At 46.7% G+C, this 71,494-nt stretch overlaps 1 protein-coding gene across 3 annotated transcripts; it reads left to right on the forward strand.

The window, feature by feature from the left end:
* Positions 1 to 5,012: 5,012 nt before the first annotated feature.
* Wt1 (WT1 transcription factor) lies at positions 5,013 to 47,087 on the forward strand. 3 transcript variants are annotated; one of them, XM_051144285.1, is made up of 10 exons: positions 5,013 to 5,710; positions 7,558 to 7,680; positions 8,075 to 8,177; positions 17,907 to 17,984; positions 18,990 to 19,040; positions 39,074 to 39,170; positions 41,776 to 41,926; positions 43,926 to 44,015; positions 44,796 to 44,879; positions 46,966 to 47,087. In XM_051144285.1, exons 1-10 carry the CDS (start codon positions 5,701 to 5,703, stop codon positions 47,085 to 47,087), a joined length of 909 nt encoding a protein of 302 aa, XP_051000242.1. In that variant the 5' UTR covers positions 5,013 to 5,700. The 3 variants fall into 3 exon arrangements, with proteins under 3 accessions (XP_051000242.1, XP_051000240.1, XP_051000241.1); XM_051144283.1 differs by lacking the exon at positions 18,990 to 19,040 and having other exon boundaries at positions 5,020 to 5,710; positions 44,796 to 44,888; XM_051144284.1 differs by lacking the exons at positions 5,013 to 5,710; positions 18,990 to 19,040 and adding an exon at positions 6,515 to 6,685 and having other exon boundaries at positions 44,796 to 44,888.
* The last annotated feature ends 24,407 nt before the right edge of the window (positions 47,088 to 71,494 follow it).

Here is a 71,494-nt window from a genome sequence, read left to right on the forward strand (position 1 = left end):
CAGAGTCTGGCCCGCGCGCAGAAGCCCACCTCACTTGGCACTCCACAGGCTTCTCCTTGCCCACAGGTTGTTTCCCACATAGATCCATTGCTTTAGGAGACCTGAAATAACCCAAACCAAGCCCCAAACACCTGTTCTAGTCGCAAACAGCTACAAGGTGCAGGGAGTAATTGTTTTTTTAGAAGCCACTCTCTGGGAACTCTCCTAGTGGTCAACGGAGCCTCTCCCCGGCTCATTTCTAGGTTAGCCTAACCGGTTCGCTTCTCCCGATCAATCGCCACAGGTCCACAACCGTTCCTTCATCAATAGAGGAAGCTTTACTTGGCGAAGCAGCATTCTGGGGCCACACTCTTCCTGCTGGTTTCGCGGCCAAAGCCTCTCTATTCCCACTTCTTTTCAACGTGGCGTCAAAGCGTTCCCACCAGACTCAGAGTAGGTTCTGGGCATTTCTGCTAAGCGCCTGCCTTCTCCTCCAGCAACGCCCCTCCGCCCGCGCCTACTAGCTGCAATTTCCCCATTTAATATAAGGTTTAGACATTCCTTGCTGGAAAGGGTCAGTAAGTGTCATCTGCACTGATTGTCGGTAGGCAGCAACTGCCCTCTGGGTTCCAACTTCACCAAAGAACCAGATACCAGACGACTGAAAACATCCCGCTGTCACCACTGACGTCACACTTCACAATTACCCATCTCGAACAATTTGCCCTTGAATCTCAACCTATGAATCCAAAGAGACCGACCAATCGCCTAAAGGGACCCTGCGCTTAGGCTCTAGGGTTCTGGACTTGGGAGGGGATAAGACTCAAAGTTACGCTTTCCGCCTCTGAACCCAGGAGAGTTCTCTGGGCTCTCTAGTTCCCGCCCTCTTGGAGCCCACCTCCCCCTCCCTTCACCCCACCCTCTCTGATTAATAACCCAGACTCTACTCCCACCTAGGTCCGACGCCTAAGAGACACACTACTTACCTAGAGGGCCTTGCCTCAGGTCGCCTACAATCGGGGAGGCCAGCTAGGGAATCAGGGAGAAGCTTTCCAAACCCTCCAGCTGAGAGCACGTGGCGGGCCAGAGAGGAGGTTGTCTTTGAGACCTACGCTCCCTCGAGCCCGCCCCACACCCCCGCTGCGAGTGACTGGGGCGGTCGGCGCGCACTGCTGGGCCTGGCTGGGGCTGCGGTGTGAATGGGGCGGCCGAGCATCCTAGCTCCTCCTCCTTCCCCGCTGCGGGCCCCTCTTATTTGAGCATTGGGTAGCTGGGGGCAGCCAGGCAGCCGGGGTAAGGAGTTCAAGACAGCGCCCACACCCGGGGGGCTCTCCGCAACCGGACTGCCTGCCGGCTCCCCCTCTTCCTTTCCCGCCCTCCCTCCCACCCACTCATTCACCCACCCACCCAGAGCGAGGACGGCAGCCCAGGAACCGGGGCCCGCCGCCTCCTCGCCGCGATCCTGGACTTCTTCCTGTCGCAGGAGCCGGCTTCCACGTGTGTCCCGGAGCCAACGTCTCAGCACACGCACCGCCGTGAGCTCGGGTGTGTTCAGCAGCCGGAGCAGTCTGGGAATCGAGGCTCCCGCAGCACCTGGGCCAAGTCCAGCGCTGAGAGTCCGCAGGATCGCTGGAGCGGAGGGCCGTCCGGGTCCGAACCGCCACTGATGGGTTCCGACGTGCGGGACCTGAACGCGCTGCTGCCCGCGGTGTCCTCGCTGGGCGGCGGTGGCGGCTGCGGACTCCCTGTGAGCGGCGCGGCACAGTGGGCGCCGGTGCTGGACTTCGCGCCTCCGGGCGCCTCGGCTTACGGGTCGCTGGGCGGTCCCGCGCCTCCTCCCGCTCCGCCGCCGCCTCCGCCGCCACCTCACTCCTTCATTAAACAAGAACCCAGCTGGGGCGGTGCCGAGCCGCACGAAGAGCAGTGCTTGAGCGCCTTCACCTTGCACTTCTCCGGCCAGTTCACCGGTACAGCGGGAGCCTGTCGCTACGGACCCTTCGGTCCTCCCCCACCCAGCCAGGCGTCCTCCGGCCAGGCCAGGATGTTCCCCAATGCCCCTTACCTGCCCAGCTGCCTGGAGAGCCAGCCCACCATCCGCAACCAAGGTAAGGGGTCGGGACAGCGCTCCCTCAGCGCGTGGCAGTGTCTACGGGTCCGGATCCCACGCGGCTTCTCTTCCCAGTTTCTTCCTGATCCCAGCTCATACCCAGCTGACTTCCCGAGGAGTCTGGAAAGTAGCGGGTGGCGGGCGAAGGAAGAGTGGACTCTGTCAAGTGCTAGCGACAGCTCCCGACCCCTCTCAAAACACACACACGCTGCAGGCAAAGCAAGATCCCAGAGTCTTCGCAGGACGCGGGAGGACATCTGGGGCCCCGGGACTCCATAGGAGCAGGGAAGGAGGGGGATTGGTTGAAGAGTGTGGCTCTGAACTGAGGAAAGGTCAGATGCTTAAGGCCTCACCAAGCGTCGACCCTTTTAGAGGGCTAGGATAGGCCGACTACGTAGAGGACTCCGAGAGTGGGATCAGCGTTTAGGAATCCCCTGTGATGCCTCTGACAAGCCCTAAGGACCACTGAAGAAGAACTAGCTCTCCATAGGCGCTGGCTCATTGCTAGTTAGGAGGCTTTGGAATGGGGAATTAACACTTTGGGGGACACAGTCAATGTTCCACAAGCAATTAGCTTATGGAAAAGGTAGCACTGTAGGGACGCAAGGCCACGGGAATGGAAGACACCCTGGCTCGCCTGTCTTCAACGGATAGGAACCAAGTCCCCGGAGCGAGGCTGGGAAAGGGTGGCCTTTTTCCTTTCGGGTGCTCCTTGGCTGTTTCCTAGTCACATACACACTGAGGTTAGGATAGGGAAAGGTTTCATAAGGCTTGGGATGTTGGAACAAGAGCAAGTGTATTGGCGGTCTTCAATGTACAATCTTGTATATATACACACATATACATATATGTATATACACATACACATATATATGTGTATATATACATATATATGTCTATATGCTCTCACAGGCACCCCCACCTCTCTTTCCTTAGTATCCTGGCCAGAGCCACTGTAGTTTTCTTCTCATTTGATTTCTGAGTTGATGTTTTAGGAAAAATCTTTCCCGACACAGAGGCGGATGCTTTTCTTGGACCAAAGATTTTGCTGTCCTTAGACTGGGCATTTCTGCGTGGGAAGGGAAAAGCAGAGCAGGCACTGTTTGTGGGAGGTGCAGAAGGGCTCTCAGGGTCTTCTGAACCCAGCCTTGGAACACCTCAACTACCCGAAGCCCTAGCGAAACCGAAACTGCTGAGGAATGTGTCTTGGCAAGCAACCTGAAGAAGACTCAGGGGGTCCCTCCGTTCTAAGTCTTTCATAAATTCAGTAAGTGTTTTATACAAGAAAGAGACGCTGGAAAAGCCTGGTGCCTTTGCAGAAGCTTTGGGATCACACCATCGCTTTCTAGTAGGCAGGTGTTACCTTTGGCAAGCCTCCAGGTCAGTTTGCTTGTCTCTATGAGGAGAGCTGAGGTGGGTAACTGGGGTCTACCTTAGGACAAAAGTGATAGGCCAAGTGGGAGGAGTCTGACCAGGCTCTAAATCCAGAAGACATAGCCCACCTAAACCTCCCTGTGTCAGAAACCATGCCACTGTCAGGCATGTGTATGACTTGAGTGAGCATGCCAGTTACTTGGAGAGGCTCACTGACCTATAACCTTCTGGAGAACAAATACTAGTGGGCCACCATCTTTTTGAGTCGGGAGGGGGCAGGGGCTTTGCTGCTTTGTGTGAGGCCCACGATTAGCATTCTGAACTGCAGGTCTAATAGAAGCCCTTAGTAGAAGGTGGGTGGGGCTGAGAATTTAAAGCACAAAGGTATTGCCATTACACTGGGGGTTGGGGGTGGGGCAGAGTCTTCTGGACTAGGCTGGTTGGGCTGCTACAGAAGAGCTTGGGAGCTGAGGATGGGCCTAGCAGGTGAAGCCCCCCCCCCCCATGCCTTGCTCTTATCGCGCTGGGCCAGAAAAGGCCAGTGGGAGATGTTTCCAGCGTAGGGTCATACCCTGGAAGCGGGTTCCTGTCAGGGAACTTACCTTTTTCTCTCCCAGTTAAAACAAGTATGTTGTACAGGTCCAGTCTGTGGGCTTTCTTGGCTTCAGGGATCGGAAATGAGTCCTGTGAAGCATCTACACCCCTTTCCCAGTCCCCATGGCAACTAGGTCAGACCCTTGAGGTCTGAGATTCTTAGAACAGCCACGCCTTTTACTTCTAGGGTTCCTATGGATCCTTTCAACAATGCAGAATTTGGTCTGGGGTTTTTGATTAGGAGAAGGTGTCAGCTGTCCCTGGAAAACGTGAGAATGGTCATCAGCTTTCCTTGCTCAGCTGCCACTGGAGAGAAATTCAAGCTAGTTACCTGTACACAAGCCTGGGAGCTTAACTCCTGGCACTCACCCATCCCTTCCTCAGTTTCTTAAGGATACTCGCCCGCCTCCATTTCTTATATAGCTGGCATTCTAGTCTTCTAAACATTAATTTAGCAAACACCAAAAACTGACTTGGTGGGTGTAGACTGGCTCTTAAAACAGTTGATGGCTATAGGAACAAGAAACACTAGGTGGAAGGAGCCAGTCACTAGGAGCTGAGACTTCAAGAGGCCTCCTACATAGTGACAGAGCTAAGACTCCGAACCCACATTTTTCTCCTGTTTTCTCCCAGAGTTGGCTCCACGGTTGAAGTGGTTGCTCTCTGCCCAGCTGAACGGGCCCTGAACAACTTGTGAGTGTTAGATGGTTGCAAAGTCTGTCAGGACCCAGAAGCGCGCGCGCGCGCGCGCGCGCGCGCGCGCGTGTGTGTGTGTGTGTGTGTGTGTGTGTTTTCTTAGTCCAGACCCAATGAAGGGCTTGTGAGGCAGCTTCTGACCCCCACGCCTTCATCCCCCCCCCAGTCCTATAGTGAGCCTAGGCCCTGGGGAATCACTGCCCTGCCCTTAGCTTGGTAACTTAACCAACTGTGGTGGGGCCAAAAGCACCCTCTCCGGTTTTCTCAAGGACAGTCGGGTGGGAGGACTCCCCCTATCCCGTAGCAGCTGGCTTTTCCGGAACACCTTCCAGGCTTAGCTTGCTGAAGGAATCCCCTCCCCGCCCCCCAGCAACTCCCCAGGGCCAGGCTGGGGCAGACTGTTCTGGGCTCCTCCGCAGTAGAGGCAGGGGAGGAGAGCTCAGAGCTCCTTCCCCCAAAGTCAAGGTTGCTTTCCCCACCCTGGTCCAGACCAACCGTGGGAAAGTGGCTACCTTGCCTCCCAGGGCCTCTCCCTCCAAGGCCTGGGCAAGAAGCCTTTGAATACTCTGATACTTCGCGGAGTCAGCAGTCTCTCCCCCGGCTCCCACTCCCGCCCATTTCAAGCTGGGCTCAGCTCAGTGCGGGGTACAGCGGGTTCCTAATCAGCCCCAGGTTTGATAAGCTTCTGATTAAAAGAGCTGTCCCTCCGGTCCCGCTGCTTTCACTGCTGCCCCTCCCAGGAGCCCCAAGGGAGGGGCCCCGAAGTTGCCGCTGCCCGTGGGTCTCTTCTATAAGCAGGCGGCTTGGGAGCCTTGCCGACACCTGCATCCTTGAGATGGAGTTCGGGAACGCAGAGTTTAGGTCACCGGCGTGAGCTGCATCCCGGCGCCAGCAGCTCTCGCTACCAGTGATTGTGCGTGGCCTAAGGTCATTGGCTGCTCTGCTCAGGAATGGAGAAGGGTTCGTTTAGAGAAAATTTATTTATTGCTTCTACCTCCCCCTCTCTTTTTTTTTGTTTTTTGGTTTTTGTTTGTTTGTTTGTTTAAGTGCTCTTTCACAAACTTCACGTTTCTGCTAGGAAAACGGGGGTGGGTGTCGGGAGTCATATTTTGTTTGTAAGCTGGAAGCCTCGAGTAGGATCAGGCCTTCTCTCTCAAAAGGAAGTCTCTGGAAGGCCATACGTATTGATCTGCGCCCAGGAGCTATTAAAGTTGGGGACTATCTTTCCCCACTTCACAATCGGAGAAACAGAGGCACTCTGGGATCACCTGGGTTGAAAAGCTGGCTGATTCCTCAGTCACTAACCATACAGTTCTAGGGTACTTAGTCTTCCCAGGACACAACTTGGTATTTCCCATCATGCCCTGTTTCTCCCATTCACCTGAATTTGCTCTGGGAATGACCTCACAGAAGCTCGGAGCTTTGGTTGGGTCTTGGGTGTCCCCTCTGTATTTTGAAGTTGGAGATGGCCGGCCCTACTGTCTCTGGACTGAATAAAAGTGACCTCTTATTGAAGAGCGTTGGTCAGCTGCTGCAAGGGTGGGCACTTTGCTCTTCCTTGGCCCCTACGATTTATTTGGATTTAGGGACTGCGCAGTAGGAAGTTCTTGGGGCTGATCAGATGGCCCGGAAGGGAAGGCAGCTCTGATGGACTGGCCAGCTCTCATTTGCGTTCTATCATGCAAGTCTAGGCTTTTTTTTTTTACCCCCAAGGGACCGGGAGGCCCCACCCCATCAAGTCTACCGCATCAACTTGAGCTTTGGCAAAACAGGTGGGGTATGTGCTTATAGAAATTTAGTAATATCATGCAAGTTTAAGATTTTCAAGACTCCACATTGCTTTTCACCCATTTGAGATCAAGGGAAGAGCATCAGCCTCTGTTTCTCAACAGGGAAACTGAGGCAAGGAGCTGAGGCACTACTGCCCAGGCACAGGTAGCGACAGTTCCCCCCACACTTTAAAATGTTTTCTTTGTTTGGGGGGTATTGGAAGAGTGAAGGGCAGATATGAGGGGACAGAGATATGAGTGGGACTGAGGTGCATGGTGTGAAACTCACAAAGAATCAATAAAGGGTTAAAACATTTTTCTGGCCTGTAGGGATGATCACCACTGCAGTGGTCAGAATTAGGCTCTCTTAGGCTCCAGGTAGGCGTGAGGAGTGGGGCGGGGAGAAGGACTCAACCCAACTGTAAGGGTCCTTTCTTTCTGCCCCTACAAGCTTTCCTAAAGGCGTTGGGTGTCTTGGTGTCAGGCTGTGCATCCCAGAGAGGTAATAAGCCCTGGTAATTACTCTCTACATTTAAAGCGCAGACCGTTGAACTGGCTCCGAGTAATTAATGAAAGTTGGTGCGGGCAGGGGGGGGGGGGCGGCCGGCTGATTTACATCCCTGAGTCAAAACAGGGTCAGCGGAGGAAACTCAGTCCTCTGGGCCAAGCGGCCCGTGCGCGAGAGCCGGCGGTGTTGTTTGTTTTTGAGAAAGGCAACTTCTCGGTTTGGAGGAGGGTGAGGGTTTTTACACCTAACTTGCTGGAGGCTCTGTTCAGCATTGGAGGGCTGAGGCATAGAAGAATTGGGGAGAGCTCGGGATTTTAATTGGGAAAACGATAGGGTGGGTTTCCACCACAGAGCTGGAAGTCCTAGGGGTGGGAGTGGGGTGGGCGGGGAGCACTCTACCGCTGACTTGAATTCGGGAATCAGGTACCCTCCGCGCGCCCCTCCCCCACCCCCATCCCGTTCTAGTAGCCCCAATGCCCTTGCCTTTTCAGGACTCGAATTGACTCTGCTTCTTTTTGCTGCTTCTTTAGGGTACAGCACGGTCACTTTCGATGGGGCACCCAGCTACGGCCACACGCCCCCGCACCACGCGGCTCAATTTCCCAACCATTCCTTCAAACACGAGGACCCCATGGGTCAGCAGGGCTCGCTGGGTAAGTGGATGGGAAAGATGCGGGTCTTTGGCCAATGCCTCCATCTATATCCGCTTCCTACCCGAATTTCCTAGCCCCAGCAAATTGGGGAAGTAAGTAGAGCGTATCCAAAAGGACCTTAGAAATAATAGCTTGTTTACTCTATTTGAAAGATGGAATCTTCTTTCATTTAAAGTATGTTATGGAAAAATGCCATCCAGGCAAGGCTACCAAAGCCAGAGAATGACTGCAATTTAACCTAAGTGAGGAAGTTCTCTGAGCTCAGAGCCGGCCTCACACAGCTGGCGCCAGGCTCCAGTCCGAGGGTCAACGCGCGCTCTCCCCCGCACCAGAACCCCTTCCTGTGCCTCACACTCCTGAGTCCCGCTCACTGCTGCCCTTGGCTCTCTGGCAGGCGAGCAGCAATACTCGGTGCCGCCCCCGGTGTATGGCTGCCACACCCCTACTGACAGCTGTACAGGCAGCCAGGCCCTGTTGCTGAGGACGCCCTACAGCAGGTAAGAAGGTGCGGAGCACCAGTACTGGGTCCTGGCGATCCGGAGGTGTAGTTGAGCGGGCAGCGAGGGAACACCAGAGCCTGGGCTTCGCTGATAACAGGAGGCAAAGGAAACCAGACACTCAAAGCAGGTGCCCAGGGTTCTTGCTTTGATATACATGAAGGCCATTATGTTTGGAAATTTAAAAAAAAAAAAAAAAAAAAGGAGCTGCAGCCTTCACGGGTTGTTCCTTTTCTTTGATTTTTAGACTCAGAAGTTTTCTGACCTAGTACTTGCTCTATAGACCAGTTTGGCCTCGAACTGAGGGATCCGCCTGTCTCTGTCTTCCCAGGGATGAGATTAAAGGCATCCCAGGGATGAGATTAAAGGCATGCGCCACCATGCCCAGTCATATTATTTCTTAACGATTTTTGTTGGGAGCCCTTCAACCTCCCCAGTATCAAAAATTAAGGAGCAAGGGTTAAGGTCTCACTCTCACTCCGTTCTTCTAGCTAAAGCCTTCGGCGCCAACTGGCCTCATAGGCCAAACTACTTAAAACTGCATACAGTGGGCCACATCCTTCCTCTCACCCTTGCTCTCTAGAGTTTTGGCCCTTGGCAGGCTTTTGTGGACGTGGTTTGTGGCTGCCGTGTGTGCTCTCTGGAGCTAGACCCTAGGCGGGTGTTCAGGGAAGCGTGTGCAAGGGCGCACACAGCAAGCAAGCCCTTCCTTCTTGTTCCCGGGGGAAGGAAGACCGGCTGCTCCCTCCCCCTTCTCTGGTCTCTAGTTCCACTCTGCACCTTTTCTTCCCCAAATTTATTGTTCAACTTTGGGTGAACTTGGCCGGCATCCCGCGTCTCAGATAGCGTTGCTTAGTAACTGCGATGCATACACACCGTCCCCGACAGGCTGGAAGGTGCTGCGGGCCGGCCTTGGCTGCAGAGGATTGGGTGCGCATTACCTCACCGCTCCCTCCTCCCCGGGTACTGAGAGGATCCTGACACCGACTGCCCCAAACCCATCCCCATCCTCCAGCCCCTCGGCTCCGGGAGGTTGACGTCAAGGGAAGGAGGTAGTGAGGTAATGAAGGAAGGAAAACCGTCTGTCTTGGGAGATTGGGTGGGAGACTGGCCGTGCCTGGGGACCTCCAGTCCCCCAGGTGGAGGAGGGGCACGTCCATGCTCTAGACTCTGAAGCTTGCAGTGCAGGGGTGAATTTTAGGATCTCAGGTGCATTTATGAAATTGACTTTAGGGCTGGTCTGATTCTCCCATCGAGTAGAGAGGCACAGACTAAGAAACCTTTTCTATTTGGATCTTGGATAGCGCATCACTTTTTTTCAGGCAGGAGGGAGAGAAATGTATGCACAAGGAACAGAGATGGACACTTGCCTTTTCTCCCTTCCCTAGCTAGAAAGCCGTCCTGGGCTGGCACTGCCGAGGCAGCATGCTACGCGGAGGCCACAGTCCCAGTAGTGTCAAAGCACCAGCATGAGTACAAAATTGGTGTGCACTGCTGCTGGAAGCCTCTTCCCTTATGGGGTGGTGGCAGCGGGCCACAGACATCCTTCCTGTCTATTGCTAGAGTGTCATTGTTGTTATTCTAGTAGCTATAAGGGAGGCCGCTGGAATAGTTCCCTGTGTGAAGACCTTGGTCCCCTCAGTCAGGAAGAAGAGCATGGTGTGGGAGTGCACCAGCACCTTCTTGGGTGATGGGGATGGGCAAGGTGTAACTCTCTCTCTCTCTCTCTCTCTCTCTCTCTCTCTCTCTCTCTCTCTCTCTCTCTCTCTCTCTCTCTCTCTCTCTCTCTCTCTCTCTCTCTCTGTGTGTGTGTGTGTGTCCTCGCTTCTGCCCAGTATTGAGGGACTCTGAGAAGGGTGCCTGTCAGAAGGGCTGAGCAGCCACAAGAGGGTGTTTTGGATAAAGTGATCACAATTTATGACTTAGAATCATTTTTTTTTCAAATGAAGTTGCCATTATGGATTTTTGACTTAGGGAGAATATGTGATGGATTTTGACTTGGGGATGAATCTACGGTTTTTAATCAAGACTGTACTGATTGTTACAGTTTTTGTCTCTGGGACCTTTTGCGTGCCAAGCATTCACACTACCACTGGACTATGTTGCCCTACACCAAGACCATAGTTTATGTACAAAACACATTTTCTAGCCTAGCTTTGGACTAGTCATAGTTGACTGACCTTAAATAAATACGTGTGTATCCATTTATTCTTTCTAGGACATTCTAAAACTTGTTTTGATCTTTTTTTAAAAAACACTGATCTCATAAAAACACAATTTTCTCCTACTACAGAAATTTCCTAAGTAGAAGCATAGCAAGAGCAATTGTGACCCTTGAAAGAAAAGAGATTACTCCCTTAAAGCATTCTCTTGAGTCTTTGATGCTCCTCTCACCTCAGATTCACGGTATTAGCAATCCCTCTTCCAAATGCACATAAAATTTCCACAGGAAGGATGAGTGGGCACATACACACCTGAGGTTGCACACTTCTTTTCTAGTTCTAAAAAAAAAAAAATTGGATGGTGTTTAAACATTTACATGAGTGCAATGTTTAAGCAGTGCAGAAAATGGGAGCAAACTTTAATTGCTACATGGTTTAACTTCTGAATTCCAGTGGTGTGGTCCTTGGCTCGCTATCTTTTTCGTTGTGAAGTTGAGAACACCTGGGAAAGGCTTGCTGCTGCACTTGGTACCCCGAGGCAGACTGCTCTTCCTTTGCTCCCCACACCACAGCCCTCTCCGTCTTCCCAGGCTCGGGATCTAGTTTCTGTCTCTGGTTTGAGATATAGGAAATGGCACACCTCTGGTGTGCGGCTGCTTTGAAGACAGTCTCAGCGGTTCAGCTCTTTTGTCCCCTGCATCATTCTCTTTTCTCTGCAGTAGCATGCTCAGCTCATCCACTGATCTTACTATCTGTGAGGTAGATACTATAATGTCCAGCTTACTGATGAGGGGGTAAGTTTAGAAACTTAAGATAACTTGATAAAGAGAGTCCAAAGCCCATCTGTACTACGAACTTGAGTGAATCTGGACCACTTCCTTGGATTGTGCCCCTTTCTATGCCATGATCGTTTACTCAAAAAGAGTAAGTGCAAACGCTTTTGTAGACCAATTATGTCAGGTGCCTGTGTAAAGTACCTTAGGGGTATTGACTTCTTTAATCCACATCACTATCTGAATTAGGCGATGGGTTTTCACCTCCATTTTGCAAAGGAAGAAAGTGAGATGTGGTTTTTTCCACCAGTGGGACATGGTAAGAAACATAATTTTGACCTCAAATTCAGATAGTGAGGATCCAATCCATTCTTTTACTCTCTGCACTCTGCTCCCCCCACTATCAAATGGCTGAGGGCCATTCCCGGAAGGTGGCATGTGTCCTCATTCCTATTATCACCCATAGTGCAAGTCCACTTCACTCACAGCTCCTGTAGAGAGTGTTATGGGCACTCTTTTCCCTGGGGGGTATTGTCAAAATCAGTATCTCCAGACTCTTTCGGCTTCATTTTTTTGTTGTTGCACTTTTACTCCTTTTTCCATTAATTAATTTATTTAATCACTTTACACCCTGATCGCAGTGCCCTCCTTCCTCTCCTCCCAGTCTCACCCTTACACCCTTTCCCCATTTTTCCTCCCCTTCTCCTCAGAGAAAGGGAGGCCCCTCATGGGTACCAACCCACCCTGGCACATCAAGTCACAGTAGGACTAAGTGCATCCTCTCCCACTAAGGCAAGACAAGTCAGGCAACAGAGCCAGAGGCAGCCACTGTGTAATTGTTAGGGGACCCACATAAAGAACAAGCTGCACATCTGATCAGCTTCATCTTTACCATTGGGCAAATAGCACTGGGATCACGCTCAGTACAGTAGAAGCCTCCTAAAGACACCTAGAGTACAGATCTTTCTTCTCCTCTTGTCTGGGCTGCTCTGGGAGCACTTCTTTTGGGCTTAACTGGTTTGTGCTTGCCCAGAAGCAAGGTCTCAGGGAAGAGTGGACCCCATGATCTCCCAGAGTGGGGATTAATGAAGTCCAACCTCATGCATCAGAACCCATTGCAGTTTCTACCCAGAAAGGCAGCTAGCTGGGCATTGTTTCCAGGTCTGTTTGGCTCTTCAGCTTGCTAGCCTACTCCTGCTGTGGGAGCTGCCACTCCCTATGGCATGGGGTGAGCCAGCCTCACAGCCACTTTGAAAAGGTCTGGGCACTGTGTTTGAAACATATTCCTATTTGTAGTGATTTTTCCCTCTCACTCTAGTTTTTTTTACCCACCCTTTTGCCTTTTCTATTAGCTTTTGTATGTCTTTCTTTTAAAAAATTGTATTTATTTGTTTTATGTGCATAGTGTTTTGTTTGTCTGTATGTCTGTGTACTACATACATAAAGTGACTAAAAGGGAGTGTTAGATCGCCTAGGGCAAGAATTATAGATGGCTGTTAGCCTCCATGGGAATTGAACTCCAATTTTCTGGAAGAGCAGCCAGTGCTCTTAAGGGCTGAGCCATCTCTCTAGCCTGGTGGTTCTCAGCCTTCCTAATTCTTCGACCTGTTAATACAGGTCATGTTGTGGTGGTCCCAACCATAAAATTATTTAATTGCTACCTCACAACTGTAATTTGGCTACTGTTATGAATTGTAACGTAAATATGTGATATGGAACCCTTGTGGGGGTTGCAACCTACAGGGTGAGGACCACTGCTCTAGCCCATAGCTTTATTTGGCTTTCTTTAGCTGTGGTACAGGGTTAAGTGAGAAGAATTTTTTTTTGCCCCATGTTTGCTCTTTAGCAGGTAGCATCTCTTCAATTCTAAAAACTTATGCTTCAAATGCTCTAATGGAATGCTGATGATGCTCTAATACTGATGTGGTCAGGAGAGTCCCTGACCTACAGGGGATCAACCACCTTAGAAGCCATAGAGTTTCTGTGGAATTTTGGAGGCTGGAGGTCAAAGGGATATCCATGACTTACCACGTGGACTGGACTTCAATTAAGTCATAAATCAGACGACAGCTGTACTCAGAATAAAATCACCATTAATTTTGCCTGTCCTCACTTGTGGAACCATGCACATTAAACAGTATATTTTTATATACCACAACACGACTGTTTGTTTCCCACAGAAGCAGGCAGAAGGTGGAAGGTCTGAAGTGGTATCCAGGGTGGTGGGCCATGTTATCAAAGCCACAGGCTTGAATTGAATCCGTCTCCAGGGAGGGAGAAAAATCTAGTTCCAAATATTCCTGTAACGTGTGTGCTAACCAAGTGTTTATTATTAGAAATTGAATCCCTAGTGGGGTTTCCTTTGGTTGGCCAGTGAGCTTGAGAGAAAATACAATACCAAGAGAATGACTATGAAATAATTATTCACTGTAACCTGCTGGGCAGAAAGTTCAGGGCAGCCAGCCTCCATGGCGCCATGGAGGGGGAAATCAGTGCAGGAAAAGAGCTGTGGAAGTCTCTCCTCGTCCACCTTGCTTAAGGGGTAGAGGCAAGGCCACGGAGACCTCTCCCTTGGTACAGGGCTAGGCCGACATAGCAGAAGCCCTTTACCTCAAAGGCCTAACACCACTGCCTGGTATCTCTACTTATAAAACAAAAAACAGAAGTGTTTGACTGTCTTTTAATCTGATGGGGAAGCTTTGCCTCTGCTGAGATTCTCTTTGTCCAGCCACAGAAGGAGTGGCAGAAGGAACTGTGATCCCAAACAGGTTAGTTAGCGGATTCCGAGAGGATCCTTTCTGCCTTGTTCAGCTGAATATAGTAAACACACTTAAAGATGAAAACGTGCTTACGTCCACTGCATTTGAAGAGTGAGGGAGTTTCTGGTCTAGATACTAGTGGAGTTTTTTTCTCCCCTTCCTTTCTTTTGTGTAGAGGTCAAGAACACAGTAATTCTGCAATCCAGGCCAAAACAAACTATATGATCTACTACTGATTTCCTTTTAAGTCCCCCTTTTTGCTAGGGCTGACTTCCTTTTATTTTACTCCAACTCGCATTAATCCCAGCTATAGAAGTTTCTTTCCTCTCTCCCTTGCCTCTGACTTCAAACATTTCTTACATAGGAAACAAGTGACTTAAAAAAATCTCCTTAAAATATAAAGGATATCATGACTTTGGGAATATATTTTAGCAGCCTGTAGCATCAGAATCCACTTCCGATCAGGCAGAGCTTAATGGTTGGAGCTGAACTGTCTACGTGACCACTGGGCCTGCCTTGAGCCAAACCACCTGCTTATCTAATCCCTTCTGGGGATGAAGTGCCAGAGACTGACCACAGCCATTCAGTGAGTAAATGCTTCACTTGCCAGAGGTCAGTATTCCCTGGATGCTGCTGCCTCTTTCCACAGGCTTCCATGATGAGAGGTGGGTGTTGCCTGATTGCTCAGGGAGATCAGAATCTGCCTAAGGGGTGACTCAGTGTCTTTAGCTCGCGTTGGCATTCTGTGCTATGTGCTGCAGCAGTAATTGTCGCCGTTACTTCCATTGGCTTTCGAGGAAAAGCTGTGCCATGCAGCCCCTGAGCTACTGTGGAGCTCCAGCCAGCAGAAGGCAGGATATGGTTAAGGAAGTCCGCTAGTAGCTTGGAGATTTTCCTCTATCCATTCTCGCCCAATCCATCTCCCTACATTCCCTCTTTTGAAGCCCTGTAGCTGAGATATCAGAACAACTGAAGGGTTGGTTGGGAGGTCAGTCACCTGGCAGGGAGAATGCACCATCCATAGTGAGTAGGAAGGGATACAGGAGGCATCTTGCTTCCTTGCAGCTTCCAGGAGTCACTGGTCCTGATGTTCCTTTGTGTGTGTCATCTTTCACCTCCAGCCTTTCTCTGTCCTGCTATTGTATAAATGATAGTACAGGCTCAGATGTTGAGTCAAGCCCAGGACCCTCTAAAGGAGCAGGAAGGGTGTCATCAGGCGTTCTAGCACCAGGTACCCCCTTGACTCCCAGACCTTGTCTAACAAATGGTGGGGATGACTTCATGAAGTTGTTGGGAGCGATACCCAGAACGTGCAAATGTGCCAGATAAGATTCGACAGGTTAGGAGATGGTATACTCTCTACACTGCCCTCGGAGAGCCATTATGAGAATCAGCCTCTTTGAGCCTTATGGTACCCTACAGAATGAGACGAAGATTAATTTTCACACCTGATAGATGGGAAATCTGAGGCACAGAGAGCCGAACAGCAATTTGCTCTGATTTTTCACATAGACTCACAACATAATCCCATTGACCCCTAAGGGCTTCTGTAGAGAAAGATCACAGTGAGAAAATATCTTTTTAGAATTAGTAGTAGTATTTAAAAATTGTATTATGAGATTATTGCAAGAGTTTGATTATTATATAGATGGCAGTGAGAACTAGGCACAGATGCCAAACGCTTCCAAAGGAACAGGGCATACCAAATGCCACTCGTAAGTACCACCGTCCAGTAGAAACATGATATGAGCCATTCGTGTATTTGAAATGTGCTAGTAACCACATTAAAATAAGAAGAAAAAGAAGCTTGTTATAAAACATTGTACTTGACCCCATATAGCCCAAACTTTATCTTAATGAGGCTCTATTTTCAGTGTTCAAAGACCCCACAGGCTAGTGATTTCCATATTGGACAGTGCAATGCAGAGTTTTTATTAGCTATCTTGTAGGAAAACACATGTGCATAAGTTATACGTTCTGTATTTGAGAAAATTCTTTCTAGGGATCAAGGAAATACATTTAATGATATTTGTTTGTGACAGCTTTTTGTATGACGCAATTAGCAATCAATGGGACTGTGCATTGAGTCTTAGGAAAATCTCTAGATATTTGGGAGTCACTCATTCTTACGTACCAGCTTCTGCCACTCACCTTATTTCTCAGCTTTTCTTGAAAACGATCATGTTCTGGGTCTCATGTAAGGATTAAATCAGTCCAGAGAGACCCCGCGTCCCAACGGGGCCCAGGAAAATTGTCAGCTGCAGCTGAGTGATTTTAGTTGGTGAACAGTTTTTTAAAAATCAGTGACAAAAATCTAGAGCTACCTGGGGAATACAATGCTCGCTGGCTGAGATTAATGGCAAGACTAATAAACGCGTCGCTTGATGAAAAGGCACAGGAGAACAAAAACCAGCAGAGAGGGTGTGGAGGAGGCCACTTATTAATGAACTGTCAGCCCACAGAAAGTTCAAGAAACTGTGCTGTGGTAGAGGCTGCAAGGCTGGCTCGTCTAATAAAAAGTTGGGGTCTTTCAGGAATTAATTACATCAGCCTTACAGAAAGAATTCGTGGAATTGTGAGACGCAGTGGCACAGACCAGCACGGGCTGCTGCAGCAAATGGAGACGCTCCAGGAGAGACTAACCTTTTTTTTTTTTTTTTCCGTTGATATGTAGGACATTGTGGCCCTATAATAACTAGTCAGACCCAGGGATGAATGATGGGCCCAGATATACACTGATTAATGAAGCGACACATACTTGGAGTTTGAAGTCATTTTACTTTTCATATGCAAAAAATCTCCTCCTGGAAGCTGATTTCCCTCCTCAGCCTATGTTCTGGCCTTAATGAGTTCTAAATAATTTGCAGAGAGATTAGAAGAGAGTCAGATGGACTCTGCTGTTGTTTATCAGGCAAGGTTGGGAGCCAGCGAGCACACGCAGGATTCACTGATTCAGAGCAGTGTGACTTCTGTCAGCTCTCCACAAGTTCTCAGTTCAGTTGGCCCAGAAAACTCTTTTCTGAATTAAAAAAAACAAAAAAACAAAAAAAAAAAACCAAAAAAAAAACCTCGTATGGCTTGTGCCAGATGAAGCAACAGAAAGGAATGCTGGGACAAGACAGGAGATTGTCCGGGATTTGTGATCTGGTTTCATGCATTAGGTATTGGATGCGTCTTATCTCGGTTTCACTTCTGCTGTGAAGGTAGGGTGAAAATTTTCTGGAACCATTAATCTATTGGGCCTCAGGTTTCATGATTAACCCTTTCAGGGCTTGGTCATTGTAGATTTCTGGTCACTGGTTTATGTGTTAGTAGTGAGAAACACAATGGAAAAAGAACAGTTCTTGGCTGGTTTACATGGAGATATATTTTCACCTTTGAGGTATTAATGTAAATCATGGGCTGTTTAAGTTTTTTTTTTTTTTAACTTCACTCGCCTTGCACTAGGATTATAAAATACATGCAGAATAATTCGGTGCCTGTGTGCTGGGAGTATTGCCCTGTATTTTTGCTCGTCACATCCTTGGGTATTAGCCCACTCATCACCTATCACTCTGACCTTTTGGACCCTCATAATCCACATGATACTTATCCTTTTGATTAAACAAACGTAATGGCCTTTTCATGAATAATTAATCTGCTGTCATTTTGCTCTCAGCTTCAGGCCTTTAATTTTAATGTTGAGCTATCCAGCCTGTGTTACCATTCAAAGCCTTACTCCCCTGCCCATTCCCCTCCAAGGTTTAATATCTTTTTAGAAACTCCAAAGTTCACTATACTGAGGCTTTTTTCTTTAATAACTAAATTACTCTCACCTTTTCTGCTGTGTGTGTGTGTGTGTGTGTGTGTGTGTGTGTGTGTGTGTGTGTGCGCATGCGCACGTGCGCAGAGATCAGTGGTATAAAATGAAAAGCATTTCAGATTCACATGTTCATCATCATTTTAGAAAATGCGGAGGTACATACTCTAAAGTAAAAACTCAATTTTCTGTCCTTGTGTATGTGGCTGTGTTTCTAACTGTGATGTTTTCCACAGTGACAATTTATACCAAATGACCTCCCAGCTTGAATGCATGACCTGGAATCAGATGAACCTAGGAGCCACCTTAAAGGGGTAAGGAACTTATTCCTGTTGAAATCATTTTCACAGTATTTATAGCTTCTGAAGGGACAATAGGCCTAGGCCCAGAAGGGGGCATAGCTCACAGTGGCACTCAGAGACTTTTCTCCCTCTCCCATTAGGAGGGGTCTGTTTAACATTAAATTTTCAAAAATGTAAATGGGATGGTTTTTGTCTGGAGCAAGGGACAAGGACTATTGGGACGCCTCAGTGTGGCCTTTCTTTGTTGAATGTTTTACAATTCTTCAAAGGCGCCGTGCCCATGAAACTTCACTGAGTATTTAGGTTTCCGCTGGCGCTATCACTGATGCAACCATTATATTATCTTATCAAGAAATGCTCTGCATGTACAAAGTCTACAATCTGGACTGTATCGGTGTGATGTTGATTTGAACAGTCTGAAGTTAAATGTGTCCACTCCAGGTTGTACTGACAGGCTTTGCTCACATAGATGTACAACAACCACGGGGGGGTTGGGGGCCCCCTGCTGCTGAACAACCATGGGTGGGCCCCCCCCGCTGCTGCCAAATATGTATAGAGCTTCTCTTTGCGCCTAAAAAAAAAAAAGAAAGCAAGGACAGCAGGCGGGGCTGGTTTTCAACAGTCTAAGAGCTCACTTGCAGTTTCTAACAAGTCGGAGAAGATGACCTCAGGTGCTCTCCTAGGCCACTGCATCTTGGCTTCTGGACTCCAGGCACTGTCACCCGTGTTACAGATGAGTTAACACCATCCTACAGAGTCACATCGCTTTCCAAGTCCTCATCCGGTTAGCGGGAGAGCTTGGATTCCCAAGCCGAGATCTGATTTCCAAAGCTCAGACTCTGTGTAGCTTTTCTGGGGGTGCCTTGGACCCCAACCAGTGGGACTGGGCATGTATTTCAGCACTCTTGACAAGACTGTTAGTTTCAAAGCTTCTCCCTGGATTCCGGGAGCCAGGGGGCTTGCCGGAACCATGCCTCCTCCCTATATTCCCCATCTCCTACCTTTCTTCTCTTCTAGAATGGCTGCTGGGAGCTCCAGCTCAGTGAAATGGACAGAAGGGCAGAGCAAGTGAGTGGACAATGGCTTTGTTGACCGGCATCTGGGGCAAAGTAGGAGTTAGGCCTTACGTGGGGAATCAGGGTAGAAGTTGGGGGCGGAGGAGAGCTATCTATCTTTACATCAGCCTTCTTGTTTATTGTAGACCTATTGCAGACCACGTGGAGCTGGCGATATTTTTCTCATCAGTATTCACGCAAAGCAATTTTAAAAATCCATGCCGCTGGAACCCTGCTCATGTCCTTGTCTCACAGAGCAATCTATCTGTGGCGTCGAATGTGTTCCTTGTAGGTCAAGCAGGTCTTTCGGCCTTGCTTAACTTAACCTCGCTTTCCCCCATTGATTTACATTTTCCAGGGAGAGCTGACTTTTTACTGACTCTGTGGGTAGATTTTGCAAAGGCATCCATCCCCACGTGTGCACTCGCTTCGCCAGCCCTGTAGGCTGTGCTCTGGGACATTTTTGGGGCTGTCTTTTGATTTTATTTTCTCTGCTTAAACATCAGGACTGGCCTTCATCTTCCTTCCTTTGTTGGTTCTTATAGGATCGCCTTCAGCCATCAGAGGAGTCACATTTTTGTCTTCTGAGACCTCTCCCTCTGTCCTTCTGTTGTTCTGCTATTTTATCCAGGTGTCTATTCAGATCTCCGTGGATCTGAAAGCAAAGCAAAGACCTCTATAGTTCTGAAGCATTCCCCTCTCCATTTCCATTAAGTTTCCTTGCTTTTTGGGTTCTACCCTTCACCATTCAGAATCCAGTAATTCTCCCCAGGTGAAATGCCAGAGTGTGATTCTGAAGTATGCAGTGTGTTTTAATTTTCAAATACTATTCATGCCAGAATACAGGCTTCATGGTTTGAGTCCAAGAACTACGGGCAAGGAACCCTGGCATGTATTTGATCCTGAGTCCTGCCACAATTGAGACAATTTTGATATCTTTTTATTTAACCCATTATTTTTTTTTTTTTGAGACAGGGTCTCACTGTGGAACCTTGGTTAGCCTGGAACTCACTGTGTAGATCAGCGTGGCTAGGAACTTATAGAGATCCTCCTGCTTGGGCTCCCAAGTAGGACACCATGCCTGCCTCAACTGTGTAAAATATAGCCCTTGGCAGTGGCTGGAAATTGCCGCTAAGTGCAAAAAAAGGAGAAACATTTTTTTGCTGATTCATTACTTTCATCTTGGAAAAAGAGTTCTGACATAAAAGTGGATTTCTTGAATATTGAATTAACTTGGAGTGCTGTGTGAAAGGAATTAATTTTTCCTCAGTGATGAGAAACACTGACAGTTGGACTCATAATTTCAAGAAAAAAGTCATTTACATATCACTCATAAAAATGTTAGTTCTTAAAATTAAAATACCATGTACCTCAGACTGAACCTGTGCTTTCTACTCTGGAAGAGATGACTTTTTTTCTATCTATCTATCTATCTATCTATCTATCTATCTATCTATCTATCACCTTTCTATCTATCTACCTATCTTTCTAAAGATTTATTTTGTTGGCCTGGCATTTCAGCTCTCAGGAGGCAAAGGCAGGTGATCACTGAACTTGAGACCAGCCAGTGAGTTCAGGCCAGCCATGGCTAACTCAAGAGACCTTGTCTCACTCCCACCCCTAAGATTTTATTTTATTTTATTTTTTAATGGATGTTTTGCCTGTAGTGCCCACACAGGCCAAAAGAGGGCATTGGATCTCCTGGAACTTGTGTTACAGATGGTTGTGAGCTGGCACAAGGGTGGTGGGAATTGAATCCTTGCCCTCTGGAAGAGCAGTTAGTGCTCTTAACTGCGGAGCCATCGCTGTAGTTCTGCTTTGCCTAGTTTTTAATTTCCTCGCGTCCCTGGGGATCACATTGTTTTTATCACCTTGAATGGGAGAATCCTGTATCTCAGTTTCAGTTAGAAGGAAGGCATTTTGTGGAGTCTTTCTTTCCTCTCCCATAGATAAATGAATGTGTGTGTGTGTGTGTGTGTGTGTGTGTGTGTGTGTGTGTGTTGTCTGCAGATGAGTGTAGAGAAAGAAAAAAAAGGCCATTGGGCACTTTTTTCTATCATTTCCACATTATTGGCTTGTGGTAGGGTCTCTCCCTTTTGATTAGGTTGGATGGCCAGCAAGTAGCAAACTCTCAGGATCCGTGTGTCTCTGGCCCCCAATATTGAGGTTATAGGCACATGGTGTTATGTGTGGGTTTTTGTGTTGAATGCTGGGGATTTGAACTCCGGTCCTCATGCTTGCAGAGCAAGCACTTTTACCTACTGTGTCATCTCCTTTTAAAATGTGGGATCTTAGGACAAGATATTTCTGGGGAGTCCCCCTGAACATAAATTCTCCATTTTGAACACTTCTATTTCTGATGTCTTGTTCTGTCTACTTTGTTTGAAAACATTTTTCTTTGTGTGTTCTTAATGGCTGCTGACTTCCTAAGGCTGCTGACAAACCTCAGCTACCCTGCTGGCCTCTGTTTTGTCTCTTCTGAAGAAAATAGCCTGCAAAATGGAGAAACACATCAACCTTGACTGTGGTCCAAGTTATTAGAGCAAGGAGGAAGTTACTCTCTGGGGATGTGGTAGGGGGAGTGGGAAATCCAACACAATAGAAACTCAAAAGGAGTGCTGAGCAAAACCAATGTCCCTTTGCTGCTCCAAGAAGTTCCCAGACTGTTGGGAACACACAGTATTTGACCTGTGGATGCTGGAAAGGAAAAACCCAGGAGACTCCCAAGGAGTGATGTATGGGGGAAACAAAGCTGTGTATTTTGGTGGGGCCAAGGCTGTCAAAGCTGGAGAAAATCCCCACTAGACATGGTCTCATCCCTGAGAACCTCTGCCAAAAGAGATAGCTGAGGCTCCGGCTGGGAGCTCCTGCACAGCCAGCACCTCCCCTCGGCGCCTGCGCACACAATACCTGTCCCAGAGATTTACTTCTTAAAAACAGACAACCCGCTCTTAAGTAGCTCCGGGTGCTTCAGATGCCAAAGTAAAGGTGGGGAGCCCTGATTCCAGGAACATGAGCAGCTCTGTGAATAGACCGTCCCTGAGCTCACTCTTTGACTCTCTGTCCCAAGCCTTTGAAATGGCCCCACGTATGCTGTGGAAGCAATCCTCTTCCTTTTGGATTGCTGGGATAGAACTCCTATCTCTTGCATGCTAAGTGTGCTCTTTGCCACTGAGTTGCACCGCCCAAACCACACTTGTGTGTTTTTGCCTCGCCTTGGACCTGGCTGAGGTCTGATAGATGTACTTTCTGAAGAGTGGACTGCTTGGTTCGTTGGAGACTCAAGATTCAGGCCAGTGTCCTCCTCCCTCTGACTAGAGGAATACTTGCTCTGCTTTCTTGTTCTTACTCTCCCGTCTCTTTCTCTTTGAGCATTTACTAGTTAGCACATTTACTTTTAAAATTCTTTAAGTAGTTGTGAAAACCAGAACATTCAAGAAAAATGCAGTGATAATAGGGAAGGCGACAACCATCCCCCCAATCCAGTAGCCCAAAGGAGTATCGTTACCACTTGATGCACATTCCTTTAGACTTTCTGTGTGTGTGTGTGTATATATGTGTGTGTTTGTGTGTGTATATTTATATATATGTGTGTATATATATATGTGTGTGTATATATATGTGTGTGTGTATATATATATGTGTGTGTATATATATGTGTGTGTATATATATGTGTGTGTATGTATGTGTATATATATGTGTGTATATATATGTATATATACATATATATATATATATATATTCCTGTGCCATTTTCCTTCTTAAGAAATGATTGACTCTACCTGTTGAATCCAGTAAATACATATTGATAAACCATCATAAAATTGGAGTTTCAAACCTATAAGAGTGTTGATTATTGGGAAATATTCCCTTAAAATTATCGTAAAATTATTTCTAATTAAAAAAAAATTTGAGCACAGTAGGCTTATTGTCCAAAAGTATGTTTCTAGCTGTTATGTGCTAAGGTGAGAATTTTGTTCCTCTCATGAACACGAGAGGGAAATGACAGGTTTGTTTAGATCAAAACAAGAAAGGAAAGTGGTACCAGGGGGGCAACTTGGAAATGAGTATCATGGCGGTTTCTGCACTTGGAGACGAGGTGAAGTCCATGAGTGTTTTGATGGGTGTGGTGGGGCGAATGAACTGCTATAGGAAGAGAGAACACACGGGATGAGGGAAGGATGTGTTATGACTCAAGGAGTATTTCAGATCTGGCTCCTCCCAGCCTTTCTGAGACACCCTCCACCACCACTTATCCTTCTCTCTGTCCTCTGCCCAAGACGAGATAATAATCTCCAGCTACGGAGATAAAATACTGACTTAGAATGTACACTTCTAAAAAGTCTTGCAAATGTTTCTCAGAAATGAGGGACTACTGCATATTTTAGTAGGTGTTTCTCTACTGAAAACAAACACGCTTATTTGTCTTAGCTTTCTTCCCAATTCTTCACTTTTGAAACAAGCCACAGATGGATTGCTTCATAAAGCAAAGACGCTCACTTTATCTAAGATGAAATCGGTTTTCCCCTTGATTAGAAAATAACATAAATCTCTCATTAAAAAATAATTCAGCCAGTGCTAAAACATTACAAAGAGATTGTCCTTTATCTCACCACCTAGATAATTTTTTTAAAAAAGCAACTTTTATTGTGTGTGTATCTGCAGGAAGAAAACACTGGCAGTATGTCTATATTAACAGGCCGGAGTGTAGTTTAGGGGCGGTGTGCTTGCCTAGCATGACCAAGGGCTGATGGGAGGAAGTGCACTGAAGACACACCATAAAGACATCTTCTTCAGGCAGCTCTACGCAAATGAGAGCAGACACCCAAAGGCAAGAGTTCTGGCTGATTTGGGGAAGCAGGTCAAGAGAGGGTGGCTTTCTTTTAAAAAAAAAAGTTTTAGTTACTAGGCAACAGGAAGCATAGCATATTTGTTTGCCGGTGAGAATGATCACAACTGGATGTTAGACGGGACGATGGAGCAATGCAGGGGCCAGGGGAAGCCCCTTCGGCTCTGCCGAGAGGCTGGGTAGAAGCTGGAGTAGTTGCACAAGTGCTTGCGTGTACAAGGCCTTTTCCTTGTCACATGTACTGTAGAGAGTGTCTCTTTTGTATTTTAATTCTTGACGATGGCTTTTTTTTTTCCCCTTCTGGTAAAAGATTTTTATTAGCTGGGAAGTGGTGGTGCATGCCTTTGATTCCAGCAGTCAAGAGGCAGAGGCAGGAAGATCTCTGAGCTCACAAAACCGAAACTGGGGGTGGTGGTGCATGCCTGTAATCCCTGCACTCAGGGAGTTGGAGGCAGGTAGATCTCTGTGAGTTCAAGGTCAACCTCGGCTACAAAGTGAGTCCAGGACAGCTACGGCTACACAGAGAATCCTTGTTTCAAAAAGCCGCCATCACCAACACCAATAAAAAGGATTTTAGTGTTATAGCACAACCAGAATCTCTTTGAGAGTGGGATTCACTTGAATTATTACATAGGGTTCCTTTGCTTCTTTGAGGTTTTTGTTTGTTTGTTTGTTTTCTGTCCTGGAGATGGAACCCATCTCCCCACTCAGTCCTTCCTGCATGTCAGGTGAGCATGCTGCCTCTGGGACAACCTCATCAGCCCGTTTGTTTTGCTAATCAAGGTAATTTTGAAGGGTGGGTCAGACGGGATTTTTTGTTTGTTTGTTTGTTTTGAAGTTTTTAACCCCCACGTGTCTCCATCGCAACTGGAAATGCAAGCGTTTAGTGCCCAGAACCCTGTGCTGGTCCAAGACTGAGGACTGAGGGCCATTGGTTCATTTCTGGAAGTTCTTGCATAGTTGGAATAGCTTTTCTCAGATGCAAGAGTGAGCGAGCGAGCTGGATGTGTCCCTCTGAGAACCGAGGTGTGAAGGTCCCCAGTCATCTTTTCCATCACAGGGATGAGCGGCTCACCTGTCATTTAGGTTTAGGGTCCTGCTGCTCCTCAGGTGAAGCCGGTAGAAGCATCTGGCCGTAGAGCCACGCTATCGAGACCACGGAAGAACCCCATACGTTAGATGGAATAGCGAGTCTGATAGATTAGCACGCCATGGCCAGGGACATATGAGGACAGTCCCGACAGACACTTCTTGTGTGGTCTGATGATGTAGTCTGTGAGACTAGGGGTTCCCGTGTCTGTGTGTTCATGTAGGAAGGGAAGTTCCACCTGAAAACGTTGTGCTGAGCATCCAGCGCCAGCAGACACCGGGTACAGAGTGTCTTGTGGCTCTGTTCTGAGTGTGAAATATGACGAGATCAGCTAGGAGAAGTGTGAGTGCCATTGCACGTGGTGACGATTCTGCTGCAAGTAAGGGCTGATTTATTATAAAGTGGGAGAAGTGGCTATGAACCACCTAGTCTGTGTTTCTTATTAAACCGTGATTGAGGACTAGGCTGCATGGCGAATGGAGACAAATGAGCCATATCTATAAAGAAACCTTCAAAAAAGGAGTTATAGTCAAGGTTTAGCAATAACAGTGTGGATGTAATAAACGGGCATCTTTTATTTTATTTATTTATTATTTTTATTTTTTTAATATATTTTATTAATTTATTCATATTATGTCTTAATTGTTATCCCATCCCTTGTAGCCTCCCATTCCTCCCTCCCTCCCATTTTCCCCTTACTCCTCTCTCCTATGACTGTTCCTGAGGGGGACCTCCTCTCCCTGTATATGCTCATAGGGTATCAAGTCTCTTCTTGGTAGCCTGCTATCCTTCCTCTGAGTGTCACCAGGCCTCTCCATCCAGGGGATGTGGTCAAATATGGGGCACCAGAGTTCGTGTGAAAGTCAAACGGGCATCTTTTAAACGATAAAAAGGTGAAGAGTCCATATGCCAATTGCCCTTACGTGACTATTAGATAATCGTGCCCTTTTGCATAGGCAGAATCCCAGGTGTGACTGATGAAGTCAAAGGGGAATTCAGTATATTATTTTTATTGTATTTTTTAAAAGTTTATTTTTATTATTTTTAAATTATGTGTATATGTGCATATAGGAGCAGGTGCCTGCAGAGTCCAGAAGAGGGCATTGAGTTCCCTACAGCTGATGTTACAGACAGCCATTAACTGACTAACATGGGTGCAGGGAACAAAGCCACAGTTCTCTTAACCACTAAGCCATTTCTCCAGCTGTACTTTTATTGTATTTTAAAAGGCTTGCCTAGATTCATGGATTTGGACAGCCATTAGAATACTGTCCTGTTGACACCTGTCTCTTGCCTGTCTGTATTGGTTGCCATCTCAGGCAGGCTCTCTCCACTGTGGTAAAAACAGCTTAGGATTCTGACACCCATAGCTTCTTAGTGAGAAAGGCTTCCTGGGTTGGTCTGTGACTGGGGCAGGCAGTGCTGCTGGTTTGTGAGGCTGAGGATGTGAATAGAAGAAGAGGCAAAGGATGCTGTTATCCAAGGGTGGGGCAAGGGGGTGGGGGAGGTCTGTGAGCCCCAGAACAAGAGCTATTCAATGAAGAAGTTTTAAACGCCAGAGCTGGTGATGGTAGAGTGTACGGAGTGTAGGGAGATGGACGCCATGAGATGTGTAAGCCAGGATGGAGTAGGAGCGAAGGATGGATGGCAGGGTGTGATTTCTCAGTCTCTAGGGAAAGGTTTGTTAAATAGGACTCAAGGCTGGCTGTGGTGGCGCACACCTTTAATCTGAGCACTCAGGAGGAAGAGGCAGGCAGATCTCTGAGTTCGAAGCCAGCCTGGTCTGCAGAGCAGCTTCCAGGACAGTCAGGGCTACACAGAGAAACCCTGTCTCAAAAAAAAAAAAAAAAAAAAAAAAAAAAAGTACTCAACCCTACACAAAGAGCTAGAGGCACCTGATGAACACTGAGAGCAGGAGAAATAATAGTCTTTTCAAGAGAAGAAAATGCCAATTAGTTATGTAGTGACAAATGGCCAGCACTGAAAGCAGATACAAATAACATAATACAGACTGAACAGAGTGTACTTATGCATTTAGGAATATATGTGTACAGACTTAAACATATATGCATATAACAACAATTAATGAAAAAAGGGGCTATGAATTTGAAAGAGAACAAGGAGGGGTCTATGGGGGTGGTTGGTGGGAGGAAAGAGAAGGGGGAAGTGATGAAATTATATTATAGTTTCAAAAATGAAATACCTAGAAAAACATTAAATGAGGGGCTAGAGATAGCTCCATAGTCAAGAGCACTTGCGGCTCTTGCAGAGGACACGGGTTTGGTTTTCAGTACTCAAATGGTGGATCAAACCCGTCTGTACCTCCAGGTCCGTGGGATCCAACTCTCTCTTCCGAACCAGGTGCACAAATTCTTAGTACATATTCGCACATGCAGCCAAAACACTCCAATAAAACAATTTTTTGTTTCTGTCTTTCTAAAGCATGAAATGGTCTGTCAAGATGGCTCAGTAGGTCAAAGTGCTTGCTAGCAAGCCCAGGACCCAAGTTCAGTCTCCAGGACTCAATAGTGAAAAGAAAAAGCCAACTTCCGTGTGTTTTCCGACTTCCACACTTGGGTCTTGTCACTCCTCTGTGCATGCGCGCACGCTCACACACACACACACACACACAGACACACACACACACACACACACAACCACATTAATTAATTCATTGTTTTCCTAAAAAGCAAGCAAGCAAGCAAGCAAGCAAGCAAACAAACCAACAAAAAGCCAAAAACATTTCTTTCATCTCTAAATTGAAATCAATCAACACTTTCCAAGTTAAAATAAGGCTATTTTTCTAAGGCTATTTTTGAGGAAATTTTCTGCTTTTGAGTTATTAGATAATAGATAGGAGTCTCTCTCTGTCTCTGTCTGTCTGTCTATTTCTTCTCTCTCTCTCTCTCTCTCTCTCTCTCTCTCTCTGTATATCTGTCTGTGTAGTTGGATTAGCTTGGTTGTTTGATTTTAAGTCTTTATGTACTGTGCTGTATAGTAAAATCAGACTTTTTTCTCTAGCTTCATCTTTATATGAGTAGCACAGAACAATCTTTTTTTTTAAAAAAGAATTGTCTGTGTGTGCTCTATTTATATCATCCCCCCTCCCCTTTCCCATCCAAATCCACCCATGCCCTCCCACACACTGTTCTCCAAATTCATGGCCGCCTATTCTTTAATTTTTGTTTTGTTTTTTTTTTGTTTTTTCAAGACAGGATTTCTCTGTGTAGCCTTGGATATTCTGTACTCACTTTGTAGACTAGGCTGGCCTTGAACTCACAGAGATCTACCTGTCTCTGCCTCTTGAGTGCTAAGATTAAAGGCATACGCCACTTTTAATTATTTTTACATACATACATATATAAGTGCAAACTGCTGAGTTTAGTTAGTATTGCTCATATGTATATGTATTTATAGCTGGAGCACCCATCAGAGGCTTGTTTCTGATTCTTCCTTTTTCAGCAACAATTAACAACCTGTAGCATTTCATCTCAGGGTAAGGCTTTGTGAGATGCCCCCATGCATGATGCCATGTTAACTGCTGTCATTTTTGGGTCTCATCTATGAGATTATATAATTGAGAGCTGTGCATGCGTGCGAGTGCTTCTCTGTAACAATGAAAGACAGTATCTTGCAGCGGACATCTTGGTCCTCTGGCTCTTATTTCTGCCCCTTCTTCTGAGATATTCCTTAAGCTTCTGGCATAGGGGTTGTGTTACAGATGCAACCATTGGAATTGGGATATACCACTGTCAGTTGTTCTTTGAACTTTGACAGGTGTGTTCAGCATATTAATCAATGTGTTGTGGTCACTAGAAAAACTGAATTGTATTTCATGAAGAGATGACTGTGCTTGTATGGCTTTGTATAACTGTTGGTTCTACCTTGCTCTCAGGTGACCACAGTCAGACAGAATGAAGTAGCGCTCACGTCGATGTAGACGCCTCGATGCCAGGTTGTCACTAGCTCTGAATGCAGATGATCAGGCAGCCCTTCATTTCTCCAGTTAGATCTCATCTGCATTTATGACAGTGGGTTTTGAAATGCCTCTGGCTACAAGGAAGCTGGATGTTCATTCTGTGATGCTCTACCCGTGAGCGTTCACTGATCACTACCGGGACTTCCAGGCTTGGTTCCTGGGTCGTTTGGCCCCAAGTGTTCTAGTTTGAGCTGGCTGTGGTTCATCCTGCTTCTCCGTGAGTATTCCTTGGGAGGCTCCTGTTGTTTGACTCTTGTTGACCGTCCTCTCTTGAAGCCTTTGTCTCTGTTGATGTGGGAGATAGCAAGCCAGGTACTTGATAGCTGTTTGGGAGACTGCTGCCTCTGTCAGACTTGCAACATCAGACCCTGAGGTCCTGCATTTCCACAATCAGATAATTAGATCTAGAGGCTTGGCTATCTGTGGGCTTCTTTAGCTTCAGGCAAGGATATTTTGGTAAGTGATGCAGAGGGAGCTCAGTTTCAGCTCTGGGCTTAACCTTCAAGGGAATCACAGTTTCTTAAGTCTTTTTTCCCTTCAGAAATTGCACACTAGACAAGGAGGTGTTAGGCCTCAAGGCTTGCAGCAAAGTTTATAGACAGCACCAAAAAGAAAGGCACTTATTTGCATGTCTCAATGGTTGAACCCTGGGTGTTGAGGATGGAGAGTGCAGAGAGCCTTCTGGGTAAATTCCATGGCCTGATGCATAAGAGCTACAGGTTGTCTGCACCCTTCCCTGATGAGCTCTGCCGAGGTGAGAAGGCAGAGGTGGTGATGGTGTAGGAATGTCGGGGCTTGCACACTTGCTCAATAGCTAGAGGTGGAGGGAAAAAAATCACAAGCCAAGATGTTTTCTTTCAGAATATTCATATTAAATGCTAATTGCCTTTAAAAGGCACTTCTCTCTTTTTCTTTCTTTCTTTCTTTTTCTTTCTTTCTTTCTCTAGCCCTCTCTCTCTCTCTTTTTTTTTTTTTTTTTTTTACTTCTGTTGGTAAGGGCTTTCAGGGGAACTCTGGTTTTCTTCATCTGTAAAACCTCAGTTCCTTTTTATTAATCTTCTTGTGCCTGTGGAATATCAGAATTAATCATTTCTAAAGAAGCTTCTCTTCGAATGCTCTTGTGTTTTTCCTGAGCCAGACCTCCGTGTACACAGTTTTAGAAAAAAGAGGGTTTATCATTTGTGTTCTGTGAAGGACACTTTCCTCTTTCTGTAAGCTTTCTCTGGATGTGTGCTGATGTACTTTAAAGCTGTGTAGGGAAAGCAGACTGTCTCAGGACATATTGTACGCCTGTGAAAGCTGCTGTACAGTCTATGGTGCTTCGGGGGAATGAAGGCAGGTGTGTGCTCTGTTGGTAATCACCTCTGTATGGTTCGATGGAAAGGAAAGAGGTTGTTTTTCGTAAGAATTGGGCAGTTTGGACTGCTCAGTCACCTGTTAGCAGGGCATTTCCATTAATTAGCATTGCTCACTACCTCCTCAGCCTCCCCCCCCACTCCCGTGTGCGTGTGTGTGTGTGTGTGTTTGTGTGTGTGTGTGTGTGTGTGTGTGTGTTTAGAATCAGAACCCAATATCATGCATCTTCCTCAATCACTACCCATTTTCCTTTCGAGACAGGCTCTCTCACTGAACCAGGAATTCCCTGATTCAGCTAGGCTGGCTGGCTAGCAACTCCCAGGGATTCTCCAGTCTCTCCCTCCCTAAGGATTGGGATTGCAGATATACTTAGCCATACTGCATCTAAATTTTTGGTTTTTTACATCTGTGCTGGGGATCTAAACTCAGATCTTCATCTTCTGCAGCAAGCCCTTCGCTGACCGATCCAGCCCCCTACCCCCAGCATTGGAATTGTTTTTATACCCAGCTAAATACAGTCTAATAGTAGAAGCCACAGTGTGCTCAACTCAATTTGTTGTACACACATTCCCTTTTCCTTCCTCCCTTACCCTGGCTACACTGTTAAAACATCAACAGGCCTGACTTGAGTCAGACCCTGGAGGAAAGAGCTGGAGGTCATTCAAGTGTCATGATGATAGAACATGGGATTGTACCACAAAAATTTTCCTGCCAGTTGTAAAAGGAGCAGAGATGTACTGGACTCAGAGCTCAGCTCTGCCATTTGTCCCCTTTCTGACACTGGTCATATAATTCAACTTCTCCTTAAACCTCAGAATACTTTGTAATGAGATGACAGTGGTAACTATGGAAGCAACACTGAACATTTATTTAATGTCTATGCTGATCCAAGTGTTGCGTAATGCTTCCCTGACCTGGTTTGGGCTTCTCACAGTCATATAGGGCTGGCACTGTTATTTTCACTTTACATGGAGCAGAGCCCTGGGAAACTAAGTCATTGAACTGAGGGAATAGGTGCATTTTTAATTGTTTCTAGGATTGTATTCAAGATAAAAAAAAATACAAATTTTATCAGTCTTCATCACCAGGCTCATATGAAGCACGGTGTAAATAATTTTTATGGGTGTGGGTCATTGAGTGTTAACACTCACAGACCTCCTGGATATTGCTGGGTTAGGGTGATTCAGTGATAGTTAGCTTTTGCTCTCTGAATAGTTCACCTCTTTAATCTTCAAATGAAACTGCAAAGTAGGCTATTAGTCTCATCCTGCAAATGATGAATCTTGGCTACAGAAACAATGAGATGACTCATTGGCCACAGGGGGGAAAGTAAGTGGTAGAGGTGGGCCTGGGACTCAGGCTCTTGGATTCTGGAACAATGTGTCCTCAGAGTAATCTGGAGATGTAAGATCCAGATGAATTTAGCCTTTTCAACACCATCTGCAAGAAGTGCAACACACCGGTTCCCTCCGTATGATAGGCTAAGTACATAGAGATACCTAGAATCTGGATCCTAATTTCTGAAGCCATGCATGCTGACTTATGTGGCAACTGGCAGAATGCTTCAGCTAGGGTGATGAGGTGGTAATGGTGGCATGACCCAGGATTATCTGGGGAGGGCTCACTCAGTTGTCTACATGCAAGCGCAGTGTCCTTAGAAGAGGGAGACGGAGACAGTGGGGGCACTTGGCTACCCGAAAGTAGGAGGAGGCAGAGAGCAGGTACCGTGTGCAGAAAAAGGGACCAAGACTTGTGAACAGCTACCAGGAACTGAACAAGGCCAGGGACTTAGGTTGATTTTGAACATCCTTTTTTTTTTTTTGAGACAGTGTTTCACTCTCTATCCCAGGCTGGCTTTGTACTCACTGTTGTAGCCCGTTGGTCTGGCAGTTGCAGCAATCCTGCTTTACCCTGCCCAGTGATGAGACTTTGTTGCCCAAAGCTGTGAGAGGATAAATTTGTTTTGATTTAAGCCCCCCAATTTGTGCTACTTTATTACAGCGGTCATGAGAAACTAATGTTCTTGGACTGCTGGTGTGATGGGCATGGTTTTCTGTCTGTAACATCAGTGCTTACACCTGTTGTTTAATGGTCTAGTGAAGCTAAGCGTGAATACCTACAGTTTTAAACTAGACTCTGCTGTAACAGCAATGGCCCTGCTGTGTAAGTGAAGCATCCCTGGAGGCCAGAGAGATGCCTTGGAAGTTAAGAGCACTTGTTCTTGCAGAGTACTTGGGTTTGTTTCTCAGCACCTACCCATTGTTCACAGACTTCTATAACTCCAGTTCCAGGGCATCTGTCCCTTGCTCTTACCTCCATGGACACCAGGTATGCATATATATGTATATGTATATGTATATGTATATATATAACGCATATACATTAATTCAGGCAAACGCGCGCGCGCGCGCGCACACACACACACACGCATAGCATTCTTTTCTTTTTTTTTTTTCTTTTTCTTTTTGGGTTTTCAAGACATGATCTCTCTGTGTAGCTTTGGTTGTCCTGGACTTGCTTTGTAGACCAGGCTGGCCTCGAACTCACAGCGATCTGCCTGCCTCTGCCTCCCAAGTGCTGGGATTAAAGATGTGCACCACCACACCAGGCCATAGCATTCTTTTAAGTTTTCATGGACTGGAAGAGGTTGGTACACAGTTTTCGAAAGATCAGACATGTCTCCACCTCTATTTAATTGGCATGCAGGAAAACACAGAAGAATCAAGATGGGATTTTTTGGGTTTATAGCTGCTCAATTTTGGAAGGAGAAGATGCAGATGGGTAGCTCTTAGGTCAGAAAAAGGATTCAAAAGTAAAGTTATTTGTAAGAATGCAAAATTCAGGGAATCTTGGAGAAGTCCTTCAAGAATGGGAAGAGAGAGACTAACAGTAGGTTCATGGGGACAGTGATGGGCTGGCAGACATGTGACACATAGACAGCATAGCTGGGGCCACTCTCTGCTGAGGGGCCTGTAGTTCCTCAGGATCTCCATCGTTTGCTTTTAGTTTACTTGAACCCATTAGGGATATTTGAGTTTGTGGCTCTACTTTAAGTGAAAAGAACCAAGCTCGCATTTTGTCATCAAACACTTGTCCCCTTGTCTGATACCCTCTAAACTTGTGGAGAATGAGAGAGGGGATGGAGGAGTTGAGACGAGTAAAGGCCTTGAATCTTGGAAACCCTGGAGCTGTCAGAGAATTTAAGGAAGAAAACAGACTAGTAAGAACCAAAGTTGCTCAGTCATATACAAGACACAGCCCTAGGGCTGCCATTCTGAGAGGAGACGGTAACTGCTATGGTGAATCTCTATTACAAAAAGTCATTTTTTGATAGTTCTTTTTAGAAGTTCTGTGGGCGTGATGGGGAGGGGTGAGATGCTTCATAGTTGGTTTATCAAAGATGGTCTACAGGGTCTCTGTCAACCTTAGTGAATGACGTTTAGAACGGAGTGAGCTCTTCCAGGCTGGGAAAAGTAACCACATCACCCAGGTTTCCTCGTTCACACCCTCACCTGCCTGTACCAAGCCCACTGGCTCCTTTCCACCTGGACCCTTAGCCGACAGTCACATCTTACTTCAAACCCCTTGGCCTCCTAAGGATGTTAGAGTCGTCTGACCCTTTTCTTCTGCTGTTCAGTTGAATCAAGTAGTTTATTCTTAAGAGGAAGCTTGTGAGATAGCAAACTAGGCATGCTGTTTATGAAGCAACAGTTTCTTAGCCTAAGAAAGGCTGGGCTCACTCTTGGTTCATGTACTCTGCTATGTATATATCTCACTTTCTCTTTCATTTCCCTTGTTATCTTGGTTGGGAGGTAGGGAAGCCATTGCCTACATTTCCCAGAAAGAGGAACCTCCTTGGATATTTGTCATACCATGGTTCGCACTATGCTCTAGAACCCGTTTTCTAGTTTCAGCTCTGTAAATAACACTTTCTGTTGCTGGATCTGCCTGTGATCCTTTTATTTGGAATGTGCATCCTTGCCTCTAGGGAAATGTTCACCACGGCTGTTATGCGTCTTGTCATTATTGGCAGCCTCTGTAGCTCTCGGCCTTTGTGAGTCCTACCTTCGCCCTAGCTTGGTTTGCTTCATCCACAGCAGAGTCATGGGGTGTGGCAAGGAAAGTTGTTCTGGTATAGAGCCAGCCCGAGGTGCTCAGCACTCAGTGGTGGCACTGGCCACCATCATTTTTTCCGAGCTTTTCTGTCTTAGGGTAACTTCTGCCCTGGCAGTCTGGCCTTATCTATAAGATCTATTTTTCTGTAATGACATCTTTCACATTGTCCCATGGAGAGCTCTTTTGGAATCACATCATCTCAATATCCCAGAGAATGTTTGTCATATGCTATGTGACATAGAACACGTATCAACAGCTAGTGAGGGTGTCTCTGTGTGCATATGTGTCTGTGAGTATGCACTTGGGGGTGCATGTGTATGCTAACGGAGAACAGAAGGCATCAGAGTGGTTCTTTGAGAGCCATCTACTTTGTTTTTTTATACAGAGTCTCTTTATTAGCTTGGGATTTGCTGACTAGGCTAAACTCCTTGGCCAGTGAGCCCCAGAGATCCACCTGTCTTTATGTCCCCAGGGCTAGCAGGACAAGCACACATCACCACACTATCTTTTCACATGGCTTTTGGGTATTGGACTTAGTTTCTCATGCTTGCATCACATACCCTTTACTGACTGAGCCAACTCCTCAGTCCTTGGAAGGTGCTTTTCAATGTAGAGACGATATGGGGATGGAAGACACATGTTTTGGAAGCCAAATCCAGAATCTGAATGATTTCAGGAATTGAGCATGGCTCACTGAGACAAGTCAGATAGAATTTAAAATGTCACCATGTGGTGCTCAATTCCTACTGACATCTTTAAGCTAAGGCCATGGAGACCATCATGCTAATTAGGAATGGAATAGGGGAGAACTGGAGATTGTATTAGACTGAGAAAGAGCACTGTGGCTGGAGGGTAGCGGAACTTTATTTTCAGTCATCCTACAAGCAATCTTCTGTCTACAGTAAGCTGAGCAGTCCAAGCTCCTGCCCAAGGCTCGAGCACTGGCAGCCTGTGGACCACAACCACAGTGACATACGCTTGCTTGGCCAACATGCTGATTTTGAGTAATTTGGATGGAATCCTTTCAGATGAGTCCCACTTCTTCAGCCTCTTGGACTCGGGTTAAAGTTCTGATTCTAAAATCTGTAGACCCCATTTTACCTTGCTATAGTTGACACAACTCGGTACCTGGGAGAATATCTTCCAAGAACTGGAAGATTATCATGTAGAAGAGGGTTTAGACTCAGGCCAGCCTGGGGAATATGTGTGGGGCTCCAATCCTACCTACTACAGTTACTAGGGGTACAGCCTGCAGAAAAGGGGGCAGACTCTATACTCAAGGTCAAATTTAGCAGTGAGTCAAAGAAATGGCTGGAACTTAATAACACTCACCGCGTGCATCACTAGAAGGCCCTGGTGAGGGACATTTCAGCCAACTGACCCCAAATGAGATGATCATTTTGAAAACTAGTCACCAGGCATGGGCATGACCTAGAAGCGATTCTTCCTTAAGCAGATGACCTTCCTAGGTGCTTTCGACCTCTTTTGGGCTATGAGATGAAAGCCAGCTGGCTTTCCTTGTTGAGAGAGAGACTTGGGCGGGGGTGGGGGTGGGGTGAGGAGAGTTGCTAGTTAAATGCCCATGTGTTGTACTTGGTGTTCTGGGAGTACCACCCTGGGAATCAAGCTGGCTTGCAGAGTTTCTGCCATGTGGAATGGTATGGGTGTCTGTCTTATGGGGACAGAAGCATAAACAGGCAGGAGCCAACTGTTTTTCTTATTCACAGACTTGGTAGAAGAATTGAATGACAGAGCAGGCATGGTCTTGTTTCTAGTGGTTTCTCTTGTTTACTGGCTTGCAGGAGGCTCTGAGGATCAATGCTCAGTGTTGTTCCCTTGAGTGACATGACACTTTCTGTCACTGGACAAGGATCTTGATAAGAATCTGTTTTCCATGCTCCCTGATTCCACCTTGGAAGAACTCAGCCAATACAGAGAGAACAGCTGCCAATAAAAATTGTTAATTCGTCTCCCTAGAGTAATTCAGACTTCTCTGTATATGCCTCTCAGCCCAGGGAAGTGTGCAAAGCACAATTTGGCTTCATGCAATGATGGAACCAAATAAAAACCAGTGTCTTCCAACTGTTGAGGCACAGTGTCCTCCAGCCCATTCCAGCTGCAGACTCTGCGCTGCCACAGCCATCACATCTGCTCTTCCTCTCCTAGGGTTTGGAACAGTGTATTGAGAAGGCAGTCACGTTCTCACTTTCCTGATGAGCACACCCTGAGGGTCAGAAAGGCAGATGCTGTCAGAGTTCGGTGTTTTTTTCCCCCAACTTTTGCATGTTTGATCCTGGTTTAGCTCTCTGAGGCTCCCCTTCCCTTGCCAAGATACCTCAGATCACTTGATTCGGTATAGAGAGAGATGGTGTAGCGTAGGCTGGAGGGACAGAGCAACAGAGCAACCACCTCCCTCCCCAGACTGTCAAAAAAAAAAAAAAAAAAAAAAAAAAAAGACAGACCCTTCTTTCTACAATGCTTGTGCCAGAACTCAATGTGAAACCCCACAGCTGCTGTGGCCCTGGGCTGTGTGGACACTATAGCCGTCCTGGCAGACACTTCTCTCTTCCAGGAATTCTTTCCCCTGGGGAGTTAAGGATGAGTCAGTCCTAGGCCTTCCCTCAGTCCATCAGATAGAGTGGCTGATCCAGTAGGTCCCCATGTCTGTACCCTGGTATCCGTGAGGCTGGAGTAGCAGGGGCCCAGGGGGCAGGTCCTCAGCATAACGGCCGGCTCATTTTTCTTGGAGGCTTTTAGTGATGCTACTACAAAGCTCGTTGTTGTTCTTATTTTGTATGTTTGTTTAAGGAAAGGTCTCATGTAGCCCAGGCTACCCTCAAACTGCCGCTCGTTCTGTCTCCACCTCCCAAGTGCTGGGATTATTGGTGTGCAGTGCGGTGCTCAGCTTGCTAGGAAACATTTCAAGGGAGCTCTGTTGCTTTTCCACACCATATGGTTCCCCCACTTAGAGTGTACAATGCAACGGTTTCTAATAAAGGTTACAGACTTGTGTGACTATTCCTGTGTAGTTATGACATTTTCAGTAGTTGCTCCTATGTTTTTCCCAGCTCGATTTGTCCCAGGCAACCAATGACTAAGCTACTTTCTATAGATCAGTTTACTCTGGATATTTTGTATAAATGGAATGGTGCAGTGTGTGGTCTTTAGTGCCTTAGTTCTTAAATTCACTTTAGCATATCAATACTTCACTTTTTCTTGCCAAACAATATTCCACTGTGTGAATATATTTCATTGTTTATTCCTTTATCAGTTGATTGGTTAGTTGATTCTCATTTCTGGTTTTTGAGACTAAAGAAGGCTTCTAATAAGTGATGTATAAAAGTGTTTGCCCTCTGGACATCTGCTTTTATTTCTCTTAAGAATACAGCTAGGATATTTGTATAATATGACCACGTTTTAGCTAGTCTTTGGTGGGATTTACAGGTAATTTTGAAGTAGCTGCCTCCTTTCACAGAGGTGTGCATGAAAGCTGATTCATCGCCCTCCCCACAGTGACTCTCAACATAGTTCTGATACATGGAAAACGTGGGTGAGAATTTTTGTGCTGCCTGAATTGGAAATAAAATCACTGCAGAAAAGATTCCAGGACTGTACCTGAAGCAGAGAGTCTTTTCAGGCCAGGATACCCACAAAAAGTTAAGTGGACATCAGTGAGTGTGGGACAATTGTCCTTCATTCCAGGCTGACTCAGATCCTAGGACATATATTGCTTGGGGGTAGTTTGGGACTTGAGGGAAGCCCCCAGGGACTTGAAGTAAGCTTCAAACAAAACAACCTGAAAAGTCAGGGAGTGGGGAGATGGCTTAGTCGGTAAAGTACTTACCGTGTAGACAGGAGACCCTTGGTTGGATGTCTCCCGGGAACCTGTCTAAAAATTCCAGGTGTGCTTGCAATCTTAGCATTGGGGAAGTGGTGACAGGGAGGTCCCTGAGTGTTTCTGGGCAGCCAGCCTAGCTGAAGTGTTGAGTTCTAGGTTCAGTGAGATACCCAGTCACACAAAATAATGGGGAGCTAGAGAGACCAAGGAAGAAACAGGATGTCTATTCAGGACCTCCACATTAACATTTATACATATGTACATGCAGCTACACACACACACACACACACACACACACACACACACACACACACACACACACACACACGGAGTTCAACTTGATCTGGAAAACTGATCAGTGGGACTGAGTGGAGCCACAGACATGCCCCGCCCCCCTCCTGCGGACGTGACATCTCTTCTTGTAAAATGCCATCACGTTCTTGGTGCTATCTGGTAAGAACTGAGTCATGAGGTGCCGACAAAACCCCAGTGTGCTTCACATGAAGCCTGGAGCATTCTGCTCATTCCTGAGATGCTCGCGCTGTCACCCCGCGCCTCAGACGGTAAACAACTTGCCTGGGATGAGATCCTGCCCCTGTGGCTTTTATTGGCTTGTCGGAGTGAGGCACAGAACGAGAAACAGACAATTTGCCTCTGAGTGTGAATTTCGAGGCGCAGAGGGGTGGTGGCGGCTGCAAGGTGATAATGCATAGATAGAATAGCCTGGGCTTTCACAGAGCTCTGCTCTAGAGTAAGGAGGCCAGCCTCAGTATTTCCAAAAGGTGCCCCTGAACCAACCTCAACCTTTCATTTGCAGTCATGGCACGGGGTATGAGAGCGAGAACCACACGACCCCCATCCTCTGCGGTGCCCAGTACAGAATACACACCCATGGCGTCTTCCGAGGCATTCAGGTGAGTGCTAGTAAATGTCCCCTGGTATGCCACACTTGTTACAATGGATGTTGGCATATTATCTGTAACTGGCTGGCCAGTGGTGGTGCACACCTTTAATTCCAGTACTCAGGAGGCAGAGGCAGGAGGATCTCTGTAAGTTTGAGGCCAGCCTGGCCTACAGAGTGAGTTCTAGGACAGTCAAGGCTACACAGAGAAACTCTGTCTCAAGAAAAAAAAATATTATTTATAACTGAATTGCTTTGTTATGTAGTTCTATGGGCTTTGATACACACATAATGTCCATCCATCTATCTGTCCACCCATCCATATATCTACCTATCTGTCTGTCTGCCTGTCTGTTTATCTATCTATCTATCTATCTATCTATCTATCTATCCATCCATCTATCATCTATCTATCTACCTATCTATCTCTGTTTATCTATCTCTATCTTTCTTTCTATCTATCTATCTGTCTGTCTAATCTATCTATATGCTATTATATGGAATAGTTTACTGTCTTAAAACTGCTTTCTACCCCACCACCTGTACATCATGCCCTTTTCCTTCCCTCTCTTTCCCCAACTATCACTTCCCTTTTCTCGAGTGTTGGATACTCTGTGTTGCAGTTTTTCAGGCTAACTTCTTTTGTACTTTTATGACTCCTGTGTGTCTATGTGTGGCCTTTGTCCTCTCATGTGACCCTCCCTGCACATTGAAGAAGGAGAAATTTTATAGTTAGGGAAACTGAAGAGAAGATAAGACTTGTCTAAGACCACATAGGTGGTAACTGGGAGCTGAGATGTGTAATACACATTTTATTGGACTCTACAACCTTTGTCTTACTGATTAAAATTGTTCATTAGTGGAAATTAAACAATATTATTTATCAGTGGAACCAGGAGGGAGAGGTCTCCAGGGTGAGTGGACAATCTCAGAGAATATAGGTTTTTCAGGGAAGGCCTCACCCGACCCTCAAGCCTTTTTTTGGGTAGTCAGAACCACAATTACTAAAGACTCACATCTGTTACTTACAAACACAACTCAGTGGCTGCCACAACTCGAGAAACATCTAGCATATCCTCTCATGGAAAGTTAAGACCCTGGAAATAAGTTGCATGTGGGCCAGGTCCTGTGTGGTGTGGCAAGGAGGTCTGCTTCATGGAGTCGGACAGTGTGCCCTGCCACCCCAAGCTCTTCTGTGGAGAAAAATAAACAAGCCACAGAAACACGGAGACGTGACAGAGTTTTGAAGAAGCCAGCTGAGTGTTCTGAGCAGACTTCATGAACATCCTTTGCCAGATCGCAGGCCGGCAGTACTGGCTGCTTTTCAGTCTCATTTCTACATTGTCTTCACGTAGGATAAAAAGATATGAATAGGCTTATTGTTCCTTTCTTCCCACCAGACTCAGTTTCTCAGATTTACTGCTGGGGCCTTTAGTAGACTCCACGCTGTACAGGTGTTATTTTCCAACTTGTTATTTTTCTTCTAGAATATGCCAAGCAAACCACTGGCCTACCACCAAATAATACAGTATTGCATGGTATTACAGAACTTTTTCTTACAAGTAATAAAGTGCCCTCTTAGGCGAGGCAAGTGAACTAGGAACAAGCACGTAAGTGTGGGTAGATTGGAAGACACATGAAGTAGGGGGTTGTTGAGTTTAAGGGGTCACATATCAGATATCCTTCATATTAGATATTTACGTTATTATTCATAACAATAGCAAAAGTACAGCTATGAAGCAGCAACAAACAAGTCAATTTTACGGTTGGGGGGGTCACTATAACACAAGGAACAATATTAAAGGGCCGCAGCACTGGGAAGGTGTATCTCTGTGTCAGAAGTCCATCTCTTTGGCCTTGATGGGCACATCTATGATTGAGCAAAGAGGGGTCATTCCTGTTATCCAGGACTCACCAAGCCTGACAGCAAGAGAGGATGTTTGCCTCCCCTGCTAGACGACAGGGACCAGTGGGGGTTGTGGGAAGGACATGCAGATTGCACAGAAAGCAGACAGCTTCCACTGTTTTCCTGTGTCACTGTTAAAGAGCATGCTGCCTATGCTGCAGGATTCTGGTGGATCCAGAGACCTCTTTATCATCTATTACCCATGAAGCTCAGGTCAGTCTTGGCCTCATTCGGTGTTTCATATCTTTCTCTAGTAAGAATGTTCTCATCCATAATTTGATTAAGTCCATAGTGACATGGTCACGTCTCCAGTTGGGAGGGCATACGTACAGACTGGGACTATGGAATTTCAGACCTCACTGTCTCAAGTGAGAGATGGATTGAGAACTCTTCCAGACCTAATGTTTCTTCTCTAGAGATTCTGTATCAGGGACCCCAGAGATGCTTCATTTCAAATCTGAGTTCTGGTGATCAGTAGCAATGACATCAGAACATTGCATCATAGCATTTCCTACTCTATCATCTGCTAGTGATGTCTGACACAGGCATCTAGGGTATTGAGATAACTTTTTTGTTGCTTTGTTTTGTCTTGTCTCATGGCATACTCTCCTTCTTTTCTTTTGGTATATTTCAGTGCTCAGTTTCCCATGGTACTGACATGAATGCTCAAATACGGCACAAGGCCTCCATCCCTCTTGTATTTTGCCTGCAGGATGTGCGGCGTGTATCTGGAGTGGCGCCAGCTCTTGTCCGGTCAGCATCTGAAACCAGTGAGAAGCGTCCTTTCATGTGTGCATACCCGGGCTGCAATAAGAGATATTTTAAGCTGTCCCACTTACAGATGCACAGCCGGAAGCACACTGGTAAGTGTGTCCGCTGCTCAGACTTGAGCACTGTTGGTTCACGAGCTCCCATTCTGGACTCGCACATCCTGAAGACACAGGTGACTTGTGGGATGGAAAGCTGGCACTTTCAAAGGCCAGGTCAAGGTGACTGGCCAAGGCTGCCCGGCTGTTTGCGTGCTGGTTTCCCATCCTTTATTAAAGAAACCGGGAAACCATTTCAGGAAAGCAGAACAGGATGGTGGAAAGCAAATGTCATGGAATAAAAGTGACACCCGTTTGAATGTTGCATTTGCCACCACCTAGTGAGACCTTGAGCCAATTGCTCAATATCCCTCTGAACTGCACATGCTCTGCATGGACAGCGAAGATGACAGTGCCTGCTGCAAGATTCGTAAGCCATGCATTTCAATTCAAATTGCATTATAGGAGTTGCAGGTGTAGTGCGCCTAGCATAGGATTTGTGTCTCTAGGCCTGAATCAATGCTAGTGTTATTCCTGAAGGACTATTAGCATCCTTATCAGGGAAGACAAGCCTGGGATAAGACAATCAGATGACTTAGTGATTGACGGGCAAGGTCACCACAATCTTGGAAGGGTAAGTCCAAAGACACACTTAGATCCTTTGGTAAAGAGGGCAAGAAGGTTTTGAGGCAGGCTGTACTAGGTATTTCTTTTACCACTGTCACTGAACATGTGTCAAGTGGGTCCATTTCGGCTCACTGTTTTGGGGCACAGCATGGAAGGCATAATGTTGGGAGCATCTTTAAAGCCATGGCAATGGGAACACGAGGCTAGTTATGGATGTCTCTGGATGACGAAGCAGAGGGAAACTGGAGCCAGAAGTGCACCAGGCTGTAACCCCGCAGCAGCCACTGTTTCCTTTTAGGTTTCACTTCCTAAATGTCCCACAACCTCTCACGCATCATAAGCTTGAGACCAAGGGGTCAAATGCATGAGGCTGTGGGGCATGTTCTATGTTCAAACCATAAGATAGCATTGCAGAGCCAGTGGCATTTGTGAAGGGTATATGGTTAACACGTTGATGGGTAGGAATTGGGACATGAAGATGAGGGATGCTGAGTGAGGAGGGCTCAGGAGTGGTGAGGTCAACCTCAGGAGACACACGGAAAGACCAGGGAAGCATCAGAGGTCGTGAGGCAGGCAAGGTAACTTGGAGCCGTCCATCAAAGGAAAGACCCTACTGACTCTGAGTAGCTAGCTCTCCATCCCAGAATTCAGTGAGTCAGAATTCTAGGAGGTGGGAACGTTTGCAGAGGCCCAGTGCACCCCAGAGGGCTCTTCTCATATTGTTGGGCTGAACTCTCCCTATGTAGATGGGTGCGGCCCTTCTTTCTGAGTCCTGGCTTGCACAATCTTACTGCTGACTCGGTTCAGATTAAAGGACAGCAATCTTGCTAAAGGCTCCGGCTTCTGGCTTAATTGGGGAATCTCACAACCATGGAGTCATTGATGTTGGACCCAAGAACAAGAAGTCAGTAGCAGAGAACACCAAATCTTCAGGCTATAAAACATAGAACACTTAATTCACGAGGCCAGCCTTAAGGTGTGTCTACCCAAAGTTCTATCTCCGATCCAACCAAGGGGTTTGAAGCAAACTTTTCTCCTTTCCTTGTCTAAATAGTCCTTGCTAATATATGCACTTTTTGAGCATTGCCTCAGTGATAGGCACCAGTCTGTCCCCTCTATGGATGATCTGGTCTAATCTGTTCATGAACCCTTTGAAGTTGTCAGATTATTGGCTTCGGTTCACAGTGAGGGAACTGTGCCACACCCAGCATCCTAAGAGTCAGAGCATCTTCATTCACTCCTCCCTGTGTCCATGGGCATGTGTGTAAGTGGAATCTTTATCTTCCTGGAAGTCCACAGCACTACCGTAACAAGCTCCCAAAAGTGTTTTGGGCATTCTGGGATCCCTTCCTCTGCATTTAGGAGGGCTTGCCTGTGGTGACGTTATGTTTCCAGCATTGTACTCAGAACGGTGTGTGTCTTTCTTAAGGTGAGAAACCGTACCAGTGTGACTTCAAGGACTGCGAGAGAAGGTTTTCTCGCTCAGACCAGCTCAAAAGGCACCAGAGGAGACACACAGGTTTGTAGTGTCAGCACTTGGGTCAGAGCTGGTTTTGTGACTGTCTTCTCTGTTGAACATGGATGAGAGGGCATGTCTTTAATTTTCCTAACCTCCTTCCCCATATTTGGAGACTTTTCTTTCTTTCTTTTTTTTTTTTTTAAAAAGAGAGGGGCTGTGGAGATGATGACTTGGCCATTAAGAGTCATGGGACTCAGGATCGGTTCCCAGTGCCCACATCAGGTAGCCCATAACTGCCTGCAGCCTTGGTTCCAGGGGATCTGATACTCTCTTCTGGCTTCAGAGGGCAATGCACACACATGACATACATTTACACACACACACACACACACACACACACACACACACACCATAAATAATAAAAAATCCTAAGTTTTTTGTTTATAAAGAAGAGAAAAGAAAGAAAGGAAATGGCTATGTTTCTCATGAGAACCACAGCACAAGTGAGATCTCACAGCAGGCTGTTGATGGACTGATGCGCATTCAGGAACCAGGGCAGTGGTTTGCAGTGATTCGCCCTTCTCAGTCTCTAATACTTGCCCTGTGGTGAGAACTGGATTTTGTGGTTAGGAAATGGTTTTCTCCAAGTCAGGAGCAGCTCCTGAATCAGGTGGCTTCTGCTGGGCCTCGGGATCAAGGAAACGTGAGGTCCAGGCAGATGCCGACCTGGCTGATGTGATGGATTTGCCAGCCTCCTCCGGCTGCCAGAAAGCCGGCCTAATGGGTCTCACTGTGCCCCGCATTGTTAGGGCCGAGGCTAGACCTTCTCTGTCCGTTTAGGTGTGAAACCCTTCCAGTGTAAAACTTGTCAGCGAAAGTTTTCCCGGTCTGACCACCTGAAGACCCACACCAGGACTCATACAGGTAAAACAAGTGCGTAAACTTTTCTTCACATTTATTTTTCATTATTTTCTAAGCTACTACTGTTAAATGAAACTGTTTGTAATGAGAAAGACTCGTGTAAAAAGTTCTAGAGTTGAGAATCCATTTAGAGAATGCCAATGTCTGGCTATATTTATATAACAAATGATAATTTTTTTTTTTTCAGAGAAAGGGTTGAAGAGCATTAAGTGGGAAAGAGATGGGAAGAGATTGTTCAGGAGGTTCAGAACAAAGCTAGAAAGATAAGCTGATTCCCTACTGTCCCCAGGTTGCTATATTACTGATAGAGCAATCAACCTGGCGGCCTGATCCGAGTTCAACATATTCTATTTTGCCGAGAGCTCACGTATTATACCCAACTGGGGAGAGTACTCCTCGATTACTTCAAGTTAAAGCTCTATGAGGAGTGTAGGTTTTTGCCAGATTAACAGAAAACTCATGGATATATGGAGAATGGGGGATTGGCACAGCCCAATGGCTCCTGGACCGTTGTGCCTGCCACAGGGCAGATGAGATTCATAGCATGGCCCTGGTTGCGTGTTTGCATCCTTAGGAAGTAACCAGCTCTTAGGTTAGCTCTGCCTCTTCAAGCCATCACTGCAAGGAGAGCAGGGTAGGAGTGCCCCACCTCAGCCCCATTGTACTTTCTGTTGGAGAAAGAGCATGAGTTCAGATAGCTGTCCCGAGAAGCCAGGGACTTGAAGAGGAATCCGGAGTCAGCCAAACTGGGTGCCACAGAGAGGACCAACATGAGAAGGAGTTGAGAAGTACCCATGAGGAGGTGGGAGTGGCAGGCAGGAGCCAGATTAGGAAAAGCAGATGGACAGTGATAGAAGGTGAGAAAGCTATGGCATTATTGTACATTTCCACAACAGGATATACCTTAAGATACGTCAGAGCACCTGTGCCCCAGTGGGTATCTTTGACATTCTGTCTTCATGTCTGTCCCAAGTTCATAGTCTAGGGAGTGTCCCCTGTAGCCAGTGCCACCAACAAACTGCTTACTGCCATATTTTATCCGCCACCTAGTCTGCCTTCAAAACACCACATCTTTTGGGACAGTTCTCAGTGGTGCTGTCCACACCCTGGGAAGATCCTCCTTGTAGCAGAGGGCTTGGCTCCTTTGGCATTTTCCTCAGCAAGCCTGGGGTGGAGTGTGTGATACAGAGCTAAGTGTGGGCTTTAGAATTAGCCATGCCTGGATTTGAATCCTGCCTGGATCTGTCTGAAGCAGCCGTACGGCCTCATCTGCAGAATGAAGATAACATTTCTTTGTGAGGCCCTTTTAGGGAACACACAAGGCAATGAACATACTTCTATAAGTGACGCCCGTGTATTAGGCATTACATACAAGCTATTTATAAGGCTTTAATGAGAATGAGAGCTCCCGAGATGGAACAAGTAGTCTTCATCATTTGGCAGAATGGGTGTTGCAATTAAAACCTTCCCTCCAAGACGGCTCATTTCTGAGTCATACTTTACACTAGAAAGAGAGAGAGAGAGAGAGAGAGAGAGAGAGAGAGAGAGAGAGAGAGAGAGAGAGAGAGAGAGAGAGAGAAATAGAAAAAAGAAGCAAATAGGATACACATTGGTATGCATGATTTATTTTTATCTATATAGACAGAGTAAAGCTTTAGTCCCACATCTACTGCTGACCTGTCATCAATCAACAGTATCCAGAGTGATGGCTCAGGAGATGCTTGGAGCTCAGGTCCTACTTAGACAGCAACAGGGAGACATTTGCATGGGTCACAGAGCATCCTTAGAGAGGAAACAGAGGTTTCCCAAATCCCCTTAATTTATGAGTTGCTTAGAGATCCTCACAACCTAGACTTCACTCCCATTTCCCAAGTTTTCCATTTTACTGTGTTTTCAGTGCTTTTGGTTTTCAAGTCCTCCAAAGGCCTTGCTAATCCCAGGCTGCTAATGAAGAGTCAGTTGGTTAACTGAGGGAATGACCCATGGGAGTCCAGGGCGAGTTGTGGTGGTTTAATTCGGGCCTTTGATAGTTGAATCTGTGCACAATCACTCTGCTGCAAGCATCTCTGACTGGCAATTGTGTCAACAGGTGAAAAGCCCTTCAGCTGTCGGTGGCACAGTTGTCAGAAAAAGTTTGCGAGGTCAGACGAGTTGGTCCGCCACCACAACATGCACCAGAGAAACATGACCAAACTCCAGCTGGCGCTTTGAGGCAGCATCCCAGGCAGGACAGTGTGCAAACTGCTTCCAGCTCTGATTTTGAAATTCCTCCCCACTCGCCGACGAAAGGACACGGCGGTGGCTCTTCATCCAACTTCCAAGACAGCACGCCTGTTCGACTACATCCCATCAGGTTTGCTGGAAGGAGTTTGTGCTGCGATGGCTCTTGGTTAACTCCCAGGCCTGAAAAAGTGGCTCACGGTGTCTTGAAAGCACACTGCCGTTAGGTCTGGGTTTTCTACTGTTAGAAGAGCCACTGCTGATAGCATCTCCTCACCTTCCTCTTCTCCTTTATGCTCATCTTCACCAGGATTGGAGCGACTGTTCCATTTTCTATTGTGGGATATTTATAGGCCAGGGCATGTGTATGTGTCTGCTAATGTAAACGTTGCCATGGTTCCCATGTACTAACAGCCCTAGAAAGACAGAAATCAGAGAGCAAGGCACCAGGGCCAAGTGCGGCACAGAACTCCAGAGGCCAGGCTGCAACCCTGGAAACCTGGAGAGCCGGATGTAATCCTGCCAGAAGATTAGTGAAGCTCATAGGTTTTAAGTAACTGCGTAGTGGATTAGAATTAACCAGAACCCCTGTGTAGAAGTCTGAAGGCACCTTCCTGTTCAGCCATTCCCTGTTAACGTTAGCACCGTCCTCTTAAGAAATGATGTTTTAAGAGCAGAGATTTTTCTTTAAAAATGTGTTTGATTTTTTTTTTTTAAGTTGCAATTAGGTACATCAACAGGGATGTACTTTCTTCCTTATTCAAAGGAAGTGGGAGAATTCATTTCCAATCATCTGGGGGTGTCTTCAGAGTGTGCAGACCACACTGGCTATGTGGCTTCAAGTTGTACAAATTAAAATGACTTTACTAGAAACTAGGGGCTGGTCCAGGACCTTCACTGGTCAGGCTGTTCTTAAGTAACTTAAGTATCTTTGAATCTGCAAGGATGTGGGGGGGGGGAAGAGATATTATTGTGAAGAAATTCATTGTTTAAAGGTGTGTGTTGTTGTTGTTGTTGTTTTTAAAGGGAGGGGGTTTATTATTTACTGTTGCTTGAAATACTGTGTGAATATATATGTATATATATATATGTGGTCTTTGTCAACTACAAATTAGGAGGTGTATGGATATTAGCTACATCATTGTGTGGATGTCAATCTTACAGTGCATTGATGATAATACTAAAAATGTAACCTGCATTTTTTTCCCACTTGGCTGTCAATTAAAGTCTATTCAAAAAGATAATGCAGGAGTCTGTTGGTTGTATTGTGTTCAGATCTCAGGTCTGGTTGAGCCTTTTTTAAACAGGTTATCATCACCCATCAACACTGATAGTTACCAGTAATGGCGCTGACTTCTTTTTGTTGGGCTCTGGGAATGATCCATCATCAGAGTTACAGGGGGGACCCGACGCCATGAAGGGATTGCCCTTGTGTGACAGTTGGGCGGCTTGCTCATGGTGTGGTGGGTATTGTGGCTCAAGGCTTATTTTAATCAAATAGCCGTTGCATCACTTCCAGACCAACAGGAGAGGACAGAGAGGCTCTACTGATATCCAGCCTTTTTTGAAAAGTTCACTGATACCTTTCCAGGATCAGGAGGGCAGAAGCTGAACACCTGGCACAGTTATATTGACAACTGTAGGGCAGGTGGGTAGGAAAGCAAAGATCTACACTCTCTGTGGCCTGCAAACTCTCTCTGGTCCTGGTGTATGGTTTTCCATCCTAAGGACACGAATTTGTTCAGCCCCTCTCTGATCCATTTTCTCAGAGCTTGCATGCATTCCAGGTTTTGCTTCTTTATTTAAAAGGACCTTGGGCGAAAGGAGTTTAGCCACAGAGATTCTCGGCCGCTCGGAGTCAGGACAGCCTGAAAGCGGGGTCTGGAGGCTTCTCTTCTGCATCTGGCTATTGCATCACCGTTAATTATAGTGAGTGCACTGACTCATGTGTATCAGCCGTTTTTATCTTTTCCTGCCAGAAGACAGCATTTCTCTGGAGAAGATCAGGACAAGCATGGCAGACACCAGTGAGTCAGAGAGCTTGTTTCACAACAAAAGTCCAGCCACATTTGTTCCCACTGCTCAGGGCAGGCCAGAGATTCAAAGTCTGCAGCATCTTCTTCCTCTGTGGTCTGGCAAGGCCGCCCCACCAGGGGGAAGTGTCTTGTCAGAGGTAGCCCCTGCTCCCCATATTATAGGACCCACAAGGAGACTGTGCTGCCTATCAACTACACCTGAGCAGGGGGTCTAGGTCCTCACCATGCATGGTCCTTGGAGCATCAGTTTCTGCAGCCCCCCCGCCCCCTACTGGGCCAGATTTGTTGACTTTGTTTGTCTCCTTGTGGAACTCCTGCCCACTCAAGGTCCTTCTAGTTCCTAACTCTTCCATAAGACTCCCTATGCTCCACGCCAAAGTTTGGCTGGGAGTCTCAGCATCTGCTTCGATCCACTGGGTGGAGTTTCCCCTCGCTGAGTGGAGTTTTTCAGAGGACCTCTATGGTAGACTTCTGTCCTGTTCCTTCTCTTCAACCATTCTGGTGTCTATTATTTGCCCTTCTGAATGGCGGTCCAGATGACACTTGATAGGCTGGGGTCAGATTATAGGGGAGGAGGGCTCCCCCTTTCTGAGGACTAGGGGAGGAGAAAAGAGAGAGGGAGGGTGGGACTGGGAGGAAATGAAGGAGGAGGCTACAATCCAGATGTGAAGTGAGTAAAATCTTAAAGTCTGCAGCACTGCAGCACACAGGGAAGAACATGGACTTGGAAAGGAGAAGAATCTGGGTTCAAATCCTACCTCTGCAGGGTTTTTTTTCCACCTATGAGAAAGCAATAGCACCCTCCTTGACACGAGCACGGGACAATTAGATGTAAACGAAATCTAGTGTATAAAAAGGCTTAGGAGAATTTTCTAGAATTATTGCCCACCTGTTGAGTTCCTACATCTCCCATCCTTTGCTTGCAGTGTCTGGGCATGCTCACAAGTCAGCCCTGACAGAATATCCTTCCTCTGTACCTTGAACCACAATAATTATTTGCAACTCCTGGGCTTCTTGCCAGCCTCACCGTGAAGACCACGTCTGCTTGTTTTGTGTCCTTTGCAAAGCACCCGCTGACCCTGTGTTTCTGAGACCCATGGTGCTGACATTCTTTAGGTTGTCAGGAGGCAGCTGGTGGGTGGTGGTCCTAGGTGATCCCTGTGGTCAGGTCTGGAGGCTGGTCAGTGTGTGCAGTTTTCCATCTTGTTTTACTCTGGTCCATGGCTCCATAGTTCTAGCCTTCTCTGTCCATCTTGGCTAGATCTTTGGACACTACACCAAAGTGTCCTGTGCCCTCTCATCTCTGGATTTCTCTAGCCTCAAGGGTATGTATCATTAAACAGTGTCCCACGTCATTGTGATACTTTCTTGTATTCTGTTTCAATCTGTAGGGCAGTCCTATAAGGTACACAGGAAACATGTCTGCATGCTACGGATGAAGACATTGAGTCTCAGTGATCATGCATAGGTGAGGATTGACTTAGTCATAAACACCCATTTCCCACCAAAGCGTGCTTGGAGACAGAAATCCACATGCTACACCATTGTTTCATTTCTGTCTGTCATATCTTCCCAGCATGATATGGACTTCTAAATGAAGCTCCTTTCCCCTTCCCTGTGTCACAGATTCCCAGGTTTAATGTCCATGGAAACCACCCAAACCTCACCTTTGCTGAGGCACAGGCTCTGTTGCAGAAGTTCCAGCAGAAAACCTGACCACCTGCATTCTGACTCACTCTCAGGTGATTCCTGACCAGGGATGGGGTGGGCTGCGGACAGGGACCTATAGGATGGGATCAACACGTATTTGCTAAAAGGGACTCAAAGGTGACAATGACACGCACCCGCGATCATACTAAGATGACACTGAACTACGCTAACCTTTGATAATGGCCACTGCCATGGCCCAGGGTTCTGCTTTGATAGCCCATGGGGCTGACGGTCAAGAGGGTAATGCAGAAGGCTCCAGAAGAACTGTGCACTCTAGCCCAGGGACCACATACCATGAGGAGGTTACTTTATAGACCCTGTCACTCCCTTTCATCTGATTGACGGTCTCAACATATTACACATTTATCCCAAATCCAGGTCATGTCTGTCACACCAATAGCCAACTCCTTGGTACCAGCCTCTGTGTGTGTGCTGTGATAAGACACTATGACCAAGGCAACATATAAAAGAAAATATTTAATTGGGCTTACATTTTCCAAAGGGTTAGAGTCCATGATGGGGAAAAAAAAAAAAAAAAAAAAAAAAAAGGTACAGTGGCAGGAGTAATGCACATCCCAAAACTGCAAGCAGGAGGTAAAGAGTGCACTGGGGGGGGGGGGGGCAAGAAGCTTTTGAAGCCTCAAAGTGTTCCCCCATGACATGCTTCCTTCAATTAGGCCACAGCTCCTAATCCTTCCCCAAACTGCTCAACCAACTGGGAACAATTCAAACGTAAGAGCCTATGGGGGTCATTTTCATTCAAATGACTACAGCACCCACAGCAAAAGAAAAAAAGGGGTGGGGGTTATTGCTGCATTGAAACACCATGACCAAAAAGCAAGCTGGAGAGGAAAGGGTTTATTTGGCTTACACTTCTGTACTACTGTTTATCATCGAAGGAAGTCAGAGCAGGAAATCAAACAGGACAGCTTACTAGCTTGCTTCCCATGGCTTACTTGTTCAGCCTACTTTCTTATAGAACCTAGGACCACCTGCCCAGGGATGGCATCACCTACAACGGGTTAGGCTCTCCCACATCAACCATTGATTAAGAAAAATGCCTTACAGCTGCCTCTTATGGAGGCATTTTCTCAATTGAGGTTCTGTCCATTAAGATGATAGAACTTCTGGTTTGTATGTCAGGTTGACATAAGACTAACCAGCACAAGGGCTTTCAAGCAGGGCGTGGCTTTGCTCCTCTAGGATCTTATTAGCCATGACTTGTGTGATCATGACAGGTACTCACACCAGAGAAACAGCTAAATAGTCTATCATGCCCGGGACACCCATCCTCTCTGCCAAAGAATTGTCCATCCCTGAACGCCAGTGGTCCTCAGGTTTGAGAGATCCTGGTATAGAAGAAGGGAGTCACCTTCGCCAGAAAGAATTGTCACCAGCTAAGAGAGGAGAATGGGTGCCTTAGAACTGTGCTTTAGAAGTGATGTCTGAATCCACTTTTCTCAAGCAGGTACTCCGAGGAGGCATTTTTCTTTGAAGTGTTTGAGCAGGCAGAGTAGCTTGTATGGCTCTGAGATGAATACAGATGAACTACAGGGCAAACAAATGAAGACAATATAGAGGTCCCTGGCTCTTTTCACTGATGCCCTTACCAAGTGATTGAAATCTCTATCACTTTATAGAATCATGCAGAAGTTAATAAACAAAAACAAGTTTAGGAGGTGACAGCACAGACAGCAAAATGCCCATTGTATGCACACAAGGATCTGAATTCAGATCCCCAGAGTCCACATAAAAAGCCCGGAGCGGCAGCACACCTCCAAACTCTCAGTGCCAGGGGCAGAGGCAGGTGGATTCTCAGAGCTCTCTGGCCAGTTAGACTGTCCAGCTGATGAGCACTGGGTTCAATGAGAGACCATATCTCAAAAGAGTAATGTGGAGAGCCATAGAGGCGAACACCCAACGCCAACCCCAGCCTCACAAGCACGGTGCAAACATATATAACAAAAATAAAATTTTATGATGAAGGTCCTAGAACTGGTGGAATGTCCATCATCACTGACACTATGCTGAGAAAGTAGCTGCTTCTATGGGATGCTCTGGGCTTTTCTATTTTCCCCATTCAAAATCCTGATTCTGTTAGTTCTTGGATTTCAAGGAGAGTGAGACAGAAAACAAAGGGAGGAGCGTCTCAGAAGGCAGACAACTCCAAGCATAGTCCACAGGAGGCCTTACTTTAGCAATTCTGGTGCTTAGATTCTCCATTGTCTCCCAGATAGGAATGGACTGCAGGGGCTAGGGAATGAAAGACTAGGGTGCTCCTGAATTTAGGGCTCTCCGAGGCAGGGCCTGTAAGCACAGCCTGAAAACCAGGTGGTTATCAGGAGGCCATGGGCAGAGCTTGTAGACAGGCATCAGCTGCAGAAGCAGAGCAGACTCTGAATGTGTGTGTTGGAGAGACACTGAGTGATTTTCATGGAGCAGGGGAGGGTTGAAGGGTGGCCCAGGGGGATCAGGCTGAGATAAATGTCATCAGGTGATGGTTGGAACAAGTGGGTTTCCTCCTTTGCATCATCCCTGGAGCCTTGCGAGGCTGACAGTGGTGGAGAAGGATGGCCTGACATGAGGGACTCCAAGGTCCGCTGAGAGGACAGGCAGACTCCTGGGGAAAGACAGAGGGGTAGAAAGAGGAAGGCCCGGCCAGGAAGAAAGATGAGACAGATAAGGAATGAAGTGTGGATGTCAGGGGCGGGGGTCTGACAAGTCCGACCCCTGTATGAACCTGGGCCTGCACTGCTAGCACCATCCCTAGGACTTGTATATGGGATGCTTAAGGCACACAGGGGACAATTGCACGCATGTACTGCCGAATCTCTGTGCACGTCAACACCATTGCATGTGCATGCTCTAAGAACAATTGATCTCCACCTTGCAGATGAAGAAACTGAGGTTCTGAGAAGCACCTCACCCTCACACAGGGTCGTTCAGCTTGTGCACAATGGAGACTTCAGCCTAAATGGCCCATGGCCGGCTCCTAACTCCTTTTACGTTGCTCTGTATCTTCCTCTGCTCTCGGGCTTGCATGACCCCCCTGCTGTAGCAGTAGTTCTGTGCAGACAATGTCACAGCTGCCGTGCTCACTCACTCCCAGAGACAGCAGGCAAGGCTGGCAAAATGTTGCCTCTCTTATATTCAGGCACAGAGCCTGTTTGCTTAATACGTTCATTCAGTATTTTATACCACATACCAGAACTCAAGAACCAGCAAGAGAATGGTGTTAGCCCGGCACTGAGAAAGGGGAAAACTGAGAAACACATTCAAAAGTTCAGGGTCAGGGATCTCTCTTAGAGAGCAGGGTCTTGCTTTCCCAAAGAGCTCTTACATGCGAAGGAGATGACTGAGAGCAAGCTGTTTGTAGCGATGGTGGTGGTGGTAGAATCATCTGGACGTGTCACCAAGGATAGAATTGCCCTTTTAAGCAGGCAACATCCATTTTTGTAAGACATAGCCGAGTTCTTACCATCCATATGAGGAAGGCTATGTTTGGAGAATGATTAATGAAGAAAGTTGAAGTTGGCCTTTGTCTTCCACACACAACCACACCCACATGCACCCACATGCACATATGTGTATACACATGAACACGAACACATTTACATAAATGTCTGACGCCTTCAGCGATGTCTCTTGCCCTTACTTCTGAGCCCTTCTGAAGTAACGAGGGAACAGCCTCCCTTCCATCTTGCACCCTAACAAACCTCTGCCCTAGCAAGGGAGAGAAGTGGAGAGCCATCTGGTAACAGCTCACGATAATGTTGTAGCAAGAGAGGTGACAGCAAGCATATCTAGACGAATCAGCACTTGCTTCCACCCCAGAAACAGCTGTGAGGAGTTGTTGACCTCTCCCTGTGGATGCCTCATCTGATAAACATGCCCTGAGTTCATTGGGTGCTGAGCAGGTCATTGACAAGCCCCACCCTGCCCAAAAATAGTCTTTGCCTTTCTCCCTTGATTTGAAGCTGTCACTGTTTTCTAGTGACTGAGGTGACCAGGTGCTATATAGCAAACATGTATTTGCCTTAAATAAGGCACCAATGACAGACCAAAGAAATGGTCTTATCCAGTCAAGCTAGTGAACCAATAAGGTTAAGAAACACAAATGAGGGGTTACTAACAGAAGCCTGGGGACTGTAGGGGCAACCTACTGATATGCACCCCATCCCCACCCCAGCAATTGTTAACCACTCCCTTCTCCTCAGGGAGAAGGCCCACATGCCTCCTGAGCCTCCTCCTCATCTGCCTCATGGGCCCTGTGATCCCGCTCTCCTTCCACAGAGGAACATTAGTGGGCCTGGTCTTTCAAAGTTCTGGTGTGGACACTCAAAACTGCTGTGTTTCTAAGACAGCAGCAGTCATGCTGTGCCTCCAGGGCAGAGTTCCACAGCACTCAGCCTCTTCCTCTGGTTCTTAGATTCTCCTGCCTGCTTCTTTCAAGATGTTTCCTGAGCCTGGGAGGGATGCTAAGGTACATGATTATACATATATTCTCTCATCATTTCTGCTGTTGGACTTCTATTTTTGTACTTTGATTACCTATGAGTCTGCAAAAAGAAGTTTCTTTAACCAAGACCAACATCAGTAATAACCTATAGGCATAAACACAATTATTTAGAAAACAATTTGACAGGCATATTATATATAATTAACAAAACAAAGGTAGAAGTTTCTCCACTAGAGCATATGACCTTCCCGACCACATGTTTTTGTTTGTGTTACAGTATTAAATGTGAGCTCCTGTTTGTGGCAGGTGCCTTAAATCAAATTAGGAAACAATTGTGTCTGTAACAGTCAACACTATTACACCAGTGGACACATCTTGTTTGGCATGCTGTTGACATTAACAGACTATCTTTCTAGATGAACAAACAAATCCATTGGTAACCTTAGATGTAAAAACCTATGCTAGTAACCTTTATTGTTCAATGAATATCCTTTAGTAGCCTGCATAGCCCCTCTGACAGGAAGGAAGAATTCTGTTTCTGATTTCTTTATATATTCCAAACAGAGTATGTGGTCATGTTAGTAATACAGACTGCAGAATCTTAGCATTTAGCTCTGGCATGCAACCAACATCTGTGACACTAGCTTGTAGTGTGTCAGGGCTTTTAGAGACATTCCTGACCCACAACTTATACGGAGGTAACTTACCCTTAACATGGAATTTTCATTCAATAATCTTATGAGTTCTGGGAGCATCTTTTTCCTTCCATGCAGGCAATCTCCATTTAAACTCTTTAAACTCTGCTATAGCATTTAAGGTATAGGCTGTTGTAAGATTTTTCTTTTTTAATTAATTTATTTACTCACTTTACATCCAAGATTTTTTCTTAATAACTTTGTTGAGAATCATAATATGCCTCAGCCAACCATAAAACTCCCTGAAGATTTCATAATTGTGCCTGATTCTTCACCTTGTGCACACTGACTTCCTATCTTTGCTTTTATAGGCACATTCATGTATCTTCTGTATGTGTTTATGCACCTGTAAGACACTCAGAGGGCAGCAATATAATATGAAAACTTTTGCAGGTAGGTAGGATCTCTGAAGGCATATACCGATTGGTTTGGGGGTTCAGCAACCAAAAAGATATTTTAAAAAGTTAAGAAAGCCCAATATTAGCACGAAAATGTCTCACCACCTGTATCAGTTATTTCCTTAAAGAGTAATGTCATTGAGAGTGTGTGGCTAGAAGGTACTACTTTATTTAATGTTCTATGATCCATGATTATTGCTCACAAAACAACTTTCTCATCCTGGGATGCTTCTTTGGGCTACCACCTATCCCCAACCCAGGGGCTAGGTAGGGCTAGCTTGCATTGCTTTGCCCACCCTGGGGCCAGTGGGATCAGGTCTGTGTTTTCTCATGAAGTTGGACCTCTGGATCTGACAAGCTTTCAAACTCCACTGCAGCCACTCCCTTTGGTTCAGTTGGGCACATTCGGTTGCCGAAAATGCCCTGGGCTGGGGGAACCATCTCTATGACTCAGGCAATGCACTTTTTTTTTTGCAGGGAGAAATGTGCACAATGTCCTATCTGAGAGGATTGTTGCCAGGACAAACCCAGCCCCCCCTCACTTGCACCATCCTATGTCCATCTCCACTGATGTTCATTGTCTCTGAAGCTTCCAGCGACTTCCAGGGCCCAACACACACACACACACACACACACACACACACACACACACACACACACACACACACACACACACACACACACTCACGCTCATGGACCTCTCATGCAGGCAACCGTAACTACCTGGTTAGGGAGAAAGTGGCTTGGGTGGGGGTCTCGATGATGAGGGTGCTTCCCTCCATAGCAGCAGAGAGTTTGCTGTTTAGGCTTTATTACCTTTTAGCATCTCCCAAGTACTGACCTTGGCTTCTTGCCATTTGTTTCCCCTCAGAACTCTAGCTACACTCAAATATTGCTACGTTTGTTTGTTTCATGGCCCAGGCATGTATGCCTTATCTCTTCTTGATTGTGTTAGCATCCTATAGACTTGATTGCCTGGGTCATTCCAGAGCCTCTAGTACTTCCCAAAGAGCATGGCTCTCTGCGGAGCTCAGCGAAGAAGCCACCAAAGCCTCTGCCAGTTCCACGGTCCTTGCTGGATTAACTTCCTTCTTAACTGTCTAGTAAACACAGTCTTACCCAGCCTGGTTAAGTGGGTATCAAACCTTGCCCCTCTCATGCCCAGTTCCCTCACGGTATTCATTACCTTTTCTGATTGATTTGGCAAAATACCTGAAAAAAAAAAAAAAAGCAACTTTAAAATGGAGGACTTGTGCTGGCTTACAGTTTGAGAGGCCACAGGTCAGAAGGTGGGAAAGGCACAGTGCTAGAACTGTGCAGGGGATGATTAAGTGAGGCAAAGTGCCTCTCATAGTGTTTGACACAGAAGGGAAAGTCAGTCACATAACAGCACTTTCACTTGTTACTAGCTCCCAAATGTGGGCCATTCAGCATAGTGTGCTGTGGGAGCCTCTTGACCTTTCCAGGGCGTCTTCCACCATAGCTGGAAAACCAAAGGACCAGGGCAGGACTTACCCCTAGTGGGGTTCACTCTCCTTTCCTGCTGTCAGCATTCTTTGCTAACCCTGTAGGGGCAGAACACCCCGCCCCCCACACCCCCGACATCCCCCCACCGCCCCCCGCATGTTCCGTACCATGCCCCAGAGCCCCGGATGCACTCCCAGAAGCAGATATGTGTTGACTCCAATCACTTGGAGGAATTCATTAGGACGTTCTGTGATACGGTGCTGAAACCAGAGGCTCTGTCGGTTGGGCCAGGGGTGGGCAAGTCTCATTCCTGTTGAACTTCTGCAGCTGATAAAGGCAGGGTCTGCTGGCAGGACTCATTTTTCACTGGGCCATCTGCATCCAGTCAAACATAACTTGTCTTTCTGAAAAAGCTACTCGACAGTCTCGACCCGGCACAACCTCCTCCCGAGGCATCAGGCACTGTTCCTGGTGCCGGGTTGGAGGGGGGGGGGTTCGGTGTCAACAAACCAGGGTCATCATAATATACATGGAAGCATTGAAGTGGCTGGGTGTTTACGTGGCTGATGCCCTGTTGCTTTTTATCAGCTCGAGTTATTGCCAACGAAGCTCCACGTTAGCTCGTCTATAAATCTTCTGAGCAGTGTTTTTATTTTCTGAATTTTGCCATTGCTGTTATCAGCTTTTATCACCTGTTTATGTAGAGCCCATTACTACTCTTTTCCAGCGGCCTTGTCCTTTCTCACTCACTGCTCTCGTTCCCCGTGTCTCCCACTTCTCTTTTGCAGGCTACAAATCCCCAGTTGAGGCAACTGGTCTAGGCTCTTACATTGTCATCTACAAAGTTCATGACGGAGAACCATACAGCCTAGTTGCAAAACAAACAAACAAACACACACAAACAAACACAAAACATCTTTGCAACTCACTGCCCCCCCCCCCATAATGTTTTAAGTAAGCTTATGATTTTTTTTTTGGTCCTGGGCCACATTCTTAGCTATATTGGGGGAATGTACGGGGTTGGAGCTATCAGGGTCCATTTTCAAGTCAGAGCTTTGTGCATGCTAAGCTGGTCCTGTCCTTAACCCTGCATCCTTTCCTTTTGATGCTCAGGTTCTCTTGACAGATTCTGAGGGGACATCCTGCAGGACACTCTCCTGCAGGACAGCCCTCCATAGAGAAGACTACAGGACTCAGACACTTTCAGGGAACACAGAAGATGGACCAAGTATTGGTCATTAAATCCTCCTCTCCCACCTGGTTGCACTGTCATAAAGCCAACACCCAGAACAGTGCTTCGGGTGCCCCTAGGACAGTCTTTCAGATCAGAGAGCTCTGTCCCCTGATATGACCAGCTGCAGTCTACAGTTGGAGAAGAAACATAACCTAGTGGCTGGTGCTGCCAAGTCCGTCACCAGCCAGTTTCCTGTGACATTCTGGAGACACAGATATTTAAAGTAGGCCAGGGATCGATATCAATCCACTTAGCAGACATTTGTTACAGACCTCCTGAGTATTCAAACCCTAGTTTAGTGCTGAGACAGATGTCGCTCTCCTCTCAGGGCCTCAGTCTTCTAGGAGAGGCAGAAACGCTAACAGGTGATGCACACATACATTGACCAAGCATCAAAAAATGAGCTTCACCTGTAGAGGCGAGGGAAGCTTTAGCAGGGTGAGTTTTGAATCTTGAAGACCCACAGGACTTTTTTAGGAAAGGAGGAGAGGAAAGAGCTCTCCAGGTAGAGAGGACTACAAAAACTAAAAGGACAGGCAATTTCTTAATCTGCTCAGCACAAGGGAGGAAGCCATGGGCCAGTGTCTAAAAAGACACTTCTTTTTCAAAACTGTCACCATAGGGGTCTTCAGAGCTAGCTCCCATAGGCTTGTTAATAGGAGATAAGGTACCTATTCTGGCTCAGGAAATTACTCAGTAGGAACAACTGGCCCAAGAGAGGTCATTCTATCAACTCAGATTGGAAGTCTTTACATGACAAGACTTGGAAAGTGCTTCAAAATGGGGTTGCTTGTTTGACACCCACCCACACCCCAAGATCCTGATCCTAGGGCTGCCCTCTGTGTGGTGAGCACTTCCTGAGAATCTGGGCTACAAGCTTCTTTTATTAGAGTCTATGATTCCTGCTGTCAGGAAGGGTAGTTCTTTTTAAGCACACAGTCTTCACAGATAGAGCCAAAGAGACATAGGGGGGAAAAAAGTCTAATTCCTGCTTTATTTGAAGATGTTGTGTTCAGCACAGGCTGTGCTCCTGTTTAACAGCACGTGTCCTTACACGTCCTCTAATGTGCCATTCTGACACCTCTCTGGTGGTCAACCCATGAGACAGTTTCTTTTGAAAGCCTTGTTTTCTTCTTGTCTGTGGGGCAGCCCTTGAACAGGAGAGCCTCTCCCAGCTGGGGTAGGCTGGTTCCTCATGACTTCAGCACCATTACTACACAGGAAAAGACCAGTTTGGCAAAGAAGTATCTTTGATCTTTTCACAGAGTCACCAGTTATTTCTCTGAAACTTGACACAACCTTGTCTTTAACAGATGTGAGCCTGGGTACCAGGTCTTGGAATCTCTGGTCATGAGCAATCAGTTGGGCCAATCCAATATAACCGAAGGAGTCAAGCAAGGATGCTTAGACCTGGCTCAGCTGCTGCTCAGTGGTAGTCAGGGGACACATCACTTAACCATCCTCAGAAATTGTTTTCTTCTCCTGCACCACAGGACTAACAAACTTAACTCATTAAGGCGATGGTGACTCCTCTTAAGATTTAAAGAGTCCTTGTGCAAAGTCTATGGCCTTCCTAGTCAAGGTCACATTCTTTTCCTCTCTAACTACACCTGACCACTTCTGCTTCCTTCCTCATCCTCACTTAGTACTAGCAGAGACTGACAATGACTTAAAAAAAAAAAGAGTCACAGACCTAGTATCTCAGCCTGCTTTCTGTTGCTATAGCTGAGTGCCACGGACTGAGAAGTTTATAACAAATGAAGATCTGATGGCCTCAGGGTTCTGAAGGCTGATCTGGTGAGGTCTGGCTGGCTGGTGGGAATGTCACTGAATCTCAGGCTGGTGTAGGGTCTCACATGGCAAGAGAGAGAGAGAGAGAGAGAGAGAGAGAGAGAGAGAGAGAGAGAGAGAGAGAGAGGAGGAGAGAGAGAGAGATGAGAGAGAGAGAGAGAGAGAGAGAGAGAGAGAGAGAGAGAGAGAGAGAGAGAGAGAGAGAGAGCCTCCTGATTTTAGTTCTTTCCTTCTTGTCATAAAGCTGCTGTGTCACTCAGTGTTCTCTAGAATAAAAAATACACATGAAGGATTTGTTAAATCAGCTTAGGCAATAAGGTTGGACTAGTCCAACAACAGCTGCCTCACATCTGAAAGGCAGACAACCTGGTAGTTACTTCCTGTCTACGAGGCCAGGATATCTCTGTAGGCCAAATCTGGGACTGAAGGCCTGGGGGGGGGGCTTTTAAAGGACTACTGGCCCTTAGTCCATGTTGGAAGCCCAGGAAAGCTGCTTCTCATACCAGAAAAGAATCGTCATCACGTTGTCATTGTCGTCGTCGTCATCATCATCATCATCATCATCATCATCATCATCATCATCTGTGGGGCAGGTAAGCCATGTGACAGGGGAACTGCCCAGAGTAAGAGTGAGATCAAGTGTCCCAACCCTGAAAATCTCATTGAGACCAGCAGGAGTAGAACTGCTCCCTCCCTGTGCTAGGACTGCATGTCCCGGTGCACATAACCGTATGACCCCTATCTCTGCCACCCTTGAGGTAGTCACGTAGCCAAGTGGCCATGTTTCTGGTTAAATTTTCACTGTCCTTATAAGGATATATCTGGCAATTACCTGGAATTCCGCTTTACGCAAACGAAGCATTCCTAGCACCTCAGCCTCGGTCAATGATGTACACTTACCCCCCAAACTCTTACCCAACCCCCAAGGTTTATATAGCCCCCTATCCCCCTAATAAAGAGAGCTGTTTGGCTCTAAACTGTCTCCAGAGAAGGCTGTTTCTCCCACACTCAACACCGACCTAGATCATGCTTGCAACCCACCCACCCTGGATAAGTTTCCTTCCTTCTAGTCCAGCCCAGTGAGCAACATGCCTGGATACCCCAAGGGGAAAAGCAGACCCAAGATGGCAATCATCATCAGCATCAGCAGCAGCAGCAGCAGCAATAAGATAAATTAACTCAGTGAGAAGGAAGGCAGACCAAGCAAAAGGCACATAATCTTCTTCCATGTCCTTTTTAATCTGGGCTGCTACAGGAAGGTGGTACCCACATTTAAGGTGGGTCTTCCCAAATCAACTATGGCAGGAAAGACAATTTCCTATAGACGCCCTGCCCACAGTTCAGTATGATGTACACAATGTCTTAATTGAGACTCTCTGCTAAGATGATTCCAAGTCGTGACAAGCTGGCATTTGAAACTAACCACCATAGCCACCACACTCTCATTGATTAGGGCCCCATTCTTATGGCCGTGTTTAGCCCCCAATCCCCACATTCAACTACTGTAGCCAGAGTACTTTCTACCCTCTTGAATCCTTACAATGGGGCTTGAATGGTATGGACCTTCAAACCAAACCATCTACCTACATTGCTTTGTGGAATCCCATGTAGAGGCACATTTGCCAGGCGAACACAACTGTACCTGTGCTGCCTTATGCTCTAAGCTCTCTGCATCTGAAGAGTGGACAGGAAGGGAGCTGACACCATAGCTGTGTGTAGGGGGGTGCATTTAAGGTGTTGAGCAACTTGCATGGCCCATTGTGAACCCTTGACAATGGGGAGCAACTGCTATTTTAAGTTACTAGAACCACACAAAATTGAAGAGTTTCTGAAGGTTAAATGACTGGAGAGCTAAAAGGAAACTTTGTAGCCCAGTCTCCTTGTACAGTGAGAGACCAGGGCTCCATCATTAGTGGCAAAGGCAGGACTCAAGTCAGTGCAGAGCTCACTGGTTCTAATCCGCAGGAAGTGGGGGCTCCTCATTTTGAACTCTTTTCCATCTTAAGAAGGCTGGGAAGCCAATCCTCAGAAAAGACTATTAATATTGGGAGATTGTTTGGTGCTAACTAGGGATTCACATGGCTGTGTTGCCCCAGGGAGAAGCTGTGAGGGGGGTAGGACTAGTTTCTGGGAACATGGAAGTTTCTACATGCTGCCTTTACAACCTGAAGGGGATCAGAGCCCTCAAAGCCAATGGCATATAGATCATGCACAAAACTAGCTGCCTAGAGCCAAATAGAAATACAGTACTCAAAACTAGGATTTGAGGGGCAGGTCTCTCCAGAGTGAAATGAAGCATTTTAGCAGATAAGATAAAATTGAGGAACTGGAAAAAATCAAATAGGCTCAAAATAATTGTGTTTGGAACACAGTATTGACCATATGTAAAGTATAGAAAAACACTGAAAAAATTTTATGGAGTGATTTTTCTACCTTCATCTTTCCCTGTGTTTACCTTGCTTATTGCCTCCAGGACTTTTGACATTCTTTTTCATTTTTATTTTTTTTTTAACTTTTTATTGATTCTTTGTTTCATGTAATGCATCCCAGTCCCACTCATCTCTCAGTCACCTCCACCCTTGCAACCTTCCCCCAAAATAAAAAACACACAAACCAAACCAAATCCAAGCATAGGAAACATCTAATTGTGGAAGTAGTAGTGTGTCACAATTTGTCCCACAGTGTATCCCTCTGTCCACTCATTTTTACTCGCAAATGTTCATTGCAATGTGTCATTGGTTTGGTTCGAGGTCTCTGGCTTCTTTGACACCATCAATATTGGATCCTCACCAGGACTTCTTCTGGGTATCTTGTTGTTGCTCCGTGTTAGGGAGATCCTATAGCTTGAGACAGCAGATAGGCCCTTTCACACATTCACAGATAATGTAGATTTTGGGGTGGGCCAACTCAAAGCTTTGGATGTGGGCCTGGGTGGCAGCAGGGCTGGTCAGCATGCCGGCTCTCCCTTATTGGCACCACCATGGTAAGCTCTCTGGCTAGGCCACTCTAGGTCCCCATTGGCAGGGGGCAGGGTCAGCTCCTTTGCTCTCATGCTCTTGGGCCACTTAACCCGCTCCCATGCCTCCAGAGCCAGCCCCACTGTGCAGTTCAGTCAGGCCCAAGGCCCACTTTCTCAAATGCTGCAGCTGGTGAGGGGCTGGGCCAGTTCTCTGGTTCTCACAACTTGGGGCTATCTCACCTGTGCCCTTGACATCAGGGCCGGCTCTATTATATTGCCTAGGAGTGCTAAACTGGTGAGAGGCAGGGCTAGCTCTCCTGCTCGCATGACTTTGGGGCCAGCTCTCCAGACTACTGTAGGTGATGACGGGTGAAGTGGTGGGAGGGCATCACCTTCATGTTCTCTCTTTCTTACAGCAGACAAGTGGCAGGGCCAGTACACCCCAGTTCTCATCCTCAGGGCTGGCTCAGCTGTGCCCCCAACACCAGGACCAGTTCTGTTGTGCTTTCCAGGTGAGACACAGGCTTACTCTCCCAAGCTCTTCAGAGTGCTGTTTTCAGTGAGGGGCAGGGCCAGTTCTGCACAGGCTCTGGTAATCCATATGGTCCCTGGTGGCCGCCCAGACCAAGGATGTCCTCATGATCTATGGATTTTAACACAGACCCCTGCTAATACATAACCATGGACCCAGACATGGTCCTCAGCTACAGCACAGGTGGGGACTTTACCATGGCCTCCGGGGGCGGGCTGGCTACTCACAACAGGCTGCTCCTCTCCAACCTTGTGTCCATCTCTCTTCAAAATGCTCAAACTGCTCCACTTCTCTTTCTCTCCCACCTGCCCACCACATACTTGCATATCATAGTGGCTCTTGCTGTGGGTGGGCCACGCAGCTGGCAGGCCTCTGGGTGACCTCCTCTGTCTGTACTGTTTAGTATGGCTGCTAGCCTGCCTCTAGGTGTCTACAGCCTGCTCATGTGGCATGGTGGTGGGCAGGTCTGAGGACATCTAACCCCTCCTGCATTGGCTTGTGTGGTGGCAGGCAGGGATCTGCATGTTTAAGGCCTGCCCATGCTATGTGACAGAGGACAAGTCTGTAGGCATCTTTCCAGGCCAGGACTGCATGGCTTGACACCTAGCGGGTCTCTGTCTTTCCTACTTTTGACATACTTGACCACTGAAAATCTTCCTGCAGGTACTGGCTTCGTTTTTGTGTTTTTGTCCTTATTTTAATCTAAGCCACACAGTGCATGTGAGTGGGGGGAAGAAAGAGGGAGGGGTGGAGGTCTTGCCCACCCCTCCCCCCTTTTTTTCTGGTGGTGTCTTTATACTCACTCCTAGTTAGGGTAACAGAAGAGTGAAAAAAATAAAAAATAAAAAAAAAAAGATGCTTCAGAGCCAAGCAGTTCTGTTTTGTGTCCAGCTCTGCCTCAGTCATGTGATCCTCAGTAAGTCACTTAGCCTCTTGAAATCTCATCCAAAACGGAAATAATAATAGTACCTGTCTGGATGCATCTGGATCCAGTCAGGAGACAGAAGCCACACAGAGATGAAACAGGGATGGCTTGATCCAAAGCTGTATTAAAATATAGCAGGTGATCAACCATAAGATGTGAAGATAAGGTGTCGTGAGAAAGCCAGCCTGGGACGTGGAGGCCTCCCTTTAGGCGAGGCTTCAGAATGGCCTGGAAAAGGCATGCTTGCAGCTCACTCAGTGGAGAAGCTTCTTGGGTTGTCTGGGCCAGAGCTGATCCACAGTTCCAGGGCACGGAAGCATCATTTCAGCCAGAAGTGAGTGGGTTCGAGGAGCTGGGATGTTGGCAGGGAGACACAGGTCTAGGAACAGAGTGATGGTGTAAGGGGCACCATGGGGAGCTGGGAGGGCAGCTCGCTCGAGGATGTGCTCATCCCAAAAGCTTGAGGGCCACTTGAGCCCAGGCATAGTGGTACACACTCGTAATCCCAGCTTTGAGGAGATGGGAAAGACCTGAGCCTCAGTGGTCAGATGGTCTTATATACCTGGGAAGAGTCAAGCCAGAGGGGGGGAGAGAGAGAGGAGAGAACACATACACATATTAAAACCAATAAGAGTATCATGAAATCAATCTTCCAGAACACAGAAAAGTCAAGGCTGGTTTGAGTGTGTGTGTGTGTGTGTGTGTGTGTGTGTGTGTGTCTGTGCCTGAAAGTGTACTACTACTGTACCAGTGGGGCTATGACGAAGTGCTCTCTGAGTTTTAGCCAGTCCTGAGAGATTGCTCAGTGCCTGGGCGTTCTGGAGGGCTGGATGGGAAAGAAGGCCGCAGGACACACCCACTTATGCAAAGAGAGGATTGTAAAGCAACAGAAGGAAGCAAGCTCACCAAAACCCATGTCCTCTCTTTATCGCCCTCTATTGACAAATTGTAGCATTGCATGCACTGTGAAGAGTTCAAAGTGTCCGATCTCATTACTCAAAACAGGTTCTGAAGGAAGAACTCAAGGGTGAGAGGCAGCGGATTGCCTGACTGACACATGTTTTCATAGAATCCTTGGGATATTACGTGAATGAGTCTTTAGCACAATGCACAATAATATTCAAGGCTACAGAATCTATTCTTTCTGGGTCATGTCAATCCAAGTTGTGCAAAATGTGTATGGAAGTCTTTGACTCAGGTTTATTTTATATGGTGACAATGAACAGTGTTTGGTCCCTGAATCTTGACATTAAGTTAGTTATAGGAGCCCATTCAAAGCTACCTGCCCTACCCTCAGTTGTCAGATAAATCCCAGAAAGGTGAAATAAATTAAGCACAGTCATCAGTGACCTTGGTAAGGCAAGGGCTGGGGCTCAGGTCTTCTGAGTGCAAGACACCATTTGCATCCTGCACGGAGGAGATGAGACAAGCTTTAGAAGTGGGATTGGTTTCTGGAGCGGAGTGGAGACTTGTGTGCTGGTAGTGTTTCCCATTTGTGTTCTTCCCAGAATGTTAGTGTGCATCTTCATTTGGGAATAGCCATTGCAGATGCTGTTAATCCCAGCACTCGGCAGGCAGAGGCAGGAGGATCGCTGTGAGTTCAAGGCCAGCCTGGTCTACAAAGTGAGTCCAGGACAGCCAGGGCTACACAGAGAAACCCTGTCTCAAACAAAACAAAACAAACAAACAAAAATGAGGTCATAATGGAAAGGGATGTGTACTTAACCCATTGTGACTGGTAAATTTATAAGAAGAAAAGAAGGAGGGGTAGCAGAAGGAGGAGGGAGGGGGAAGACGAGGAGAGAGGGAGGGTAGAGAGATATACCCACAAGCCAAGGGGCACCAAGATTGCTGGTAACAGAAAGAAACAAGAAAAGGGCACAAATAGATTTTTCCTTTGACTGCCCAAGAAGGACTCAGTCCTGCTACACTGACCTCCAGTTCTGCTCTAGGAAATGACCTCAGGTTGAAAAAACAAATGGCTAACAGCTCTGCTTGTCAAGAGGTATAATACCCGAAGTAACCATTTGACACAGTGAAGTGCTGACTCCAAAGTTGCCCTGATACTGAGGGGACCCAGCGAGTTACACTCATGGCTTAGCATTTCAGGCTGCCCAGGTGGGGTAGTCTTACAGCCAAGTCTCCACACCGTCAAAGCTGCACTTATTTCCTTGAGTTTTGAGATATTTAGATGCTTCTGGTCCAGTTCTGAAGACTCGTTAACATGATTGAGGTCTACATCTCTTTTTCCAATTTTCCGGTCTACTTGCGGACAGAAAAAAAAGGTATCAGCATGGCACCAACTGGATTCTGGAGAATTCTCATTGTATTGCCTGACCACCTCATGATGGCCGCCAAAGTGATTGTATCAGCAGTGGAGACCAGGCAGGGATTTGAAATGGTGTGAATAGTTAGATGCTACTTTTCTCTTACAACGTTTCTACCCTCAGGATGATAATATTTAAAATAAATAAATGGCCTCTGGTGCTTCGTAAGACATAAGACTTTATTGTACTCCTGAGAAGAAGTGTCTCTCTCAAGGCACAAGCACTAATATTAGACCATGAGGAGAAGTTGCCCTGGGTTTATAGCCGCCTACATCCCCCTTGTGGAGGTGCTGGACTCTCCTTAATGAGATCTCAGGGTGAGGCTGAGGTCAGCATGAAAAACAGACTCACCTGGTTACAGCTGAGGTCTAATTTCCCCACCCCTCGCCCTCTCTATGTATCTCTTTAAATGCGCTTAGGCTGCAGAGACAGATTAGCGGTTAAGAGCACATGCCGCTTTTCCGAAAGACAGGAGTTCAGTTCCCAGCCCATGTCAAGCGGCTCACAACCACCTGTAACTCCAGCTCTACAAGATCCAGCTTCTGACCTCTGTGGCTACTACACACTTGCATGTGTGCATACATGCACAAATGAATGAATACTGAAAAAAAAAAACCAACACTGGCTTAAAGTGAATTCTGGAAATCGGCCCTACTTCCCTCCTGATTCTCTCAGACACTGCGGAGTCTTGGTCTAGAATTGTCTGATGGTTCCTGCATCTGCAGAAGCCAAGTGGACTCAGATGACGTCCTGCCATCCCTCTCCTCTGATGGTATGCTTTTTATCTAAGATGACCTCAACAGCCCCATGGTTTGAATGCTTAGTCCCCAGATCACAGTGCTGTTTTGAGCGCCATGGAGCCCTTAGGACGTGGGGCCTGGCTCACAGAAAAAGATCGTTTGAGGCTATCTTTCAAGGCCGTACTAACCCTGGGTCCTGGTGTAGCTCTGCCTCCTGGTCTGTCATGATGCATAGAGTCACTGCCTCATGTCCTCACTAGTGGAGAGGCTCTGTGATCATGCCTTCCTCACAGATAAACTGAAAGCCTTCTGAAAACTTACGCCAGAATAAGCGTTCCCTCTCACAAATCTTTCAGATATTTAGTCACAGAGAAACAAAGTAACAGATACACTCTCAGTATCTAAGACCAAGCCCTGCCCAGAGCAGCAGGGAAAGAGGAGGCTCTGCAGAGGAGCAGCAATACTGGCCCTCTTTTGAACATGTTGACTTTGTTAACTGTGGGAGAGTGAAGTGGAGATGCTCTGGAAGCCATCAGCCCTTTGGCCATGTCTGGGGTTCTTGTGAGTATCAGATCCACAGGACATTCTTAACCTAGTGGCTGGCACATAGTAAATGCTTACAGAATGTGAGCAGTTTCAGTCATGGCAGTCACTCTGGGCTCCCCACTTTGTCTCATCCCTTCATCCTTCAGTAATCCAAACAATAATTCATTCCTGACAACCGTAATTCTAATTCTAAGTCCTTTGCCAGCACCCCTTGTACTGGATCACTTCTTCTGGATCGTGTCATGCTCACAACGGTTTGCTGTGGTACCCATCTTGTCCCTTCTAAACTATATTGGCCCAGCAGCCAAGAATGATTTTTCCAAAATCAAATCTTCTCTTGCTACCCACAGCCTTTAAGATAAAGCCCAAATTTCCTAGAGGTTCTTGGGACCCTTGTCACTCAGCCCTGACCTTACAGCCTTTCTCAACCACTCACAGCTCCAGAGGTGACTTTGTTTTCTGTCACCTTTAAACCTTGGTTCTAAGCTCCATATGAAACCCTTTTGCTATAGCCTTTACAACTTCTACTTCTCCAAATATTTCTTGTTCATCTAAACCTCAGCCCTAAGAGAATTATTTCCTGACCCTCAAAGATGACATTCCTGTCATTTTTCATATGACTTCATTGTCCACCTATTATGACACCACAGCAAATCAGACTAAATCCTTGATGGTGGGTAGATAATGGCCCCCAAAGATGCTCAACCCAGGCCCTAAAGGCTAGGAATCCACATCAACTTTAAGATGGAAAAGTGGATCAGAATTCTGATAAGAAATTTTGATAAGAAAACAGGGAGAGCAGAGGAGGGATATGGGTGGACAGAGGACACCTACAGGCCCACCCACTGTCACACCACAAAGTGCTGGAAGGAAAGGACACTCAGAGGCCTTCCTGTCTCCATGTTACACTGCAGCCAGGCTTAAGACACCCAGAGGCCTGTTAGCCATGTGATCTACCTTTAGCAGAAGCCACGACAATGTGCAAGTATGAGGTAGAGAGATGGGAGAGAAAGAGACGTGGAACAGTTTGAGCATTATAAAGAGAGGTGGAACTGGAGAAATGAGGGTGGAGAGAAATAGCTTGTCCTGAGTAGCCTGCCCTACCACTCAGACCAAGGTGAAATCCTAGCTCATGTTGCTACTGAGGCCATGTCTAGGTCCATGGCCATGCAGCAGCAGGGTCTGTGTTGCTGGCCATGGCTCCTATCACCACTAAAGACTGTATGGACAGTCCTAGTCTGAGAAGCCACCTGGGACAACGCAGATGTCCAAGGGCTGTGAGTGCTGGCCCTGCTACTCACTGGCTGCAGCACCTGTGAAAGCAGGCCCTTCTACTCCCCTGGGCGGCAGAATGGAGCTGGCCGTGATGGCTGGGGTGTGGATGAACAGGCCTGAGGTCATGAGCATGGGATAGCTGGCCCTGCCATTCATCTGCCAAGAGGAGGTATGGGCATGGGAGAGATGCCCTCTCCACCCTCGCCCCTTGCCACCTCCAGTGGTCCCTGGAAATCTGACCCTGAGATCATGAAAGCAGGAGATCTGTCTCTGCCCCTCACCGGCTGCAGCATTGTGTGAGCAAGCCAGGGCTGACCAACTCAGCTACCGCCCAGGTCCACATCCAGGGCTTTGAGTTGGCCCACCCTGACATCTATGAACTTCTGAAGGATGTGAAAGGGCTGGTTCTGCAGATCCAAAGCTGAAGGATCTCCATGGCAGAGGGCAACAACAGGATATCAGAGAGGAGTACCTGTGAGGATCCAGTACTGATGAATAGCTGAAATCAGAGGCTTCCAACCAGACCAATGCCTCGTTGCAATGAACATTTTCAAATAAACATGTTTTTAATGTTTTGTTTTGAATTTTTTTTGTTTATTTTCTTTTGTGGAGGAGGTTGCAAGGGCAGAGGGCAAAGATGGGGAGATGAGTGGGACTGGGGTACATGATGTGAAATTCACAAAGAATCAATAAAAAGTTAAAAAAAAAGAAAACAGGGAGGTAGGAGAGTCAGAATCTAAGAGGAATCTAATAGAAAAAACAATGCTGGGTGATGTGGGACCATGAGACAAAAGGTTTGAGCAGTCTTCAGAATCCAGGGAAGGCACCAGAACATACTCTTCCTTAGAGCTTCTGAGAGAAATTCAGTCTGCTTGAATTCAGCCCAGTAAGAAACATTTTGGACTGCTAATCTCTAAACCTACAACTCAATACATTTGTTTTGTTTTTTAGTTTTAAGCCATATGGTTATTTGTTGTGGGAGCAACATTCCTTGTGGATTTTGCTCATCTCTCTTTAACATCCAGAACGGTTATTGGCACATATTATGTGCTTGTCTTAGTTTAGGTTTTAGTGCTGTGAAGAGATGCCATGGCCACAGGAACTCTTCCCCCACAACAGGAACGTTTATAAAGGAAAATATTTAATTGGAGACGGCTTACAGGTTCACCATGGCAAGAAGCATGGCGGTGTGCAGGCAGACATGGTGCTGGAGGAGCTGAGAGTTCTATCTTGATCTGTGCTCCACACTGGGCGGAGCTTGAGCATAGAAGACCTCAGAGCCCGCCCCCACAGTGAGATACTTC

Source organism: Acomys russatus, chromosome 4 (assembly GCF_903995435.1).
Source record: "Acomys russatus chromosome 4, mAcoRus1.1, whole genome shotgun sequence".
Lineage (NCBI taxonomy): Eukaryota > Metazoa > Chordata > Mammalia > Rodentia > Muridae > Acomys > Acomys russatus.

Coding starts and splice junctions, on each gene's coding strand:
- Wt1 (XM_051144285.1), top strand. Junction 39,171..41,775: donor GCGTCTTCCGAGGCATTCAG/GTGAGTGCTAGT, acceptor TTTTGCCTGCAG/GATGTGCGGCGTGTATCTGG. Junction 44,016..44,795: donor GCACCAGAGGAGACACACAG/GTTTGTAGTGTC, acceptor CTGTCCGTTTAG/GTGTGAAACCCTTCCAGTGT.